The 58,878-nt window shown below is 46.1% G+C and overlaps 1 protein-coding gene across 1 annotated transcript; it reads left to right on the forward strand.

The window, feature by feature from the left end:
* Positions 1-15,051: 15,051 nt before the first annotated feature.
* On the forward strand, positions 15,052-52,321 carry GSDME (gasdermin E). The gene is made up of 9 exons (XM_069462199.1): positions 15,052-15,262; positions 19,605-19,797; positions 35,047-35,218; positions 35,661-35,781; positions 41,749-41,913; positions 43,848-43,975; positions 45,723-45,906; positions 48,956-49,029; positions 52,091-52,321. The coding sequence occupies exons 1-9, from the start codon at positions 15,052-15,054 to the stop codon at positions 52,319-52,321; spliced, it is 1,479 nt and encodes a 492-aa protein (XP_069318300.1).
* The last annotated feature ends 6,557 nt before the right edge of the window (positions 52,322-58,878 follow it).

The following is a 58,878-nucleotide window of genomic DNA, read 5'->3' on the forward strand; positions in this document are numbered from 1 at the left end:
ATCTGTCCTGTTCTGTCAGTGGGGTGTTGAAGTCCCTGGCTCTTAAGATGCTGCTGTTTATCATTTTGTTTAGGTTAAGTAGGGTTGTTTAAGGAATCTGGGTGCACGTGTGTTAAGTGCATAAATGTCTAGGATTGTTATTCTCCTTGTTGAAGTGTTTCCTTCACCATTATATAATGACCATCTTTGTCTTTCTTTACTTTGCTAATTTGAAGTCTTTGTTACCTGATAGAGAATGGCTACACCAGCTTTCTTTTGGTTCCCATTTGCATGGAATATTATTTTCCATTCTTTCACCGTGAGTCTGAATGAGTCCTTGTGGCTTAGATGTGTTACCTGGAGAAAGAAGATACTTGGCTTGTATTTTTTTTTTTTTATCCATTCAGTCAGCTTATGTCACTTGAGTGGAGAGTTCAAGCCATTCACATTTATTGAAAGAATTGATAAGTGAGACATATTTCTGTTCATCCTCTTGAGTAGAACTTTATTGCTTTGCTTTATCTCTTGAGCCATTGTGGTATCTGGGCTCTATGATATTTGGTTTTCAGGTGATTTTACATTGGTGGGTGTCTATTGTGCTGATCTGTATATAATGCAGTTCTGGGTACTTTCTGCAGGGCAGGTCTGGCCTTGACAAATTCTCTCAGTGTTTGCTTGTCTGAGAAAAGTCTTTATTTTTCCCCATATAAGAAACTTAGTTTTGGTGTCCCATGAGCATGCCAGAGCTAGGACCCACATTGTACTCTCCCCCTCAGATCTGCCCATGTGGGCTCCCTCACCTCCCAGGACCTAACATAAGAATCATAGGCATCCCCGAGGGCAAAGAAGAAAATACACAAGGGTTGGAAAACCTATTTGAGGCAATAATTGAGGAGAATTTCCCTGGCCTTGCTAGAAATCCAGGTACAAGAAGCTCAAAGATCAATCCCTGACCATGCCAGGGAGAAGCACGCTGGTCCCAAGTCACCCACACGGTGCATGAGCAGGATCAATGTCCCTCCATCTCGGGGTGTACCCTGCTCTGATGGAGCCACCAGGCAAGCAGCACCAGGGAAGGCCAGTAAGCAGGGAACTCACAGTCTGTGCACCCCTCAGTCCACTGCAGAACCCCCAAAAGAAAGGCCTGAGTCCCACTCTCTGTGGAAGCCTTGGGGTGGTGGTTCAATTGTCTCTCTTGGCAGCTGTGGGTGAGGGAGGGCATGGGGAGAAAAGAGTCTGGATGGAGAAAAGCTAGCACTCTTGTTGTCTTCAACCCTCTCTCTGGGAGGTAGTCTGCCCAGAATGTCCAGGCTGTGGAATCATGCAGATTACCCAGGCCCCACTGGACCCCTGTGGCTCCTGTATTCTGGGCTAGAGTTGGGAAATGTCTGTGTGGGAATGAGCTGGATGAAACCTGAGGAGTTGAAGCCCCCTGGGGAGGACAAAGGCGCATAGTGGGTGGAGAAACAGTATGGCACCTGCCATCCCGGCTCAGGTCTGTGGGAATGGGAAGTACCCCAGGGGGCCTGGGGGCGTGGTGCCCTGTCCACAAGAAGTTCCCAGCTCACTGGCGGTTTCAGCCTCTGGGCTCATGTAGGCAGAAAATCTCTCCAGCAGCTTGGGAACCCACCGACTGTCAGAGATGGGAGGGAGGGAGAAACAAACTGCGCCGCCTACCCTTCTCTCTGGACTCCAAGCCTCTCAGCGGTTGATCTTTGGTGATACACTGCTCCTTCTTGTTCTGCATAGAGAAAGCTAAAGTCCATGCATCCAACACTTTGTTAATTCAACAAATATCTATGAGGGACCTACTATGTACCAGGCACTATATTGGGTACTGAGCATATGAGGGTGAGCAAGGGAAATGTGCTTCATGCCCTCCACGTCCATGGGGCTTGTGGTCTACCAGGAAAGGCAACTTCTTCCTGTGGAGTCTCCTGAAGGCTCTAGCACCCTTCCTTCAGACCCACATCCAAACTATGTTTGCCTGTCTGTTCATTTTTTCTCTTTCATCTAAAACTTCTGCTTCTTACTGAGATGCTCTGGCAGCTGGTGTCTCCATGCAGCCCATACATGAGTCTTAACTTGCACTCCATTCTGAGTAGTGTGATGAAATCTCACGCTGTCCCACTCTGTCCTTGCCTGGGATGTAGATCATCCCTCTGTCCAGTGCCTCCACACCTGTTACCCACTTAGCCAGCTCAGTTAGCAGACCAACTGTCTCAGTATTACAGTGCTTGTGCTCAGTAACTTTTATTTTACTTAGTAATAGCCCCTAAGCAAATGAGTAGTGATATTGGCAATGCAGATATGCCAAAGAGAAGCCATAAAGTCCTTTCCTTAAGTAAAAAAGTGAAAGTTCTTGACCTGATAATTAACCTGGCACTACTTTAGATTGTCAGTGAGTAAGAAATGAGCTACCATTATATTTGAGCTATACAATTTGGGGGTTTATTGTTTTAGCAGTTAGCTTACCCTAACTCAGTTTCTTTGACCTAGCTTCTTTCCCCCTCCACCATGACATGTGCTCCAGCCAAGCATGTCCCTGACACCTGGTCATTGCACTTCTCACCCTTTACCCTTATTGTTTATCTGTCTGCCTTCCCTGGTAGACTACAAGCCCCATGGACATGGAGGGCATGAAGCACATTTCCCTTGCTCATCCTCATATGCTCAGTACCTAATATAGTGCCTGGCACATAGTAGGTCCCTAATAGATATTTGTTGAATTAACAATGTTGGATGCGTGGACTTTGCCTTTCTCTGTGCTGGGTATGGCACACTCGGGTGCTGGATTATATTTGAGAATAATGATAATGGGATGAGAAAAGATTGCATAGTTCTGAAATGTATTACTCTGGATATTTCTGTAAATTGGACACCTGGTGGATGACTACTGGTCTTCATTATGAATTTCCTTAATGCTGACAATGATCTATGTTTCTACATGAACAATGAACACAAAACGTAGGTGTTTTTACTAACTTTGTGTAATGTCATTCTCTTTCATTAAAAGTGTGGTAGTTTGAAGGCATCTGGAAATTCTTTGCTGTTTCTCCCCTTGAGAATAGAGTATAATCTGTCTTTGAATCTGGGCTTGCTTCAACAGTAGAATACTTTGGGAGTTACATTCTGGGTCTTTAAAGCCTAAGTCATAAGACTTGTGGCTCCTGCCTTGTTTTTTGGAACACTTGCCTCTGGAGCTCTGAGCCTCCTTATAAAGAAATCTGACTTCCAAAAACCCACCGTGGTGAAGAGTTATCTGGTTGATAACTCCCAAGTTGAGCCCTACCTTCAAGTTATCCCTGCCAAGGTCCAAGATATGAGATGCTATGGTCTGAATAATTGTGCTCCCCTAAATTCATATGTTGAAACTTAATCACCAATGTGATGGCATTAGCAGGTGGGGGCCTTTGGGGGTGATTGGGTCATGGGGGTGGAGCCCTCATGAATGGGATTAGTATCCTTATAAATGAGTCGTTAGGGAATTTGTTTGTTCCTTCCTTCCACCATGTGAGAACAATTGAGAAGCTACCATCTATGAACCAGGAAACAGGCTCTCACCAGACATTGAATCTTTGATGCCTTGATCTTGGACTTCCCAGCCTTCAGTACTGTGAGAAATAAATGGCTGTTGGTTATAAGGCATCCAGTCTATGGTATTCTGTTATAGTAGCCCAAATGGATAAAGATGTGGGTGAAGCCATCCTAGACCCTCCAGACCAGGCCATTCACCTTCAACAAGTAAATTCCACTGAGTGATCCTAGTCAATGCCACATGGGTCAGAAAAATCCTTCAGCTGAGCCTTGTTCAACATCCCAGTCTACAAAACTGTGAGATGTAATCAAGTGGTTACTATTTCAAGCTACTAAGCTTTGGGGGTAGTTTGTTATGGAGCAATTGATAATTGGGACAGAAAATTACTTCATATTTCCTTACTGTGCAATAATATGTGCATTGAGACTTTCAATTTGGATGATTTTGGTTGATCATTTGCTGGCCACCAAGTAAATTTCAATTCTTCTGTCTGTATCTGTGCCTTGCAATTGCACAGGTAATGGCTGAAACACGTGAAAGAAACAGACAATTTTGGACCATATTTAACCCTCCATAAAGTTTTTTATTTTAAAGCGATAATTGGCAATATGCATTGGCAATACAGTCTCCGGTTTTAAAAGCAGTTTTGGGATTTAGGGAAGTAAATTAAATCAGTTTTAAAATATATATCAATGTATGCCAAATTTTGTTTTATGTTAGTAGCTATATGTTCCTCTGGGAAGCAGTCAATATGGTAAAAGCAAAATTATGCATACATGAAAAATTTCAGGCTTAATTTAAAGGCAACTTTGAAAAGTAATTAATAGAGGAAAGAAAACTAACTTTTATTGAGTGCTACTATTAGCTGAGTACTTTACATAATCTTTTGACAACACTGTAAGTAATTTTTAAATGGGAAGTTATACAATTTGCCTAAGACCACTCAGCTGGTAAGTGGTAGGCTGGATTCAATCCAAATCTGACTGATTCATCTGAAAGATTCCAGGTCTCCAAAAGTGCCTCCCAGAGAACTAGGAAGTAATAACGGCTGCCATGTAGAGCTGGTTTAGTATAATGTGTTCACTTATAAAATATACCCCATTAATGAGTTTTATCAATTTTTGCTGCCCTTTACGTATCGTTTCCTCAGTAAGAATCAGGGGATAGAGAAGGAAACACACACGCCACATAGATGTGTTTCAGAAGTTCTGTAACTTGAAACATAGTTCATATTAATATAATGAATCTTTTTAAAAGCAGATACTTGCTATCATTATGACCACCTCAATTTATTGCCTGTGAAATTCTGTTTCAACACAACTCCATTTTTTTGAAAGGGAAAGATAACTATAATGGAGTGAGAAGATTGGAGTTTGATGTTTTCTTTTTATTCACTTTTTTTTCTAGTTGGGCTAAAAGTTCCCATCTTGTGTTGGTCCATCTTCAAATACTCTAATTAATAATAATGATAAGCACAACTGTAAAAAAAAAAAAAAAAAAGTTACGGCTGTGCCAGAATCCTCTTTATCCCCCCACCCCATTGGGCAGGGGGAGTAGCTGGGTGGTTTGGGGGAGATCTGCTTAAACGTTTAAACAAGCTGTCCCTCCCTCTCAACACACAGGCCATTTAAACACTGCTTGGTGGGTTGACCCCTACTGTGCTTCCTGTTTTCTGTTCTGGAGAGTCTGTACCCTGGGATGAGTTAAAACTCAGATGGAGCCAAATGACTTGGTTTAAAATAGTGGCTCTGTCTTTTCCCAGCTGGTTGAGCATCCCAGTTTGTCCCTCAGTGCCCTCAATTGTAACTTGAACTCCCAATTGGTTGTGAGGATTCAGTCAATCATTGCATGTCAGGCACCTAGAGCCATGCTTGGTGGCAGTAGACAGTGCTACATAAATATTAGCAGCTGATGTTATTACTGTCTTCCTCAGGAATTTAATTAAAAGGCACTCAACAGGACAAAAAAGAGTGAAAGAATTTGAAGCCACTAACTGTTGCACCAAAAAGCTCACTCTGCGTTACAAGGGATAACCTATCTAGATAGGGGACTGGGGGCTTTTGGGGTGGGAACTTCATGAGCAGGAGGCAATCATCTCTGGTAACAAGCCAGAGTCATCACCGTACGATTTTATGAAGTCGGAGAACCAATAGCATAGATGAAGTCTCTTGACAGGGCTGGGACAGTGATTCTTTCTTTCTTCCAACACCTAATCACACTGGTAAGTCAGGAGACCCAAAGGACACCACCACTCTGGACCATTTCTGTCCACTCATTCACCCACCAACCATTAATGGTGCACCTACTTTGTGTCAGGCACTGCAAAGATGCATAAGACCCCCCAGTCTGGTTGGAGAAACAAACTAGAGGTTTTGTTACTTAATTCAACAATTGTTAATAGTTACTGAATATCTACCATGCATCAAGTACTAAGCTAGGTGCTGGGTATGGTGAGCAAAACAAAAGTTGCTGCCCTTATGAAGCATTTTAGGGAAGAGAAAGATAATATATGAACTAAGTATCAGACACATAGTCTATCAGATGGTGGTAACTGCAAAGCAGAAAATAAAGCAGGGAAGAACTAGGGCGAGTTCCCGAGGGTGGGCGGGCACTTGTACTTTGGGTAGTCAGGGAAGACTTTACAATGAGGTTGGTAACTGCAATCTGGAGATACGTGCAAAGCATATGGAGCCCCAAGGGAAAGCCCTGCCAGGCCTCCCTACCCACCCTCTCCACCCCACTTGAAGGCAGCCACGGAACTCCACACTCTGAGTGTAAGTTCTCGAGGGCAGAAATTTCATTCTCTTTTTCATTGCTCTCAGCCCAGCAGAGCATTCATTGCACAGAGATGATCTACAAATACTGACTGACGGACTTGAATATTAGATCCTCCCAATCAGCAAGCAATTTTTGAGCAGCAGCTATGCTTAGATTGCCTCCTTGGCTATTTACAGAGCACCTAGTATATGAACGATGCTTGGATGCTTAGTTCTGCCCTCAAGGAGCTTAGAGTGCAGTCTACGTGGATTATTAATTAGCGTCAGGGCTACGTGTGGGCACGGTCACGCCACGAACCCCCGATACTCCCAGTCACGGGCATTTGAGGCTCCCACAGGCTTGAGAGGTCAGGGGCTTCCCTAGTTGAACCGTGAAGCCACAGAGCCAGCCCACGCCCAGCTGCTGGTGGCTGGCCGGCCCCGCGACAAGGCGCAGCCCTCGGACCCCCAGTGCGGCGCAGCGGGAGGGGAGACCGGTGTGGAGCGCGGACCCGACATCTCCCCAGTGCACCCCACGACTTGGGTCCTGAGAAATGTGCGAGGACCTTGCCCGAAGCCGAGGCCTGGGCCGCATGGGATGGGCCCCGGGGCAGTGGCACTAAGGAAGGCAGCCAGCCCACTCTGTCTCTGGGCCTTCTGGGCGGTCTCGGGCTGCAGCCCTCCCCGTCTCCCTCTGCTCCTCGCCGGCCGGGCGCGCCCCTCCCGCAGCCTCCCGCCGCCAGCCCCGCGGCTGCAGGGGGCGGGAACGGAGCAAAGGTCCCAGCGGGCCCGCCCTTCTCCCTCCTCCCGCTCGGAGCGCCAGCCCAGGCTCCTCCGGCCCTGCCGGCGCGGGCGTGGAGCGCGCGACAGCCGGGACCGAGCGGAGGCGCGCGGGTAAGTGCCCGGCGGGCGCGAGCTCCAGGCTGCGCTGCGGCTCCTCTACTTTCGGTCCCGGTGTCCCGCGCCGAGGGGAGCGGAGGCGGCGAGGCGCTTTCTCGCTGGGACACTCCTCCCCTCTGTCCTTCCTAAGGGAGACGAGTCGATTGGCTGCCCGTCGCGCCCCTCGCCCTCCCCATCCGGGCCCGTCCCGGGCCCATCTTCCCGGCCACTCCCGCACGCGCACCCCCCCCATCCCCGCCCTCGCTCCCTGGCCCGCTGCCATTTCCTTTCCTGGTTGTTGCCGGCGCGGCTGGTACCTTCTTTCCCTCTCCCCTTCACCGCCCCTCCCCGCTCATTCATCCTTTGTCTCCCGTCCCGCGTGGGGCGTGTGTGCGGGAGAAAGGCCGGAGCAGGCGTGGAGTTCAGTCCCTGCACGGGACCGCTTTGCTCAGAGAGGTGGTGGCCCCGAGCTTGGGGATGAGGCCAAGCCTCCTCGGTGTGCCGGGCGGGACTGGGATGAGTCAACAGTTGCCCGTGGGGCTCCCTTTGGCCTCGACAGGAGGACGCCTGACCGCTCGGAGCCGCTGGCCCTCTGCACCTGAGAAGGAAAGACTGGAGGGCAGCGCGTAGAAAAGCGCCTGTTGTAAACACGCCATCCAGCCACTCCTCGAGAGGCTGCTCTGTCCAAAATGGGGACTGGGGTAGCGAAAGGGACAGACGTCTTGGGATCGCTGTCCTCAAGAGGCAGGCAGGCAGATGGCCAGATAGACGGCCGAGTCCAAGTGAAATGACAGAAGTGCTGTGAGGTTGGAGAAGCTGAAGAGTAAAAATAAAGCATCTTCAAAATCCACCACCGACAAGCTCTTGTAAAGGAAAGCGGGGACAAGTTGAGCCCATAGATCTGGGAGGGCCCAGACTCCCCGGCCACTGTCCCTTAGCTCCCCTGCCATAAGAGGAAGCTTCACATTTCCAGAAGTGCTTTTCTCTTCGTTCTTTTTGCCCTCTCAAGGCACTCAGAGCGTTCTTCCCTATTCTTTACCAGGCTGCTACCCACTCCACTTCCTAAAACCTTTGTCCCCTCACCCTGGCTCTTTTCAGGCTCATGCCTGTCTTGTGACCATCCTTTGTTTACTTCACATACTGATTTTTATTTTAGAAGAAATGAAAGAGTATCTTGATATTGTCTTTCCATTAAAAAATGAGTTCAGATACTGGGCTGTAAGCATCAGAAGATATTATGTAAAAAGATGACATCTGTTTTAGTTTAATAGACTCAGTTTCACTTTGTTATTTAGAAAACTAAAGATAATTCAGCTGTGCTGAATTTGTTAACCATGAGACAAGTCAGGCAAGTAAAGCAATGCCTCATTTCCCCAGATAGTGAGGAAGCAACGTGTGTTCCAGGGCAATGAGTTTTGTTCCCACCATAACTGAAGTTCGCCCTTTCAAGCACACTTTCTTACTTTACAAAATGAATCCTATGTCGCCCAAATTAAAAAAGAAAAAAGCTGCACAGGGAGTCAGCAGAGCAGGGGGGTTGAGGGCACAGGCTTTGGCGTCAAGTGGACCTTGGATGTCATCTCGGCTCAGCACTAATTCTCTGTGTGACATTCAGTGCCCTCTAAAGACCACCAGGAACAGACTCACGGTTGAGCAAGTTGAGTCTGTTGCTCCTTGCCGCCAGGGAGACCCCAGGGAACCTTGAGATGTCTCATTAAGGGGCTGTTAGAAAGGACTTAGAGGATCTGGGCTTGGAGTAGGTGATCTGAGGGTGGTGGAGGGTTTAAGGAAGGAGGCTTTGCTCTGGATTGGGTGCTGTCAGGAAGTGGAGGAAATTCTATGATTGAGGATCCTCATAAATCTTATCTAAAAGTAGAGAAGGCCAGAGTGAGGCTAAAGCTGTGATTGGTCAAGAAGCAGCAGTCACTCATTAGGATTAAAAAGCGGGTGGTATTTGGTAGTTTTTGTGAGGAGTTGAACATGTTCATGCTTAGCCTGTGTTTAGACATGATCACAGAGTGGGCTTGTTTTTGTCTTGATTCATGATGATCACGGAGGGGCCTTGCCTGGTGGTGATGCTCTGTGAATTGTTCACGTTCAGCAGCACTGGGGCCTAGCTGGCAGTACCAGGCCGGCTCCCAGATGCCAGGGCTGCTGCTTTCTTGTGATCTCGGGCGAGTTACTTAACATCTTTGAACTTCAGTTACCACATCTGTAAAATGTGGACAATATCTACTTTATAGGAAGAATAAATAAGGAAATGTGTATAAAGTATTAAGCCCAATGCCTGATACATAGCAGGTACTCAACAGTCGCCCTTCTCTTTATCTAGAGTATTTTGATGTTGAGGTTTCTTTTGTAGAACTGTTCAAACAGAGGGCCAGAGTTAACCACAGCTACTCTGAAGAAGGATCCTGAGTGGAGTATTAGAAAGAACTGGATCGCTTCCAATTCAAAGGCTAGATAATCCCATGTCTATGAATCACTCTTAACAGGTGCCAGTGAATATAGCATCTTCTCTTGCAGCCATTACCTTGGCAGGTGTTTTTAAGATTCTTTGTTCCCAGTGGCCCCAGTTGGCTGTGCGCTTTGCTAACTTTGTGTCATTGTCTTGCTTTCTTGGTTTCTTCCCTGTGTGCTCCTGTCTGGAAGTCTAACTCAAGCTATGATAGCCTTACCACATTCACTTGACTGTTTGAGTTCTGATTTGCTTTGAGCTAAGAAGCCACATAGGTGAATAAGGACCATTTGCTAATATAATTCTTAAGGTTCTGTGTTGAGAGCCCAGGATCTGTGTAGCAACTGTGAAGTGCAGTGGGTTTTTAGGCCATGAGCTATTTGAGCTATATCTCCTCTGAGGCCATTTTCATCTACTTTTAAGTTGGAGTATTGTGGAAATTTGAGTCCAAAGTTTGACCTCTGGCTAATCAAGACATTACTATGCTTGTCTATGTCAGGCAACTTGGGTTCTAGATCATTCATTCATGTGGACCTGGGCGTATTTTTTAATCTTTCCTGGCTAGACCAGTTACTTTAGATGTTTGACAATAATGGTGGAAGTGTATTATCTCCTAATGCCACATGATAAACTCTGTTGTATTACATTTCTAGCCTGTATTTTGGTTGATCTCTCTATTGTATCAAAAGTTCCTAGAAATAAAGCAAAAAAAAAAAAAAATCAACAATAGAAAATAGGCCAAGGACACCAACAGCTAACACATTGACTGCCACGCTAGAAAAAAAATTCTTCCCTGGGGCCATGGTCTTTTATTAAAAATGAAATGATCCTTTCTAATTTGTTACTTTTTATTGTTTTCTGTGTGTGAGTTATATGCAATGCAATCCACGTTTTTAGAATTCAATTGTCAATATTAATTGTAACAATAAGAACATCAACAAGTAAAATTTTCACAAACCAACTGTAAGGTTTTGCTTCACGAGGTCCCGGGCTCAAAACTAGCCTGAGTTAAATACAACTCACATGGCAGTCAATGTGTTAAAGAAAGAAATACAAAAGCCTTTAAACAAAATGAAAGGTGCTTGATTTTAGTTGTGTTAAAATAATATAACCTAAAACTATACTGAGATTCCATGACTTACCTATCAGACTGGCAAAAATCCAAAAGTTTGATGACACACTGTTGCCAAGACTACTGTTGTACATTTGGTGAGACTACAGCCTCTAAAATTACATATGCATTTATGCATTGGTCTAGCATTCTCTTTTCTAAGGGTCTACCCTTCAGGTACATTTTTCCATGTATGACGAAGACATGTATACAGGAGTATTTAGGGAGGGAATCTTTAAGATAACAAGAATTTAGAAATAACCCAAGTGGGCAGCAACTTGGGACAGATTAAATAAGCAGTGATACTTCCATGTGAGGGAGTACTGTGCAACTGTAAAGAGTGCACTAACATGTTTATTGTTACATGACAGCAAGGTGCAGAACAGCGGACAGACTTTTACTTATGTTTATATAAAGAAACATGAAAGCAATATGCCTGCAGGGGAGAGGTATAACAGAGTTGCTGGGATGTGGGCAGGAATGGATTTCCTGGTGTATATCCTTTTGCATAGTTTAGATGTTTGAGCCATATAAATGCATTATGTATTCAAATATAATAAAAAAGAACCCTCTAACTTTAACTTCACAAGGACAATATTCTCAAAGAGTCTCATGCTTGAATAAACCTGATTCTAATAAAAACCTACAAAACAGTAGCTGCCTCCATTCACTCTCCCTAAAGCAACTGCTTTGTCAGGAAGGCAAATTGTCTGTGTTTGATGTTAGATGAAAAAAAAAAAAAACATTAAAAATTAATTTTGGGATTTCCTTTTTTTACCCTCTAATCCCTCTGGGGAGGATTGGGATCATTACTAAAGCTTGGCCTCCCACAACAGATGGGTTTTATTTTGTTTTTTAACAGCAAGCCTGATTTGGTTTCTCCAGCAACCTGTTTGATCTGAAGGCAAGTTAGTGAACTCCCTTTGAACTTGTCCCAGGAAAGAATAGAAACCATAGAAATAAAGATCCTGACACTAGCAGTAAACTGAGGCAGATCCCGCTGCGGCTCTTCTCTTGGACCAGCAGGAGGAGTTCTCAGAGGTGATTGGGGAGACCCCATTTTATTAAATGTTCATTCCCTGCGTTTGGCAAAATAAATGCTGTGCCTTACCCTAGATGCACTCTCCCCAGTTACTGCCTTATTGGGTCCCATCGTTTTGCTTTCTCCTGAATTCCGGCTCCTGGGAACTGGCTTCTCCATCTCATCGCTCAGCCCATACCTGGGATACGGAGGACATCCAGGGAGTCTTCTTTCTTTTATCACCGGTCCCTCATCCAACCAGAGTCTGGTGAAACCACCAAACCAGTAACTTTTCTATCCTTATGCCACTGGCATAGTTCGGAGCATCATCATTCTTGTCCATCTCTAATCTTGTTCCTCTCTGGTCCATTCCCTATTTTGCTTCCAGAAGATCTTTCTAAGTGACCATTCTGATCACATTGCTTCCTAGACACAGCCTCCAGTGGCTCCTGCTGCCCTGGCCCCCCTGCAGGGATGGCATGGACCTTCAGAACCTGGACCAGGGTGGCCTCCTCGGCCTTGTCTCTGGTGCTTCCCCACTCTGGAACCGGAGCTCCAGTGCACGAGGCAATCCCAGAGTTTGACAAGCCATTCCAGTCTGTCGAAGTCATGCATGGGAACTGCAACACAACACAGTGTCTCCGGGGCCACCATGAGCTTGCTGGTGACACGTCTTGCCTCGCACTGTCTTCCTCATCCCTCCACCACCTGCTGCAATACTGTGCTTTTATAATGGCTGCTTCTTGGCTAGAGCACCCTTACAGTGTTCCTTCACTGGCTGGCTTCTATGTAGCCTGCATGTGCAGCTGAGATGCCCTCTGCTTCTGTGACCCTATGTCCCTGTCCAATGGGATTTAGATGCCTTTTTCTTGGTTCTTTCCCTGGAGCATCTGGGCCAATAGTTAATATAAAACTCAGCTGTCTATTTCACTGTCTGGCCACCAAACTAGTAGCTCATTGAGTAGAGAGATTATTTTTTGTCCCTATTTCCTAAGTGCTTAAACACAGTGCCTGTTATAATAGATACTCAAGTTAATGAATTATTAATTAATGATTCAACTAACGACTTGGTAAATGAATAAGTCAGTGTTCCATTGAATCCAAGGTCCTTATGCTCTGTATAGTGAGAGATTAGTTAGAGATGACAGCCTGAGCATATTTATTTATCCTTTGCAGGTCACTGTTTTAGAAAGGAACTTCCTTGCATGTTTTAGCATCTCTTCCTTAAATGATTATTCTACCTAGTAACATAGAATATAGAACAGGGTCAGGTAGCTACTGCTTCATAATAATCTAAGAAAAGATACTTTAGAGAAGAACTGGTGATAGGTAAAGGCAAATGACTTCTGATGCCCTAGAGGAGATATTCATGTTAAAGAAAGTGGATTGAACTAGTTAAGGTCTGAGCTTACTCCCAGCTCTTAAATTCTTTCTTCTTCTTCTTCTTCTTTTTTTTTTTTAAATAAGACATGATCTCGTTCTGTTGCCCAGGCTACAGTGTGGTGGCGTAATCATAGCTCACTGCAACTTTGAACTCCTGGGCTCAAGGAATCCTCTTGCCTCAGCCTTCCAAGTAGCTAAGCGACCACAGGCACACGCCAATGTGCTCAGCTAAGTTTTAAATTTTTTTGTAGAGATAGGTTCTCACTATGTTGCAAGGCCCAGCTCTTAAATTCAAAGAGAGCTCTGTGACTATGTGAGTGTGCCAAGAGCCAGGGTGCAAATATATATAAAGCACAGTTCATGTCTATTTGACCTTTCAACTTTTGACCATGGATAGTTTTTAAAAAATGTTATTTCAGTTTGTTTTTTTATGTAATACATTTTTAAATTTTATATATAGACACACACACACATATATATATATATATATACTGTGTGTGTGTGTATTTGGCTATGTGCAATTTGTGCATTGTTCATTGTTTATAACCTTTGTCCATGTTTCTACTGGAGTACAATATTTTAAAACTGGATTTGTAAAAGTTTTTTTTAATATATTAAGCATTCCTGTTCTTTGTCAGGAATACTACAAGTATTTTCTCAGTTTGTCCATTGTCTTTCTAAAGGCCCTTCTCATTCTACAATTGTGTAAATGTTTGTCTGCGTTTTTTCTACTGCTTTTAGGGTTTCATTTTTCCTTAAAGAAACTTCTGATCCATTGAGAAGTTTTTCTTGTATATGGCATGAGAAAGGAATCAGACTTAATTTTTTCCAGGTGGTTAACTCATTGTTCCAACACCATTTCTTATATAGTCTATACTAAATAGAAAAATTAGCTGGGGGCAATGGCGTGTGCCGGTAGTCCCAGCTACTCAGGAGGCTGAGGCAGGAGGATCACTTGAGCTCAGGAGTCTGAGGTTGCTGTGGAGCAGGATGATGCCACGGCACTCTAGCCGGGACAAGAGAGAGAGACTGTCTCCCCAAAAATAAAATAAAATAATAAATAAATCAATAGTTTATACTTCTTGCACAAATATAGTACTTTTCTTTTGTATCCTCTAATGTGTCTCTTTCTTCTTTTTCCCTCCAGTCGAAGTATGACTGTGCCTTCATTTCTGGGTTAAAAATTCATAGCTATTTGAAGAAAAAAAAAATTCATAGCTAGGTACTTTCCATTTCTGCCCAGGAGAGATCCCACAGTGTAGAGAAAAAGCACCTTTGACCCTTTAAAAAGTAGTCATAAGTAAGCTACCTATTGCCGTCAGTATGTTGTTCTTGAACAAATGTTCCCCAGCTCTCTGCCTTCCAGATTCTTGGTAGGATTGTATTTCCTGACCTTTATCGTTGGCTGAGGCCATGGCCCAGTTCTGACAAGTTGTAAGTGAACATGCCATGTGTCACTTTTAGGCCAGAGCATTTAATTGCTGGTGTGAGAGCTTCCAGAACTCTTTCCTGTTGGATAATGACTGACAATGTTCAAGATGGTGTCTTCTCCTTCAGCCTGGATCTTTGAAAAACTTAATAAACAAAGCTCTCCTGTCCCCCTGTATTGGACATGTAGTGTGAGCAAAAAATAAACCTTTATAGTTATAAGCCGCTAAGATTTGTGGGTTGTTTGATTCTGAAGCACAATGTAGCCTATCCCCACTGGAACACACATGCTCTTTCAGTATCTCAATTTGATTTCTTTGTCAGTTGAACTCAAACGGGAGGGTCTCATCTCCTAGGGAGAAGATAGTCTTTCATGTACACTCTTGAGACTAGGAAGAAATATGATCATTTTAGGGAAAAAAAAACCCCCATAAAATAATAACTTCTCATTTGATGTTAGCATAACCTCATTTTTTCAGGTAATCTGGAGCTTTCAAAATGTTTGCCAAAGCAACAAGGAATTTCCTTAGAGAAGTTGATGATGGCGGTGACCTAATTGCAGTATCAAATTTGAATGACTCTGATAAGTTACAACCTCTAAGTCTGGTGACCAAAAAGAAGAGATTCTGGTTCTGGCAACGACCCAAGTACCAGTTTTTATCCGTCACTCTTGGAGATGTACTCACAGAAGACCAATTTCTGAGTCCAGGTACGTTCCCTGGGTATATTCCACAGTTAGTCCCAGAACAGAAGATTGTTCTTCTTTTAGATGCGTGTTGCCTTGAGTCTAGATACCTTATAATGAAGTCTCCTGTTTCTTTGCCACCTGCCTTTAAAACATATCCTTTCTTAAAGTGAACAGAATTTTGCAGGCCTGACATGAAAAGTAATAGCTTAATCTTTTAAAAATAACTTTGCAGTTTTGGTCTAAAAGTAAGACATGCCCATTGTCGATGTTGTGGCATGACTGGGATGGCTCCCCCACCTAAAATTTGCTTCAGTGTTGAGATTGATGATGCCACAGACCCATCCAGAGGGTGTGAAAAGTTTTGTTACTCATATAACGATGCTTGCTGGGAGAGAGGACAGGCTCTAAAGCTGGTGCAAAAGTGGCTACAGAGAGGGGGATAAGGAGATGGGCTCATTGTTTATTGTGATTAGTGAGTGGAGATGGGCAAGGGTCCCTGCATGAGGGCTGGGCTAATGTACTTTGAGCTTCCACTGCCATCCATGGACAGAGCAGCTGGACTCCCTTATCAGTTTGCCCAGATGTGCAACAGAAAGAGAAGGAGGAGTGGGGCTTGAAAGCTGTCAGCAGACATCAAAAATGGAGTCACGTGCATTATTACAGTAGAGTATAAAATATGGAAAAGGATGAAGAAGATTTAAAAATCAACAAAAACCCTACCACCATATATTAATTCCAATTAACAGTTGGATTTGTAGTCTTTTATTCTCTGCATCCATTTTTTTTTTTTTTTTTTTTTTGAGACAGAGTCTTGCTCTGTCTCCCCAGCTTGAGTGCAGTGGTATCATCATAGCTCACTACAACCTCAAACTCCTGGGCTCAAGCATCCTTCTTTCTCAGCCTCCTGAGTAGCTGGGACTACAGGTGCATGCCACTGCACCTGGCTAATTTTTTTATTTTTTATTAGAGACAGGGTTTCACTCTTGCTCAGGCTGGTCTCAAACTCCTGAACTCAAGCCATCCCCCAACCCGCCTCCCCGGTCTCAGACTCCCAGAGTGCTAGGATTACAGACGTTGAGCCACTGTGCCTGGCCTGTATCCAATTTTTTAATAACAAAATTGGAAACATTACTACATACAATTTATATTTATTCCTTATTTGTTTTTTAATTTAACCTTATTTATGTTTTCCTCCATAGATTTAAATATATTTTTAATACTATTTTCAATGAGCACATTATATTTCTTTGAGTGTATATACCCTAATTTGATTAACTGTTCCAATTTAGTGCTTAATAAATAAGGTTACCATGAGCATTGTTGTTTGCATTTTTGTTACTAGTTTTTAAGCAATTGCTTTAGCATAGATTCTTAGAGATAGAATTATAGGACCATAGGTTGGGAGCTTTTTGAAGACTTGGTACTCATTACTACATTACTTTTTGGGACATGATGATATATGAAAACACAATCAACTCTTTTTTTTTTTTTTTTTTTTGAGACTCTGTTGCCCAGGCTAGAGTGCAGTGGTGTCAATCATAGTTCACAGCAACCTCAAACTCCTGGGCTCAAGTGATCCTCCTGCCTCAGCCTCCCAAATAGCTGGGACTGCAGGTGTGAACCACCATGTCCAGCTAATTTTTCTATTTTTTGTAGAGATGGGGGTCTCACTACGTTGCCCAGGCTGGTCTCAAATTCCTGGCCTTAAGTGATGCTCCTGCCTTGTGCACATTTCTGCATTGTCATCAACTGCTACTGGTGGAAGGGATTATAGGTGTGAGCCACCCCACCCAGCCATCGACTCTTAATTATTAGACAAAATGATGTCTGAGTCCTCTTTCAACTCTGAAGTTCTCTAATTTTGTGATTGCATCTTTTATTAAAGGGGAAAAGACATAGAGGACATAATTTGAGTTTACAAAAAAATCTCCAGACTTTCTTCCAAGACAAGCATTCCAGCCAGTGCTATCTTCTACCAGCTTATCAGAGCTGCCAAGCAATGGGTGAATGAATTGATATTAATTTTATGTCATCCCACCCCCACCAGATTTTGTATGCTTTCTGCTAGAAATTCTATTGAGTTGTGAAATAACTAAATATGAATAGGAGCAAGAGAAAGAAAAATTTACAAAATAGACCGGGGACCCCTGAGTATTGGATTTTCACTACTCTGTGATGTTAAAATACCTCTTATTTGGTGTCCTGAGAGATTGTGAAGACTCCGCTAGACCGGTGAGGCTGGTGGCAGTCACTACAGATGAAGAAGCCCTGAATATACTGATCTCTGAGGTCAGAGCTCATCCTGGATTCTGTGTCCTGTTGGTGTTGGTGCTGTGATGAGACGTGTCCTCTACTTTGCCTACTGAACAGGCTCAGGATACTTCACCTTTGTCATTTTTTGCCACTGGCCTGTGTGTTGCCCAGGGATGTGCAGGCTGGAGGGTGTTGATTTGGCTGTCGGCAGTCCAAGCCGTAGGCTGCTGGTTCCCTCATTTCTTCCCTTCCACCAGCAGTAGCTGATGACGACATGGAACTATGCACAAATGACATCTATTTTGGAGTGTGTCTAGGGTGGCTTTTGGAATACATAGACAAAATCTTGAGTGTCCCTCTGTGCTGTGGAGTCCAGTCTTGGAGACAGAGTTTCCAGGAGTGGTATTGAACTTGACTGAGACCAGCACGGTGTCCTGAAGGTAGAATATCTATCTTTTTGCACTTTGTAGAACCTAGCACTGTCCTGTTTATCAGAAAATGATGTTGTTCTGGCCTAACGCCAGTGGATAGATTGAGCCCTTGCTGTGTGTCAGGCTCTGTGTTACGTGCTGTACATACACCAGCTTGCACAGACTGAATCAGGTGGGTGCCATTAACGGTCTCCCAATTACATATGCAGATCTGAGGTTCAGGAAGGTGAATGTTACCCAAGATCTCCCAGTTAGTAATGCTAGAGTAGGGATATAATCTTAAGCTCTTAGTATCTGCTGTATCCTGCTTACTAAAGCATTTCCCAAATGTGTTTGTTTTCCACAAGATATTAACAGGAAAAACTTTGAATTGAGGGCATTTTCACAACCTTTTTATTTTTGGTGGTGGTGGTGGAGGAGGCGATTCTCCATTTTGCAAATTGCAAAGACAATGAATGATGATTGCTTCTCATTAACCCTGGTTAAGGAGTGGGTTTTCTTCATTGGAGTGAAAGATATATAGGTGAGCTACAGGTGTTGGGGCAGTGAGTGGGTGGAAAGAGGCCTTTCAGACTCTAGGTGGGTTTGAATCACTTGTGAAGTGCAACCTAGAGCCCAGGAGAGCCTTGAGTTGGGGAAATGGAAAAGGCCAAGTGTGAGGTTCCTAGAAGACTTTTTTTTTTTTTTTTTTTTTTGAGATAGGGTCTTGCTCTATTGCCCCAGCTAGAGTGCAGTGGTGTCACCATAGCTCACTGCAGACTCAAACTCCTAGGAGGTCCTCCTACCTCAACTTCCCAAAGTGCTAGGATTACAGGTGTGAGCCACCACGCCTGGGCCCTAGTAGACTCTTAATATATCCTTACCAAATGGTGGTGATAGAGACCATTTTTATGGTGGTTTTGGCTAGATTAAAAATGAGAACAATAGGAACCTGGAGCTATGAGAAGGCTGACCATTCAAATATGAGATCATCAGACATTATCAGTAGGGTTCGGATAAGAAGGGCCTGTCCTGTGACTTTATCAGAAAGTCAGAGATAAAGAGTTGCACGATAAGGAATTGAGTGACTGGGTAGAGGTCAGATGTAAACACATAAATGTGGGAAGGGAGTTATTTGATTGGAGATGATGGTGAGGGCCAGAGGACTGTTCTCCAAGCTGGTGGGTGGGAAGGCAAGATGCCCCGGGACAGGTCCAGGTGGCCACCCTGTCTGATGCTGAGTAAGGCTGTCCTCAGTGTGCACCCGGGGGAGGCTGCTGAGTCTCCCTGCCTAGGTGTCACCCTCGTCTAGTCCCTCCTCAGGCTTTCACCCTGGAAAAGCACACATTTAAAATATTCTATTTCTACTCTGGACAATGGTGAAAGAGACGTTCACTTTAAAATTATTTGTTAAACTGTACAGATGGTTTTTGTGTAACTTTCTATACATATTGGAATTGAAAACGGGAAACCAATAAAGCACCCAGAGGAGCCCTGGCCGGCGGGTCACAGTGTGCCCTCGGCGCACACAGGGGCCCTGGCCCAGTTTTCGTGCGCATCCACGTGACGTGGCTGCCGGCTTTCCATCCGAATGCCAGCCTCCTGTTTCCCAGAGGAAAACAGGCTTGGAAAGCTGGGCGACTTCAGACACGGGTAGCCTTACCGTCATCAGATGCCTCTGCTTGTCTGATCCATCCCAGTGGTCGTGGAGTCGGACTTTGTGAAATACGAGGGCAAGTTTGGAAACCAGGTGAGCGGGACCATCGAGACGGCGCTGGGGAAGATGAAGCTGAACGTGGCCAGCAGCAGCCGCGTGCGGAGTCAGTCTTCGTTTGGGACCCTGAGGAAGCAGGAGGTGGACTTGCAGCAGCTCCTCCGGGACTCGGTGGAGAGGTACGGAGTTCTGTTTGGCGTTTGGGATTTTGACAGGCCTCACATTTAAAGGTCGTTCAGTCGAACCTTTGTTAAAAGGGTGACAGCTGCCATCTTTGTCGATCAACAGAAGCTTTATCCAATGCCGGTGGTGCCGAAACTTCTTGAGAAGCACATTCTTTAGTCTGGGATGGCTTGACTGTTCTTAGTCTGAGTGGGGAGACTTGGGAAGTACTTTAAAAGGATGTTGCTTCAGGCAAATATGTACTTTCTTCAATCACGCGATTTATAAAATGCCAGTGGTAAAATGGCTCTGCCCTGCATTTCTGAACATTAATATCCGAAGTAGGAAAATCACAACCTCCCTCTGGCTCCTAGTCATTTTCTGATGAGGAAAAGAAGAAAGCAGGTGAGGGGCTTCAGGGGCAGGGCTGTTTTTCAACCTTCAAGTCTTGGAAAAAACCCCACATTTATTTGTTGTTTGGCTTTCAGGTAAAAACACTTTACCCCACTTTAGCTCATCATTACCTTTACCTTATGTCTAGCCAGCGTTCAGTAAATAACTTTGCGGAGTGCCTACTGTGTGCCATGTGCTGTTCTGCACACCCGGCATGCTGCAGGGGACAAAGGGCCACATTCCTGTCCTGCATTCTAGTGGGGACAGACACAAAACATACAGCCAAAGTGAAATGTGCAGTAGGTACTGGTGGCAGGGAGGGGGACAGGACGTGCTGGGAATGGGGGCTGTGATTGTAGAAGGCTTGGCCAGAGAAGGCGTTCAGAGAAGCTGGCATTAGCGCAGAGACCTGCAAGAGGGGAGCGGAGGAGCACAGGGACGTCCTGGGCAAGGCCTGGGGACAGTGCCAGTGGGGCTGATGCTGAGAGGGGTCGGAGGGGAAGGACGGAGGGGGGGAGCCGAGTCCCGTAGGACTTGGAGGCTGTCGGACAGACTCACTCTCACTCGGAGTGAGCCGGGAAGCCACTGGAGGATTCTGAGTAGGGAGGCAACACGATCTGACTTGTTTTTTAGAAAGTTCATTCCAGCTGCTGGGTTGAGAAGAGTCTGGCTGGGCAGAAGGAGGGAGGCCAGTTGCGAAGTTAGTGCAATAATCCAGTGGGCGTGATATTCAGTTTGTGCAGTAACTTATGTGCATTTTCCTGTGAATTTTGTCACCCCTTCTTCTTTTAAAACAGAAAATTCGAATCCAAATAATTAAGAGAGAACTCACTTATATTTAAACGAGTAGTTTATATCCTCTTTTCCAACATTTTTAGGATTATATGAATATGAAATATTAAATGAAATTATGCATACAGATTTCAAAGTTAAATGAAATTATGTATTAAAAAATTAATGAATAAAAAAATAAAACTCGCATAGCAGCATGTGATGGGTGGATTTTGTACAGACATCGAGGATGCCTGGGTAACTGTGATCTTCAAAACTCAGGCTCCTCTCCAGGAACCGCCCGCCCATGCTGCATGGAGTTGAAGGATTGTGACCAGGTATTTGCCACCTCCTGGCATTCTCTAGGACCTTATAACCACATGGAGTTAATGGCTCCATCGGGAAGTCCCTTTTGGTCAGAGAAGTTGACACTCTCTGGTGGTACCAGTTGGAAGGACGGTCACCTCTTTTTCTGGCAGTCATGATCATTATTTTCCTTTCTCTACTTTCCTTTGCTAGAGGAGCATTTCCCTTCCTGTTATTCATCCGAAATTAAAGTTTAACTGGGCATTCTACATTTTCATTTGTTAAATTGGGCAATGCTTTCTACTGGGGCCAGGGGCCAGGGGCACAGGGAGGCGGGTGGGGGGGGGGGGGCCAGGGCCTCTTCTCTCTCCCTCAGTCTTCACGGCCCTCTAAAGCTTGGCCATATTTTGCAGTCTTGTTATTTCTATTTCGAGAACCACAGTTTGGCAATGCTCTATAATCACATTTCCTGAGACAGGTTTTTTAAACCCTCTTCATGATTCAGGTGTAGAAGCTCTTGCCAACAGAAAGCATATGGGGGAGGGGTTGCCGAGCAGAGATGGGAGAAACCATTCCAGAGAGAAGGAAGCTGGAGCCAGCAGTTACAAGTGGAGGAACAGGGAGAGGGAGGGGGAGGAAAGGAGCTTCTGTGTAGCACCTACTATGTGCCGGGCACTTTATACACATCTTCTCATTCATGCTGCACAGCCGTCTGCTTTTACACTTGAGGGCACTGAGGCTCAGAAAGGAGAAACAACGATTCATCTCAGGATTTTCCGGCTCCAAAGCTCCTGTTCTTTCCTGTAAATCGTGGAAAAGTAGTTGGAATGACAGCACAGAATGGGAAGGCAGAGGCATGAGTCTGAGTCCCCAGGGAGGACGCCCGGTGGGTGAATAGTGGCATACCCACTGTCCTGAGCAGGCCCGTGAGACCAGCTGAGCCTGTTTACCTGGAGGTGCCTGGTCACTGGGATGAGGTCACCTGAGGAGACTCGTCAGGAATCCCCGTGAGTTGTAGAGGTGACGTAAGAAGCGATGGCCCAGGGAGGGGCCACGCCAGGAGCATGACAGAGAATAAATATAAGGCCTGGAAAACAAAGCGGTGTCTTATCACAGAGTCACCTCTCCCTTGTTATGTTGTTAAGTGGAAAAGGTGAGCTGCAGGGGAGGAGAGGGGAGGGGAAGACTCCCCCGAGCCTGGGACAGAAATAAGTAAAGCTGACATTCCTATTACTTCGTGCTGGAGTAATAAATTCTCATTCTGCTCGTCTTTGGACTCCGACAACATCCTCAGGATTGATAAGACACTGTTGATACGTCTGCGGCCTTGGGAGTGATGATTAGTGATGCTTAAGTACTTTATGTTCTTAGGGGTTGTTTATAGTCAGTCATTTTTATTTCAGGTCATTTAGATAAGTTGTCTGTATACAAGTTATTTTAGCCCTCAAAACATTAGAGTACTAGCTTTATTGTCTGGGAAATATGTGCGCATCTCAAAAACAAACTTCGTCTATCCTTGAAAAAAACAAGCGTGTCCTGGGCACAAAGGCATTCCACGGGAATGAACCTTCCAGATACCTGGAGCTGACCCCTTCCAGTGAAATCTCTGTGTGTATCTTAAACATTCCTGAGGCAAACCATTCTACATTGTGTACGCCCCCTTTTTTTTTAAATGGAGACTAACACCTGGGACTTTTTTGTAATGACTCAGATTCATGTCTTAGTCTTAACACCCAGTATTACACTGTAGTAAGGTCGTCACTTTTTCTGCCTTATCTTCCAGTGCCAGCTGCCATTTGTTACTGCCTTAAATGTATAAGCCACACCCCACCCCACCTCTGTCACCAATTTATTGCTTCTAATCTAGGGTCTGGGAATTTTATTCCTAGTCAATAACTTACCTGGACATGGTAAGTCACTTCTGCCCTTGGCCTCATTTTCCCCAGCTGTACGTGAGATGGTTGGAATAGATGATTTTTTTAAATTTTTTTTTTTTTTGAGACAGTCTCACTCTGTCACCTGGGCTAGAGTGCAGCAGTGTCATCATAGCTCACTGCAACCTCAAACTCCTGGGCTCAAGTGATCCTCCTGCCTCAGCCTCCCAAGTAGCTGGGACTACAGGCGTGTGCCACCCCGCCTGGCTAATTTTTCTATTTTTTGTAGAGATGGGGGTCTTGCTCTTGCTCGGGCTGATCTCAAACTCCTGACCTCAAGCGATTCTCCCGCCTGGGACTCCCACAGTGCTAGGATTATAGGCGTGAGCCACCGCACCTGGCCTGGAATAGATGCTCTTTAGGGTTTTCTCCTGGCTAAGTGACTGCAAGTGAGTGGACTCCGGAGTGCACATACCACCTCCTTCCCCTTCAGTGCTGGGCCTTGGTCCCAGCAGTTTTCCATTTTGTGTTTTCCTGGCTGTTTGGGGATCGAGGTGGGTATTACCTTAAAGGCACATCCCACTTTTATTCTTTGTCATATTGTAAAGTGAATTTTGGTAAAACAGATGACATTTTCCTATGTATCCATGGTAATGAGAAGCTCGGTTTTTCATTAAGAACTCCAAATTAAATAAATTACATGAAAATAGCATATCATGAAAGCAATGGAATGGCCATGATAAACTTTCATAATTATTTAAAATATTTTAAAATTACACTGAAAGTTTTATTATATCAAAATACTCACAAATTCTACAAGTTTTACATATGAGGCATTTTTAAAAAATGCTATTCTTTTCTATGGCTTTTATTTGACCTCTTTAAAGCTGTTGCAGTAGCTCCCATGAGTACTGCTTCAATATGCTATTAACTCTTACTTGATTTAGGAGTTTTTCGAGGGGAAGGATTTGAGGCCCCAAGTTCTTCTTGAAAAAAAAACAAAGTTTGGCCTGGGCTGCTTTTCTACTTGATCGATCAATTTCTCTGTGGCAAGCAAAGGGTTTGAAAATCTCCCCATTTGTGTCTGTGCTTTCCTCAGCACTGGCATCGTTATTTTTAGTAAACAGAGTTTGTGCCTAACAAGGCAAAGACTCTGTCCGCGTGTACTTTGAGAACGGGAGAGTCCCGAGTCCATTCCTGCCGCTGATTCTCTTTTTGCTGCGTTTCTCCTTCAGGGGCGGCCTGTGTGTTGTCAGAACACCCTGACAGGTGAGGGCACCCTGAGGTCAGGGGGCAAGAGGTGGCAATGCCTCCTGTGTGTGCTTCTGCTGTTGGCGGGAGGGGGGGAAGAATTTTTAGGCTGGTTGCAGGGTGGTAAACTTCAGGGTCATTTTAAAAAATTAAAACAATTGGTGTGGAAACATATAGAAGGTTTGTGGAATAATATAATAAATGCTAATATACCACCTCCCACCCAGCTTAACAAGAGTTTTTCTCTAACACATTGACTGCCACACTGGAAAAAAGTAGTTTTGTCCTTGGGGGCTGCAGTGTTTTATTATGAAAATAGAATAAAAACTTTGGAACAATCCTTTCTAATTTAATGAAAAATTTATTTTTTTATTGTTTTCTGTGCGTGAGTTACGTGCAACTTGAAAAATCGTTCACTCAGCTCCCAAGATGAAGAGACGTAGGAGTTTATGAGGCCCCGGGCTCAAAACTAGCGTGAGTTAAATATAACTCACATGGCAGTTAATGGGTTAAACCAAGACACAGGAGCCATCTTTTTCTGCCTTCACTGCCCAGGATCTCCTTAGCAAAATGGGATTAGTGCTTCTGGGAGAATTAAGTGAGAGTACACATGGGCCATGTAGAACAGTGCCGGGCATGTGGCAAGTTCTCATTAACTGTAGCTCTTAGTGTTAACACTTCCAGTAAGCATTGCTGTCACTGTAGCCCCGCACCCAGCCTGGTTAGCAAGCCTGGGGAAGGCGAGAGCTCTCGGGAGGAGAGGTGTGACTCGGCATGCTGTGAGCAGGGCAGGGAGATGCGGAGCTTCAGCAGTGAGATGAAGCCAAGTCCTCAGAGTTTCTGACACGTGGTGTTTCTGATGCTCGCTGCCCGTGTTGAGGATCGGTAACGGTGTAGTCTCCGCGCTGAACCTCAGTGCAAGTCAGAGCAGCAGCAGCTTGTGTACCATCCAAAATCAGTGCTGCCCCAGATGTGTCGCTGTGCCGTGGAAAAGTCTGGAAAGCACACAGGCTGTTCTTTGTGCATGTTTTGTTTGTAGCAGGAGGTACTAATTTGATTAAGTAAAGATGTATGGAGCCCTTGAAAAATATCAGTAAGATCTTTGTGGGCCTTGTTCTGGCCACCGTATTCTTTGTGGAAAGCACGGCTCTGAAACTCAAGGCCCCACCAAATCCACTCTTTGTAAAAGATGTCTTTCCCGAGCGAGACCTTTAGGCCACACCATCTCTCTGCTATCTGAAATTCAGTCAGTTTATTGTCATTTTTTCTAAATTCTCCTGTCTCCTGGTCTTGGTTTTAGCGAGCTCCTGGAAGCTTGTCTGCCCTTGTCAGACCCTCGGTTGTTTCCTTCCACGGTGTAAACACGGCCCACAGGTAATCCCCCACTCCATGCTGGAGAGGAGGGCATGCTGCGGACGCTTTCCAATACTTGTTCCCAGGAATGGTTTTTGTCTTTCTCTAGATATTTTCTTGTCCTATGAACTGTACTTTTAAATTCTACTTCAGATTGTTCTTATTTTTTATTTTTTGTAGAGATGGGGTCATGCTATGTTGCCCAGGCTGGTCTTGAACTCCTGGGCTCAAGTGATCCTCCTGCCTCGGCCTCCCTAAGTGCTGGGGTTACAGATGTGAGCCACTATGTTGGCCTCGGATCATTTTGTAATTAGTAGAATTTAAGTCCTAACAAGAGACATTCAAGTACTATTTTCTTCCAAGATTGATAGACATTTTTGTATTTCATCAAACCCAAGATGTCATCCATTGTAAGATGCACTATTATTTTATGTACCACTAAGAAAGAACACTGCCAATTATACCATACCACCCGTCAATTTTAAAACAGCCTGATTCAGAGATAATAAAACGTGGGGGTGGGGGAATGTATGTGTTAGAATTGCTGAGCTACAGTGTCCACAATTGGGTTGTCTGGGATGAGTCAGGAGTTGGAATTCAGATGAACAGTTATTCCACTTAGGCTTTTCGTGCAGTGTCTGGCATAGGGACTCAAGCTGTCACTGCACTTCTCTCCAAACCTCCGAGGAGCCCGTGGGTGAGGCACGGGTCCAGCAGTTTCAACCAGGAGTCTGGGTATCAGACGTGGCTCCTTCCTCACCTTCTCTGCTACAGCTCGTCTCTCACAGTCCATTCTATCTCTTAAATACTCGTCTTACCTGTTCCCATTGCCCCAGTCTCACCTCGGCTAGCCATCTCTTACCTGCTCTAGCCCCGCCCCTTCCAGCTGATTCTCTGCAGGGCAACCAATCAGATCCCAGTACTGCCTGGCCCACGCCCTTCTGAGTTCTGGTGTCCCTCTCACGTTCTCCAGGCCCGGCCCCAGAACAGCCCCTTCCCCTGAACGTACCTCAGTTCCTGGGATTAATACTCCAGGCCCTTTCTCACCTCCAAGCCTGGGCTGCAGGCTCCTCCTGACCACATAGACACACAAAAGTGCACACACACTCATTCCCTCTGCTACGCTCGGCCAGTTCCTAATTCTTTATGCCTCAGATTAGACTCCACTTCCTTTGGGACCCACGCCACCCCATGCATCCCCAGTTGGGATACTAACCACACCGTGGGGTGAAGTATGTTGTAACTGCCTGAGTCTATGTCTGTGTCCCTCCTGGAACATGCCTCTCTTGTTTGCCATGGGGTCTGGCACGGTGCCTGCCACGTATTGAGCGCTATTTGGTTGAAAGGATAATTGGTTTATCTTCATTTTGCAACGGAGGATCCTGAAATGCAGAAATTAATGTTTTCCTGGACTCAGGATTTAAGGCCAGATCCACAAAGCACACGATTTTTCCAGTCCAACTTCTATGCTCAGAGCTTGGAAAGAGAAAAGTGTTCAAGGGCTCCTGCCTGAATTCACCTGCCCGCGTCAGCTCATTCGGCTCATCATCTTTCGGGCCTGCTGCATCTCATCCACTGGTTGCAGTTAATTAACTGCACGTCTAAAAGGTAGAACGGCTGTAACTGCTCAGTCCTGCTCCCCTTTCTCTCTCCCTGGGTGGTTGTCTGTGACTAGATGAGGAGGTGGAGACCATAATGTGGACAGAGGTAGAGCAGTCGCACTGTGGGGGTGGCCTGGTCGCCCTGGTAATAATGTGCAGTTAGCATTATGCCCCAATTTTGATTTTTCCAGCAATTTTCAATCCTGAAGTCATCTTCGTCACAGCAAATGAGGGAAAGTGAGTAGGGCTTTTCTCACTATTTGGAAGTAGAGGCTACCCCAGGGCACAGTTGTTGAAGTTTCTAGAGGTTTCCTGCCACCGGCTCCCGCTGAGCATCTCTGGTGTGGGGGAAGTTTCTGTTGTGGTTGAAATGGGGACGGCTGGTTGGCACTGAGGACCCAGTCCTGGCTTCTTCGGTTTCCAAGAGGATCCTCTGCTTGTCTGTGGGAAGCTTGAGCAGAAAGTCTGCTTGTTCATTAACAATCAAGCACACATTAAGTACCTTCTGTATGCAGAGCCCTAGAGGCCTAGTAGGGAGAGGGAAGATAGAGCTGCTGTGGATGTTGCTGAGCAGGTTCTCATCCTGCCCCTTGCTAGCCATGTGCCTTTGGGTCCTTGGCTTATGAGTTCTCTGTGCTGCTTGTCCTTCTGTGAAATTAGGGTGACAGTAACTTCCTGTACCAATTAGCGTGTCTAATTGCAGAGAACATTGGTTATTATCTCAGCCAGAAGCAGGGTGAGTCCCAGTTAACCAAATGAACTAACGTTCGGCGGCTCTGCAGACCGCCATGGCAGCCCCCACCTGTTGCTTGTCCCGGCAGCCCAAGTCCTCTCTGTCCCTAAATGGTAGCCACATTGCAGACAACAAAGTCCAGAGGCAGCAAAGTGGTCTCTTCTTTGTACCTCTTTTTAAGAGGGGGAAAAACCTGGGAACCCCCGACAGACTTTTCCTCAGGTCTCAATGGCCCCCAATACCTGGTAAGAACCCTGGAGCTACAAGGTTGGCCGAGAGACAGATCAAGACTTGTCGGCAGGGCTGCCGCTGCCCCAAGGCCCTTAACCTGACTGGGCAGGGTGGCTAGAGGTGCCCCCACTCCCAGTGTGGAGGGCGCAGAGCCCCCAGGCGCAGGTGCTCAGGGTGCCCCGTGGGAGCAGCACATACTGGCCTGAGTGCTGCTTTCCTCCCTCCTCCTCAAGGAGCTCAAAGGGACCAATGGAGCAGCCTCTTGGAGGAGAATTAGGGGGGTGAAAGAGGCAATGGCATCTCTATTTAGGATTTTAGGGGACAGTTACCAAAATTAAACTCTAATCACGGGCTTGGGGGGTGCTCTGCCACCTCTGTAGACTTGAGGAGGTTGGTTAGAAGGGCAAGTCCTCAAGTTTACAGGCAGCGTCTGTGGACCTGATGCTACTCTACAGCTGGGCTGTGAACACACATGTGCTTCTCTTTTTACTGCAGCTTTAGCCAATAAGTCAAAACTCTTTGGGAGAAATACCTGAATTACTAAAGCCTTAATAGTCCATATATGTCTCTATTTCTGTGGGTTAGAAATTCTTGCTTAGTATTCTTGCAGTGGAAGGCTGGCCACCTTCTTGTGGCTCCTTTTAATGTCCCCATCTATGTTCCTGGGGAGATACTGACGCCAACTCTGGCAGTACTGTACTGTTTATTCAGAATGCATTTGTACCTTCTGCCTCTTGTTGGTGGCTTTTATTATAGAACAGCGTAGTAGAAAAACGGCTGGCTTCAGATCAGAAGGTGTGTGCCCTGATTTTGGCTCTGCCACTGATGTGCCGTGTGGTTCAGGTGCGTCTGGAACCTCTCAAGGTGTTCTTCATTAATGAGTGGAGATGTTGGATTAGATCCGGGTGAGCTGGGCCAGCCCCCTCCCGTGCCCGTGCAGACACCGCCAATTAATCACGGCTTCCGTGCTCTTTCCTGCCCCCAGCCCAGCCTCAGTCTTCCCCTACCGCTGGGCAGCAGTCGCCGGCGGGTTGAGCAGAGCAGCTACTCAGGCCAAAGCTGATTTTCCACCCCAGAGCTGGATAATCCCCTGGGTCTCTTCTAGTTTTCTAATTTCTCCACAGCAGACACAACGAAAGCTCCTCTGTAATGGTGGCCTCTTGTTTTGGACAGCCTTATTGGAACTCCACTGGAAACTCTTCCTTAAGGACATGTTACTGGCAAGGGTTCTTACAGAAGAGGATCGTGCCAACGGCGGCGGCCTTGGTCTCGTTCACTGAGAAGCAAGCGTCTGGCCCTGTGCCGGGGCGTCACGGGAGTCAGCGTTTGTGGGATGAATGAAGGCGATTTGAGGTGAGGAGTCTGCGTGGGAAAGCACGCCCTCCCGGCTCTGCCGCCTTTGTGCTTTGGAAAAGAAAGCTGCCTCCCTCCTTTTTGGATATTGTCAGAGTTTTCAAAGTCGCCTCTGGATTTCTTTTCTGTGAGTTTGCAATTTGGCTTTTGAAAGCCTTAGAAGTAATGAAAATGGAAATTAAAGCTTCAGCCTGGGAGAGGAGGCAGCTTCATTAGGGCTGGGCCTGGGGAGCTGACGGATGCCTTAGCAGTCCCCTTCCCGCTGGGCTGCTCTGGCCCACGGCCTGGTCCCCCGCAGCCGTGCCAGGCTCTGAGCCATGTGTCCCTCCCTCCGTCACTGCTGCCTCCCAGCAGCTCCTGTCCTGAATCCACGTAGCCATTTTCTTAGTTGCTTTAAGCGCCCGCTCCCCGCTGAGGGCTCCCCTCATGAAGCATCCTGAAGACTGTGGTCGTGTCTTTGAGCAGCCTGAGAGGGATCTTGCCTTGGCTTCCCTGCCAATAGCGGAAGGAAAGAAACATTTACCGAGCAGCTGCCTTGTGCTGGGTAGAGTGTGGGCCACGTGGTGCGAGACCTCGCTCGCTGTAACCCTCAGAACAAGGTCACGTTTCACTAGACGTGGGAACCGAGCCTCGGGGACTGGAGACGGTAACCCAGCTAGCAGGAGATCAAGCTCTGGGAACTGACTCGGGTGTTCCTGGTGCACAGGCCTGCCAGGTACACGGGGCAGGAGGAGGATCCACAGAAGGGCTGGGCCAGGGCTGGCAGGTCCAGTGAGGGAGGAGAGGGAGCTTTCTCCCCTTCGTTCGCCTCCACACCTTGGATCTGGCCCTTTGTCTTTGACGACGTTATGCCTGTCTCGGTGGCCTCCCATTCCTGCTTTCATGTTGCTGTCCCCCAGGAGGAGCAAGCCACCTGGGCTGCTGCAGGCTGCGCCCAGAAATACATGTGAAGCAGGTGGAGAATGCCTGGTTGTTCACTTTCTCGTGGGGGCGCTCCTGCCCTGTTGCTCCGGTGTGTTTGCACCGACCCTGGCTGGGCTAGGGGAGAGGGTCTCATTTCAATCCTGCCCTTAAGGCTTTATGTGATAAATTATTCCTCTACCCCCCAAGTGTGTGGATAGCGCAGGGCTGGGCACTAGTAAAAGGGGCAAGGTACGCTGTCCTCCTCGAGCTTACAGTCTGTGCAGAAAGTCTTTTTTTTTTTTTTAAATATATTTTGAATAGGTAATCTATTCACATGGTTTAAATGTCAAAAGGTCAAAAGAGAAAAGGTGAAAACTCCCAACCATCTAGTTCTCCACCCTAGAGGCAGCCACTGCCAACAGTTTCCTGTGTCTCTTTCTAAAGCCATTCTGCCCGTGTCGTTTGGTGGCTCTTACCAGGCCTGGGAGAGAGGAAGCCAGTCAGGACAGCCAGGGGAAGAGCTGTCTGAAGGCACAGGCTGCTGCCATCAGGGGTGGGGACAGGGTCAGGGAGCACAGGTGGTGTGGATGTTCTGAGGATTTCCAGAGGATCTGGATATAAACCCTCCCTCCCAGCCGCCGGCCACGGGTCTGGTTAGGCAGGCAGGATGTGGACGTGTAGAAGTGGACAGAGCAATACGGGAGTGAATAGAGACCAAGGTCATGTTCCTATTGCAGCCAAAGCTGCTCTCACCCAGAGGAGGGAGACAGACGGCAGCTGCGGGCTATTGTGAAAGACCTAGATGGGCTTCTTAGCTGTGTTACTCTGGTAACTGCTGTCAGCCTCTCTGAACCTCTTTTTTCCTCATTTCTGAAGCCCCTAATCCAGGGTTTTAAATGTTTTTGTTTCTTGAACCCCATTAGCAGTCTGAAAACCCATGGACCTCCATAAATGTACATAGGAAAATGTATAAGATTATGAAATAAACAAATTACATCAGAATATGGCTGGTTTCCCCACTCGGTGGGCCCAGGGAGCCCCGTCTCGTGGTGATTCCTGCTCTGAGTGGGCTGCTCTGGGTGTGCACCCGGGGACACTGTTCCCAGGGAGCACCTGCTCCCCCGTGGCCTGCTTGGGGCCTGGCAGAGGTGACTAGGGCAGGAGGTGAGGAGGAAGTCCCTCTGGAGATTGCTTTGCAAAGAGTCAAAGTAACAATCCGTTTTCCCTGGTGAGTGGCTTTCCCTCTTCCCCATGAGGTCTCCCCTAACTGAAGATGATTAGATTTGTCCGGCGTTCGGTTTCCAAAAGGTGGCAGCACTGTCCTGGCAAACAGAATCCCAGCGACTTGGGTGGAAGTGTCTGGTCCTCTTCACAGCCGGGGAGATTCCTGCGGGTGGACGCCGCCTGCCGTCCTCACAGCCTTGTGACTCTCTCCTCCCTGGTCACCTAAATCTTAGCCTCAAACATGGGTCCTGTCCCTGGTGAGCTTCTCTTCCCTGTCCCAAGGTGGGGCTGCTCTCAGGGACCTTCTGAGGGCACTGATGCTTTGAAGCAGCCGGGCTGGACCCAGCAAGCCCCCCGGGACTGTCCTGTCATCAGATGCAGAAGGAAGTTCCATGCCTGCCACAGACGGCTCCCTTCTCTTTTGGGGTGGGGGTGGGGTTCCTGGAGGGAGGTGGGCATTTTAAGCAACGGAGTCTTGGGTGGTCTAGGCTAAGCTTTTGCTTTGCAAACAATTGCACATTGGCTGAGAGCAGCGTCAAGTGTTTCAGGGAGTCTGTTGAAAGCACGTAGGTGTGCAACGATTTCCAATCTGGCGGAGTCACATCAGACTCCTGAAGGCGGCTTTCAGTGTCCCTCTGCCATCAGTCATGAGGTTGTCCCCAGGCAGCGCTGCCTCTGACGTGGCATCCAAATGGGGATGAGCCAATACCTTAACTGTAATTGAGGGTGTAGATTTTCAAGAATCTGCTACAAGATAGAATTTTGTACAACAGAAGGAAGAGAGCATTAGAAAGGGAACATTTGCACGCACGTTCTGACTGGTGGATACAGTGGCTTTTATCTTTAAAGTCTCTGCCTGTAGGACCGGAACACAACTCCTTCGGAAGATTCACATCTACGTGTTATTCTTTAAACCAAGCTGCTAATCCCTCCATCTTCTGTGTGTTTTCTCTCTTTCTCACACACATGCACATATGCATTTACACATTCATTAAAGCAAATAGAGGAAAACACCCACGAGTTTTATTTATTCATTTATTCTGATAATATTTACTGAGTCCTTCCTATGCACTAGGCGCTGATCTCAGCCCTGAAATGTGCAGTAAACGAGATGGCACAGTCCCTACCTCTGTGGAATTTATATTCTAGATGGAGGAGGCAGGGAGTGAGCAAATAAAGGAATGAGTTAGAAAAATATCATGTGGACATGTAGCATGACGGGGTTGCAGGGAACGCCTCCGCAGAAGGTGACCCACGTGCCAGTGAGATGTGTTCGGGGGCGTGGAGCTGAGGCCTTGGGGTGAGCGTGCACTTGGCATGTTTAAGGCACAGAGAGAAGGCCGGAAGGCGAGGGCAACAGGGATTAGGGCCAGATCTTGTAGGCCTCATAGCCTGGGTGAGTAGTTGACGTGGGGTGTAGCCATGGAAGGCTTTTAAGAAAGGAGTGATGTGAAAAAGTACCTCCGACACAATTAAATAGCTTGTGAAGTGCACATATTGGGGCTTTTTTTGTGGGCCTCGCAGAGGAGCACATGAGCGTGGCTGGAGCCAGCTAGAGTCGCCGTGGCATTTAACTCTGCTGGGCACATCCAGCTGCTCACTGCCGTGTCATCTAAACCCTAACACAACCCCATGAGAAGGGCATCGGCACCATCGGCTTATCGATGAGCAAACCTAGGTGCAGAGGGGAGGCCGTTCACTCGAGGTCACCCAGCAAGAGGGCAGAGCTGGGGTTGGAGCCCCAGCCGGGCAGGCTCTGAGCTCTGTTTTATATTCCTTCCTGGAAGTGGAGTCCGTGGGCAGCTTTATGGTTGTTATCAATATATTTTTATTACATGTGAAACACTTTTATAATTTGCATTTCCTTCACAAGTACTAAGATTGAATCAGTTATTCATCTGTATTTGTTTTTTTTATTGTGGTAAACCATACATAAATAATATAACATTTGCTATTTGAACCATTTTTAAGTTTATGATTCAGTAGTACTAAGTACAGTCATACTCTGGGGCAGCCATCACCACTCTCCGTTTCTAGAATTTCTTCATCACCCCAAACAGAAACTCTGAAGCCATCAAGCCCTTGCTCCCCCGACCCCCAGCCCCTGGTAACCTCCAGCCTACCTGCTGTCACTGTGAACTTGCCCATTCTACATGTGTCATGTAAGCGGAATCGTACCGTATTTGGCCTGGCGTCTGTCACTTAGCACAGTATCTTGAAGACTCATCCGTGTCGTAGTGTGTATCAGAACTTCATTCCTTCTCCTGGAATATATACCAATATACCACATTTTGTTTCTCCATTTGCTGACAGACACTGGACTTGTTTCCACCCTGGGCAGGTTATGACGTTGAGATTATAATGTCACTCCAGTTCTGGGCTATTTTCCAAAACCTGGAGAATCTGAGTGTGCCCGAACTGGGCGAGCCAGCCCTGTGTGTGGTGGCAGGGGGAGCTCAGCTCTTCAAGGTGACCAACCTCAGGCTGTTTAAAAAGACCAGGATGGATGCTGTAATTCTCATTGTGCCAATACCAACTCGGATTTGGTTCTTTTCCTGTCCATTTCGTAGAATCAGTGTTGAATGAGATCTCCAGAGAGGGTATTTTTTCATTCGTCGTTTGCTTCTGAGCATGAAATTATCTCCTTAGATAGAAATGTAGTCTGTTCTTAAAATTCTACAGAATTTCAAGGGGCTGGGTGGGGGCCCAAATCTCTGCCGAGTGACCCTGGCCCGGCCACGCCTAACTGGCCTCGGTTTCTCCATATGTACAATGAGGAAAAGCCCTTTCCTAAGAGATTAAAGGTTAAGAAGTTCCTTTTTAGTTCAAATAATTTCCTTCTCTCTACCTGTACTTTAAGCCTGTTCCTTTCTCTTGTATGAGGAGCATGTGGCCATTGTTCCCCCCCGTAATAACCCTTATTCCCTGGCCCACAGCTGTGGCATCTGGCGTCCTTCAGCTCTGATTAAATAACAGAGCGGAGTTCCCAGGGTCCAAGGCAGGTGGATTGCAGTTCCCCTACGGGTTGGTTTTCTTCTTCCTTGACAACCCAAGCTGCTGTTTGACTGAGAGCCCCCATTCCCTCTGGTGTCCAACCCGTTCCCCTGGCCTTGGGACGGTGTGGTTTATGGCCCCTCTTTCATCACCAGGAAGTTAACTAAGCCATTGTCACCTGTTTGCTCCCCAGACTCCCCTGGTGCAAGAGCAGAAAATTCGCTCTGCGTCAACGTCGCCGGAGGCACAAGGCCACTGACAGCCGTCTTTCTCTTTCAGAACAATCAATCTGAAAAACCCCATTCTGCAGCAGGTGCTGGAGAGGAGGAATGAGGTCTTGTGCATCCTGACGCAGAAGATCACGACGACGCAGAAGTGTGTGATCTCTGAGCAGGTGCAGGTCGAGGAGACGTGTGGCGGGATGGTGGGCATCCACACCAAGACCGTGCAGGTGAGTGTCCAGGGACCCTGGGGCAAGGCCACGGCAGCCCATCTGGTCCCAGCTGTGGCAACCTGGGTCAGGGGGCTCTTTCGGGGGTGTCTTCATTCGTCAGGACTCTCTGTAGTGAGATAACAGAAATCCAACTCGGATTGGTTTAAGTGAGCAGGAATTTATTGGCTCACGTAGCTGAAACATCGGGGGTAACCTGGCTTCAGTCGCTGGACCAGGACTTGAGGCTATGGAGAGCTGCCTTCCCTGGGCTCGGTTCCCCTCAGATAGGCTGTCTCCGTGTGGTGCCCGCAGCTCCGGGCTCTTGCCTGACTCCCCACTCGGGTCTGGGGCATTTTCTCAGCCTCTCTTGAGTGCAGGACATGAGGCTGGACACGGGGGAGGCAAAGAGAAGCCAGGGGGATCTGAATGCATAGGAGGCAGCGTGTGCTCCCGCCCACAGGTGTCAGCGACGGAAGATGGCAACCTCGTCAAGGACAGCAACGTGGTGCTGGAGATCCCGGCCACCACCACCATCGCCTACCGTGTCATCGAGTTATATGTGAAACTGGACGGCCAGTTCGGTGAGTGCCACCTTCTGAAGGTGCAGAGGGATCCCCCATGTTCCCCAGAGGTGCACACGTGTGGAGGATCCCCTGCTGCTTTGGGGACCGTGGCACAGAGGCCAGAGATGCCAGGACAGGTGGGCTGCCCTGGGGAGGCTTTGGTGAGGGATGCCTGGGGGCAGCATCACCCTCTCCCCCAGACCTCAGCATGGGACATGGCAGAGGGTAAGGACCTGTCCCTACAGGCAGACGGGTGGGCAGCAGCCCTGTGCCCCGACATTCTGTGATATCTCGCGCAAGTCGGTGTGTCTTGCTGAGCTTAGCTCCCCCGTGTCTGGAAGGAGAAGGACATTCCTTCCTGGGGCTGTGGTGAGGACTAAATGAGATGAGGCCTGTGATGTGCCTGGCACAGTGGTTCTGCCTTAGCTGTTAATAACATCATCATCATTATTATTGTCCCACCTTCCCTCCCCTGCCCCCCAATATGAAGCCAAAAATGCTGAATTTGACCTTGCTCTGCTCGTCACAAGTGTGTTGAAAGTGTGGAAATCCGGGTCGTTGGTTGTCACTGTGTGGAGAAAATCAGAGCTCTTGAGCTAGTGTCCGCCCATCCTAGATGCTCACAGTCCCTCAAGCCTCAGGTTCCCAACGAGAAGGGCTTGCGTTGAGCCCCAGAAAACTGTGTGACTGCTGCTTGGGGACATGAATGAGGAAATATAACAGAATAAATTGTTCACCTTTTTAGGTATGATAATGATGTTATGGTTATATTTATAGAAACGAGTCATCTTTTAGAGATTTATACTGAAGCATTCAGGGATGAGGTGGTAATATGTCAAACGTGAATGGAGTGAAGACAAGCGGTGTGTGCGCAGGGTGGGGGCAGAGGTGGAGACGGTGGCCGAGAGCGACAGCGGCTGAAGCTGGGCCACGGGACGTGCAGGTTCACCACGCTACTTTCTCTATTGTGCAGTCTGATGTTTTCCAGGACGGTTTTAAAAAGTGTGCTGGGATAGACCAGGCACATGCCCGTTGCTGTCCCTTGCTCTTCCCCCACTTGAGGAGGAGGGAGCCTTCCAGGAGACAGCTTGTACGCTCTCCACGTCCACGCGAGTGGCCACGCCATTCGGCGACAGCTACAGGGACGCAGAATAGGATGCTAAGTGTCCTCGTGTGACACTTCCGACAAGCTACAGGGTGATTGAGGATTGTAGGAGAAACAGCAGGGCACAGAATGAAGTCCCTGAGCCTCCCCGTCTTATTTTGTAGATGAAGCAGCCTGGCATGTTAGGGAGGGGAAGTGATTTACCCAACATGACATAAAGAGAACGGGTGGTTTTAAGAACTTGGTCTGGAGAGGTAGGCCAGGGACCAAGAAATACCAAGAATACCAGGAATGGTGACCTACATCCTTTAGGCTCATGGTGCCCAATTTGTGTCATCCTGGGCCTGTGGGTTATTAGTTTATTCTTTTCCTTTGAAAGACTTTTGTCTTCCAAACAAACTGGGTCATGAAGGTGATTAAATTGTCCCTCTGGTTTCTGTTATCAGGATGTGATAAGCAGTGTTACCACCCGCACGTTACATGTTCCCGATGCTTATGCCTTTGTTGTCCTGTCCAGCCTTATTGGTGGTCAGTGGTCACTGTGTCACTCTCCCCCCAGCTTTATGACTGACAAATAAAAATTGTACATATTCAAGGTGTACAGCCTGATGATTTGATAGATATATTGTGAGATGATCATCACCACAGTCAAGCTAATTAACACATCCATCACCTCACCTAGTTACCATTTAGTGTGCATACATATGGTGTGAGGATACTTAAGGATCTGTGTTCTCGGCAAATATCAAGTATACAGGCTGGGTGCAGTGGCTCATGCCTATAATCCCAGCACTTTGGGAGGCTGAAGCAGGAGGATCGCTTGGGGCCAGAAGTTCGAGACCAGCCTGAGCAACATAGTGAGACCCCATCTTAAAAAAAAAAAAAAATTAGCTGGGTCTGGTGGCTCAGGCCTGTAGTCCCAGCTACTTAGGGAGGCTGACACAGGAGGATTGCTTGAGCCCAGGAGTTTGAAGGTGCAGTGAGCTATGACGACGCCACTCTAGCCCGGGCAACAAAGCGGGATGCTGTCTCAAAAAAAAAAAAAAGAAAAAGAAAAAAATCTCAAGTATACGATACAATATTATTGCTGTTAACTATTGCCACTGTGCTGTTTAATACATTAGATCCCCAGAACTTATGAATTTCACAACTGAAAGTTTTATCCTCTGACCAACATCTTCCCATTCTCTTTCCACCTCCCTCCCACCCTACTGGTAAACACTCTTTTCCTCTCTGTTTCTATGGGCTTGTTTGGAGTCTACACATAAATGAGATCATACAGTATTTGCTTTCCATGTCTGGCTTATTTCACTTAGCATAATGTCCTCCACTTTCATCCATGCTGTCACAAATGGCAGGACTTCTTTTTTTAATGGCTGACTAGTATTCCATTGTGCATGTATACCACATTATCTACTGTCTACTTAGTCATCTGTCAGTGGACACATCATTTCTGTATCTTGGCTATCGTGAGTAACGTCACTTTTGAAAGGCTTCTGAAATCTTGGTGCGTACCCAGGAATGCCATGAGCACTCCGAGGACTCTTCGGTGGCGGGGTCCCTGGCCTAGGCTGCCACTCTAGGCCGTGGTCCCCATGTGAGGACCAGGAGGTGACCGGACCCTGCCCTGCATGCAGCCGTGTTGGAGTGGCCTGTTGCTTCCATGGAGCCCTCCCTCTGTTTTTGCAGATGCGGGTTGAAAGACACGCAGCCTGGTCTGGCAGGCTCTCCTGTCTGCATTTCAACTTCAAGCCTTTTATCTTTGTTTGCTTCTGCCCTCTTTGAAAATAAACTCCTCTTTGTGCTGCCGCAGAGGCACTCTAGGGACATCTTGACCATTCCTTTTGCTCATTGCCCCCAGCCTGGCCTGGGAGGCAGCTCTGTGGCCTGTTTCCACTGCCCAGCGCAATGCCTTTGCAGCTTGTTGGTTGCTCCACTGGGTGACTCACTCCCTGACTCTAAACCAGTTTTGCTTTGCTTTGCTTTTTTTTGTTTCTCTGTTTTCAGTCGTCCTTGCCGCAGAATGTTCTGATACAGCTTCATAAACGTAAAGCTGCAGGAGCTGGAAGGGTCCTTAAGAGGCTGCCTGCTCTCTCCTCCTGCCTCCCGGGTGGATTGCATTTGACAGGGACCCAGGTTGTCCTCTGAAACACCAAGACAAGGCTGATTTCCCTCCACGTCGCTGTCAGCATGCTCCAGCCATGCTAGCTGTAGTGTGACCCCTTCCTCCGCCAATAGCTCCCCTCTCTGGAGACACTTATGGCCAAGCAGAAACATCCTCTTATGACCTTGAACTTTAGCCTTGCACTTTTGTACAACTTGGCATTTGCTAGTGTCCGTTCAGGACTGTACCTGAATCTGTGCACTTCTTCTCAGGCCCACTGCCCCGACACCATCTCCCCTCTGGTGTCCCTTAGCGTTGGGGTCTCACTATGTTGGCCAGGTTGGCCTCAAACTCTTGGACTCAAGCGATCCTTCTGCCTTATCCTCCCTAGTAGCTGGGACCACAGGGTCACGCCACCATGCTTGGCTTTGCCACACACCCTTAACTGGCTGTTCTACGTCTCTGAATCTTTACTGTCTGTTCCATCCTAGCAGTGCAGCGAATGTGCTTATTTTAAAATAAAAACTGGATCATTTCACTTCCTTGCTCAAATATCTTTTTATGGCTCCCTTTGTCCCAAGGACAAAGTCTGTGCCTCAAGGGCATTGCGGACCCACCCCTGCGTGTCTCCAGCCCTCCCTCTCTGACCCAGGGATCTCGCCAAAGTCAGCCCACTCTCTGGTCACCCCTGTGCCTGCTGCTGCTCTCTTCCCCAGCACGCTCCCTGGGTCCTGCTCCAAAAAGTCTTTTCTGGTTCTCTTTCTCTGTGATGGGGTTCAGGACACACGGCCCCAAAATATTTTAAAGTGAAGGAATTTGAGAAAACTGCAGAAGCAGAAAAGTCACTGTGACCTTCTTCCCTGAAGAGGTCACAGAGCCTCGTGTGAAAGGTGCCCTCCCTATGGGGGGGCGGGGGGAAGGGAGCAGCCTTATCTGGAAGACACGGGGTCATGGAGAGGAACCTGCACAAACAGGCCTTGCTGAGGTCCCCCGAGTTGGTCACCATGTAATCGTATTCTTTGGCCCATCATAATTCTCCACTACTGTCCATCAGACCTAGCATACGATACTCAGGTTTAACTGTTTCTTCAGGTCTTCTTTCCTTATGAAGGCTGCCACGTCACATAAAACTAATATTAAGTAAATTTGTGTGCTTTTCTCTTGGTAATCTGCCTTTAGTTATGAGGGCCTCAGCCGTGGACCTGGCATGGGCAGAAGGAGAGCTATTTTCCTCCCCTGCCCACTCTTACCACACTTAGCGTCCAGGCCTGGTTGCGTCCCTCTGTGTGTATGGATGCCAGCACAGGGGCTGGCGTGGAGTAGGGGTCCCCGTGTGTTTGCCGGATGGCAGGGATGGATAAATGAAAGGGGACGAGGGAGGGAACTGGCAGTGGCTGCGGAGGGCTGTGCGTGGGTAAAGGTAAGAGCGTTGGGGCCGTGGACTCCTAAAATGCCAGTTGGCTCCGCATTATTCTGGGGGCCTGATAGGGCTTCTGGCAGGATTTGAGGCTGTGCGAATGGTCGTGGCCTCGTCCTCAGGGAGCAAAGTCACGACCCGGGTGCCGGTTTGCATTTAGCCGCTGCAGTGGGTAAGTGCAAAGGGCAGGGAGGAGCTGGCCCTGGGTGTCCAGTGAGCAGGGGTCGGCTGAGTGAACCAGGGATTGTTTCAATTGCCTTTATACATTCTATCTTTACGAGCATCGTTAGTGCCCACAAGCAAATGAAAATATGTGCTAATACCTGTGCCTCCCACGTTTCATGCAAGTCCAGGCTCAGCTGTAGTTTTATTCTGTAGCTTTTGCTTAGGTATGCCGATTATTAAGTAGAGGCGTCGAGAGAACCCTAATTCTTGAGTTCACTTTACTGTTCCTGCTTAGCAAGGACATAACAGCTGTTACGTTTCTACCCACAGCTTAGATATCTTAGCCAGGTTCCCAAATATGGAAGTGTTTGAGGAAATGTTTATTTTTGTTTAAAAACTTTTTATTATGGAAATTTTCACACGTGCAGAAGTGGAGATGATAACACAGTGGACCCCATGTGCCCAACATCCAGCTTCCGTGACTAGGACAATTCTTGTGTCATCCGGCACTCCACCACCTCCTTCCTCTCACACTGGGGTATTTTGAAGCAAATCCTAGACATTATATTGTTTTACCTGTAAATATTTCAATACCTTTAAATGATAAGGCTTTTTAGAGACTAGTTTTGCCTTCATATAAATAGATTTGTATGGGATGTATTCTTTTGGCTTTTTCCACTCGACGTAATATTTGTGAGATTCATTCATACAATTGCAGAAATCGGTTCATTTTTTTATTGCTGTGTATTGTATTTATTAATAAAAGTTAAGACTCCTTAAAAACATAACCGTATACCATAGCTACTTGTGCACCCAAATATAGTGACAATAATTCTTTACTATTATCCATGTTCAAATTTTCCCAGTTGTTTTAAACATGGCAGGTTTCATTTATTTGTTTAGAGTTGGTTTGTTCAAATCAGGATAAGAAAATATATCCAGTATTTTAAAGATTGCATCCTGCCTGTTCAGAGTACCCAGTAGAGAACTTTGTGTTAAGAACAACCATTTCTTCTGTATTTGTCGGAAGTAGCTGGGTTTTTGGTCAAGCAGTATAATGTGTGTAGGAATCGGATTTATGGGGAAGAGGGTGGCAGTGTCATTGCCCCCGCCCCCAGCCCCGAGTTAGGTACGATGTGTCAGCAAGGCCAGGCTGACCCTGTGCCTGGCTTGTCCTTTTCTCCCGCACTCCAGAATTCTGCCTCCTCCGAGGGAAACACGGTGGCTTTGAGCGCGAGAGGAGAGTTGGATCTGTCTACCGGGATCCCCCGGTCTTTCGAGAGTTTGCAGTCGTGGACGTGCCAGATGCTGGGCATGGGACGTCTTCCCAGGATGGGCCGTTAAGTGCTTTAAAACAAGGTATTGCCATCAGGGCAGGGCATGGGCAGTTGAGGCCCAGTTGAGCCCTGTGTCCCAAGAGGTGAATGTGGCTTTTCAGGATCAGTGACCCCTCAAAGACTCACAGAAAACATTTGAAAAGAGAGAGGGTGGTGCTGCCAAGTCCTGGTCTGCTCGGCAGGACTGGCAGTGGTTGGGGCGTAGGGAGCCCTGGGTCCTGGGTGCCATGTTCTGAGGAAGGGTGGGGAGAAAGACCCTACGTGGAGCAGAGCTGGGAGGCAAAGGAGGGAAGCTGTCAGGGTCCTGGCGTTTTTCTTTCCTTGTAACCACAGCAGCCCTGCTGGCTACTGAGAATAGCTAGTCACAGCAAGGATGGAGAACCCAAGTTTTGCATCTGTTTCATTATATCCCAGGCTTCATTGCCAAGACAAGCGACGCTTTGTCAGCCTTGCAGAATGCTGTCGTGGGGGATCTTTATCAACATGGCATGGGCTGCACGGTGCCAAGGAGGAAGAGGGGCAATTCCTTTTGCTCCTCACAGCCTATTGTGTTTTAAAAAGATGGCTGCTTCTTGGTGGGATGCCGGAGTGCAGTGTATAGGAGGAGGAGGAGATGGACAAGGAAGAGGAGAAACAAATAATTAGGGTAAGAGCTTAGTAAGAAAGAGCTGGGGACAGCCCAGAGTATGCTCTGGCTTGGAGGGTGACAAGAGAGACTCCCCATGGAGCTTTGAATCCCCAACCAGAGTATGCTTTTGCTTCTGTAGCAAAAGTGTCAGTGTTGGAAGCGATGACAACGAAGGCCCAATCTCAAGGCTTTCCCTCCTGCCTCCCTTGAGACAGATAATCGGGTGTGACTTTCGGCTGCCACTTAAAGGATGATGTTGTGGGTTAGCACCACAGCACGGTGGCCCTGCAGCCTCGAGCTGCACCACAGGGACGTGGAAGGGCAGTGAGTGCTGCAGCTCCCTTAGCACGGCCTTTCCCGCAGGCCTGCCCTTCGAGTCGGCCGTTCCCATCAGGTGGGGAGCCAGGTGTGCCAGGCAGCAGTAGGGGTAGGGGCTTGGTTTTGTGCCCTTGGAGCCTGGACCAACCAGCACAACTCTTCTCTTCAGGCTGGGGTTGGCAAAGGGAGTTTTTGAATTTGTTGGTTACTGATATTACATGTTCCTCTCTATGGGGCTTTCTACAACTGTTTGCTGGAATTTTCCATCAACACAGGTGGTGCATGTATGTATTAGTGTGCATCTCTGCAGATGAAAAGATGAAAGCATTGCTTTATCAAATCTTTATGAGAAGCTTTTGACTATTAAAAAACAAACAAAAAAAAGATTACAAGGGGAGGGCTCCTAAGCCTCCTACAGAGGACGTGAGTGACAGACGCAGCATAATGGGCCTCAGTGCTCAGCTTGAGGACTCGCGCAGAAGGCAAGGGATGGGAAAATTGGAAGAGCTGTGTTTGCCGTGAAAAGGGTGCCAGCTCCTTTGAAAAATGTGCATTAAAGGGTACAAAATCTGCACTGCATTATAAGAAAGGATGTGAAAAATAACGTATTTTGGAATTTGTATGGCTCTGAAGCATTGTAAAAGTACTGACTTATGTTTAGTAATTCAGCCTTATAAAATTTACAGAAATCATGCTAGAGAGGAATCTAAATGACTTTTCCAGAAAATGACTGATTGGGCTTAATTAATGTTTAGAGAGTCATCAGAGGAGAGCGAAGCCTGAAATACAAAACCCGGTTTTCCTCTTTCTCTCTCTCTCATCTCCCTCCATCACTGCCGGTAGTAGTTTGGTTATTGAAAAATGTGCAGGGTGGCCTTTAACTTGACGTCAAGTTCCATGACTGACTCTGCGGCTGGAAATATCTATCAAAGAACTGACGGTTAGCTATAAAAAGCAGGAGTCGCTGTCCCATGTCATGAGACAAGACTGGGTATGCTGTGTTTTGACAGCCACCCTGCTCTTGGAGAGGAATTTCCGTCCTTTTGTGGAGCTGCCAGAGTCGCAACAGACAGCTGTGAGCAGCGTCCTCCAGGCGGTCCTGTTCGATGAGGAATTACTCGTGGTCCTGGAACAAGTGGTAAGAGCAGACCCGTCTTAAGGTGGTGTTTTCACCTGGACTTTCTGGAAACTTCCACAGGCTAGACCTTTTGGGCTTTGAGCCAGAATAGAATTGTGTTAAAGACTTCTCTACCTCCTTTTAACCCTAAACCTTGTCTTTTTTTCTTTCTTTCTCTCAGGTCCTTAGTTTTCAAACTGCAGACAGGAAGCTGCTGTGAGGAAGAGAGGGACTTACTTGTTTCCTAGGGCAGCCTCAACAAATTAACTTGGGGGCTTAAAAACAACAGAAATTTATTCTCTGACGGTTCTGGAGGCCAGCAGCCTGCAGTCAAGGTGTGGGCAGGGCCAGGCTGCCTCCAGAGGACCTAGGCAAGTCCTGCCCTGCTGCCTCCAACTTCTGGTGGCTCCTGGTGTTCCTTGGCTTGCGGCAGCGTCACTCCAGTCTGCTGTCTTCACGTGGTCTTCCCTTTACTGTCTCTTGGAAGGACACTGCCACTGGATTGGGGTCCACCCCAATCTAGGATGATCTCACCTCGAGATCCTTATTTTACTTACATCTGCAAAGACTAAGGTCACATTCTGAGCTTCCAAGTGGACATATATTTTTGGGGCCCCTCTTCAACCCACCCTAAGGGGGGGCTGTGTGGCAAAGTCCAAGTCAACCTGTTCCATTTAGACTAGAGAGATAGATAGGCCTTTGTAGTCTTCTGTTTTACAGGAGAAAGATTTCCTGGGGAGGCCAAGTTCCTTAACTCTTAGTTGTGCAGATGGTGAGGGACACACCACCCGTCCGACCCTCCATCCTCCCAGATTCCGTGTTCTTCACTGAAGAAGGCTGAGGCTTTATAATCCCGATTTTTTACTATAGTTTTGTTTTTTCTTTCTTTCTTTTTTTTTTTCTGTTGTGAAGGGAGTTTAAATAACTGCTTTAATGTTTTATGGTTCCCAGGGAAGCATTCATATTATTTTTCCCTCTAAAAATTAGACTGTGCCCAAAGAGCTTAGTTACCAGTGATGGAAGCTGCATGGTTGAGACAGTCCCAATAGTCCAGGACACCTTTGCGTTCTGGAGGATGCAGTGCTTAGCCCCAGGGAGAACACAAATGTTTCAAAAAGCTCATTGACTTTTACTTCCTAAAATAACTCCTTCCAAGAGGAAAATGTCAGGCCAGCACCCTGTGGAGAGAGCCTCAGAGCCGAGTTGGACGCTGGGGAGGCAGGCTGTTCGGGCGGGGTGGGGGGCAGGCTTTCATGTGAGTGGAGTGGACCCAGAGTCTACGGTGGAGCGGAACTGGCTTGCCCAGCAGGGCCCCCCACCCCACGGCAGGCCCTGGGGGGATGGATGAGACTGCCCAGAACTAGCTGGGAGCTGGAGACCCAAGCTTAGAGCTTGAGAACCACTCATGGGATGATACTTTTATATTCCTTTCCTCAGTTCTGTGTGTAATCACTTGTTTCTGGTCTGTGGTACAACCTGCCAGACCCTGCCCTGGTCTGTAAGTTTCTATCTACCAGTTCCTGCATGCCTCCTCTGCTCTCTGTGAAAGCGCAGTACTTGGGCAAAGCTCAGCTTACCGTCTCCTTAGGAGGAAATGTAACCCTGTGGATTAATAATTTCAAAACATAGGAAAGAGCTGGGTGTCTTTCTTTACTTGGGAGGAGGTGAGAGGCCGGGCAGGTGTGCGTGCTGTGGGGCAGAGGCCCTGGGTTGCACCAGTAGGTCTCTAACTCCACAACGACTGTCTCTTTTCCCCCCTGCCCTGCAGTGTGAGGACATGGTCAATGGTCTCCCACCCCCGCTGAAGGTGCTGGCGGAGCTGAAGCCCCCGCAGCAGCAGGACCTCGTGACCTTCCTGCGGCTGGTGGGGTGCAGTGTGCAGGGGCTCGAGGACCCAGTCAACAATCAGAGGCTCTTTGCAACGGCCTACTTCCTGGTCAGTGCTCTAGCAGGTATGGAAAAAAAGAAATGAAATGGCTGCTGTCACTTTGAAATGGCTTTGCCTAGTATACGTTCTTCTGGGTACAAAGAAATGATAACTCTAGGAGATTTGGTACATATGGGTCCCTCCCTCCCAGCACAGGGAGGATAAGAGGTGGAAGGCTGGAAAACCATAGGCTTGAGCATGAAGGAGGCCTTTCCATTGCCATGAGCCTTCCCTGCTCTCTCCTACCCCCCGCAGGGAGGGCCGCCTATGGGCACACCCTGCCAACAAAGCACAGCATCTCCCAAAATACAGCCTGCGAGTCACACATGAGCCCTGGCAGAACTGAGTGGCAGTGGCTTTCATTTGGCAACTGTTCTCCCCCAGGGTTTCCGTCCTTCTGATCCTCCTGTTCGCCTTTGCACACTCGTCACTCCCCACCTGTGTGCAGCACCGTTGCCGTCTGGGGCGAGGAGGCTGTGGCGAGCGCCCGGTGCATGAGGCTGGGAGGCCGAACTGTGGCTGGGCCCGACAGCTCCATAGCTTCCTGCACGGGTCCTGAAATGGCCTCCCGGGGGAGTGGCCATCCAGTTACGGAGCAATCCCCGCCACCCCCACCACCCCTAGAACTCACCATGCCGTAGGGCCTGTGGATCAGGACGTGGTCATCCTTCATGAGGAAGATGGGCTTTCTGTTCCCAGCCTCCCAGTCTCCACGACTTCCCTCCAAGGTGACATCGTAAGGGCACTGAGTTTCTGGCACATTTAGGGTTCCTCCCCAGCACCACACAGAAACAGAGGCCTAGTAATCTTCAATTTTTAAGGAATTAATCAGAGGGAATGCCTCTCCCAACTCCATGTGCTGACGAGTGTATGCTCGGCGTCTTGTTCTGAGTTATGGATAAAAGTTTTGACTGGCTACCTGGGATGGGACGGTAAGACGGAGTCCTGTGGAACTCCACTAGAGACTTTCTCCCGATGTTAACACGAGAGTATTAGTGACAGTCTGAGTACAGCCATTCTGTCAGGCTAATCCACAGGCCAGGGTTCTCCAGCTTGTGAGAGGCCTTTTCTTCACAGCCCCCATTACTTATTGCAGCCTTTTTATCAATAGGCTGGACAGTGATGTCCAACACGTAGCACGGGGCCAGCACTGTGGGTGACCACAGTCCCCTCCTCCTTGGGCCTGAACACAGCTTCAAATTCTCTGCAACCCTGCACACAGGTAGCTGCTCGGAGGTGACATGTAACATGAGACTGACTTGCCGTTTCTGAGCTGGAAGTTGAGATGTAGTGAAGTCTTTCAGTGCGGCTATCGTCTCTACATTTCTAAACCAGTGTTGCTCTCTCCCATCTCTCTGAATTGCCCTTCATTGACATGTCAGTGACAGCAGAGGCTGGGCTGGTGTCAAGCTCGTCCACTCCTGCTCTTGTTAATCCTCGGCCCTTCTGAGTTGACTTTTTCCTGCTAGGTAGTATAGTCTTTCCTCCTCAGAATCTGGGGAAAGTGCCAGAATAGAATATGGGCTCTTCCTAGGTCCTCACTCCGGTTTTTGGCTTTATGGTGCTTTTAGCTGTTTTCAGCACTTCAGTGCCACATATGACGTCTCCTGGAAAGCTTCCTCCACCACCTTGTAACCTTACACGAGTCACAAGCTCCGAACACCTTGGACCTCATTTATAAAATGGAATTGGTATAGGGAAGAGCAATCAAAATAATTCATTTCAGTTGAAGAAACATTTAACAAGCTTATACTGTTTTAGGAACTGCTGGGTACTGAGGGAGGAGAAAACATCAGGCCCTGGCCCTCTAGGAAATCAGAGTCCGGTAATAACATGAGTTGGAAGCTCTGTGATTGGTGGTGCTGTCTTTTCGGTCCTGTGACCCTGGAACCTAGGACCATGCTCAGAATAGCGAGTGGCTAAATGAGCAATATGGAACTAAAGTAGTGCTGAGAATAAGGGATGAGGATGTTGATTCCATGGACAGGGGAGATGGCATGTGTCAGTGGCTCAGCTGGATACGTAGGCCAGATGTGTTTTCTGTCTTTGTCTTCTGGGTTTGGGGTGTAAGGGCCTACTTGAGAATTTGTTGAGAGCTGTGGACCTTCTCTGTAGGCAAATGCACACACAACATTTGAATGCAATATTGGGAGATCATCTCCCCAGGGGCTGCCCCATCCCGTGGTTGCCTTCACCCTCTCTTGGGAATCAGCCACGTCCTGTTGCACTCGGGGTCACCGCCTCAGCACGTTGCCTTTTATAAGTAAGGCTGCTAATGCACGGAGGCCATCGACTCAGCTCATGCATAGCCCCTCGGCTAGATGATTCAGCAGGTGACTTTTTCCCTTTTTCCTTTTCAGCTCAGAGGTTGCATTACCCCCATCCCAGCAGGGATTGGGGTCCTTTTAGGAACTGTATCATCTACCCTGGGAGGTGTTTAATATCCATTTTGAATAATGCTGACCTGGATTTCCCATCCTCGGGGTTTGCCAGCCCCAGCCTGGCACACTTCTGCTGTTGGTGCTCCTGGCCTCAGGACTTCTGTGGTGCCACCCTGATCAGGCCACACTGCATTTTTTCTCCCAAAATGATTGGTGACATAGGTAGAGCCCATTATAGTTTATGCAAATATGCAAAATAGAGTTTTGCACATATGCAAAAATAAAAATATAAGGAGGAAACTGAGGCTCAGAGAGGGATACCCAAAGGCACATCCCAAATATGCAGAGGGGCTCATAACATAGCTCTTCTGTCACCAGATTGCAGGGTCTTTCTATACTTTTCCATGCTGATTCCCTTTCCTCAGAGTCTGTGCAGTTCTTCCTGATGGGGTAAATTTAACGTCAAGGAACATTCTCTGGTAAAACACAGAGCTGGTGACCAGGTTCCTATGTCTGTTTTCCAAAAGGTCTTTGCTGCCCGTTTAGCACCATTCATTCACTTAACAATTGCTGAGCACCTCCTCTGCTTGGCTGGTGGGAAGGTACTAAAATATCAATTAGATACCATCCAGGGGCTGGCTCTGTTCCCGTGGACTTTATTTAGGACAGTGACTGTGGTTTTTGTCTCTGCAGAAATGCCAGATAACGCAGCAGTTCTGCTGGGTACTTGCTGCAAACTCCAGATTGTTCCTGCGCTGTGCCACTTGGTAAGGAACCTCCCCGATGGGAGCTTGGGATGGACAGGAATGGGGAAATGAGGAGGGGTACACACCTAACAGCTGATAAGACGCCTCTAGGCTTTCTGATCCACAACAGCTCCTCAAGATAGGTACCCAGGAATTGTTATTAACCCCCCTTCTATATACACTACACACGCACCCCCCGCCCCCCAGCCCCGGGAAGACCGAGGCCCCGAGGGAAAGGTTTTGTTCAGAGAACTTGTTCTTAGGGCCAGGACGCCAATTTTGTATACCCCTAATCTTAGGCTTTTCCCATTGTTTGGAGAGAATTTTGGCCAGGGCTGGGTGCTACATTGCACCATATTATTGGCAATGGCAGTTCTGTGCTCAGACTAGTTTGCTTCAGCTCTGCATCAGATTCACCAGGAAGGTATTCAGGACTGATTTGTCTCAGGGAGATACAGCTTCTTTCATCCTCTTTTAGGACTATCATTAGCTTGGTGCCCTCAGGAAATGTCATTATAAGAGCAAGCACTGAGTTGAACCCCAGAGAGTCAAGGTTATGCTTTTCCTTTTTAAATTACAAATTGGGCCATTAGCAGAAGAAACCACCACTAGGCTGCCCTGAAACCACCCTGATGGGGCAGCTAGTCTAATGTAGCTTTTGCAGGTGTTGTCCAGCCTGGGGCAGAGGAGCACAGCATGCATGGTCTTATTATTTTAAGGTCTAATTACTAAGGGTCAAGGCCAGTCTGCTGTGTTGGCCCAAAGGGTCATATCCTGGAGCTCTGCTCTCAGATTTGGGAAGCAGGTAAGGAGGTAGACTGCCTAGATAAGACATTAGTTATACATCTAGTCTGGGAACACTGAGCAGGTAGTTGATGCCTTTGTCTTTGCATAGCAGACATCAGAAGACTATGCAGCATGGCATCATTCCAAGGAGCAGTTTAGATGTAATTCACAACTGAAAGCAGATTCAACAGTCCCAGAGGAACTTGTGTCCTTGTACACTGACTGTAAAAACTGAATTACTTGACAATGTGCCAACATATGAGTCCTGGGCCAGCTGGGGGTAAAGCTTGTGGCATAGTTTGGTCATGAAAACAATATGCGTCATTATTCTAATTGTATGCGATGATGAGCAAAACAACAGCTCTGCTTTCAGAGCCAGCTCCTTTTGCAGTAACTGAGTGCTCAGCAGTTACCAAGTTAGCCCTTCCCAAGTATTTACAGACTCATCAACTGCATTCAGGAAGTATATAAAAGAGAAAACCCTCCTCCTAACAGACTTACATTTAGTGTCATCTTCCATGGAGATCAGCTGTAGGATCTTATCTTTGTGTTGTCCCCAAGTTCTGCTCTGTTGGTATTCTAAGAGTAGCCACTAGAATACGCATCCAGAATGGATGGTATGCTGCTTTTGCACAGAGCCCCACCCACAGTCATTGGTTTGCCTTTTGGCAACTGCTCAACATAGACAAAGAACTCCTTTTTCTTACCTTCCTAGGTGTCTTCATATAATCTTCCCTTAGATTTGCAACAGCTCTTTTTAAGACATTAAGGCTCCTGCCTCCTGAAGGAATTTGAGCATCTTGTGTTTCTTAAAGGGATTTACTTAGAACAGGACACAAAATCTATCTGTACCCCTATCTTGTCTTGTGCCCAGAGTGACTTTGAGAGAGGCTTTCTGAAGTTTCTTTGGGAGAAACAGGGTCAGAGATTCTAACACATTTGCCAAGAAGTGGTAAAAGAGTTAGAATCATCAATAGAGGATATTAACTTAACAACCCTTTGGGTTGCTATTATCCTTTGCCTATATGCAAAGGGGTTGGCAGATGTTTAGAGAAGGAAGCTGGATACTGCTCAGCCCTGTCCACTGTGCTCCGAGGATGCAGAACCTGCTGTGCTGTTGGCAGGCTCCAGCCTGCCCCAGTGGAGCTTATTCTTAAATCACTGGGATGTGGTGTTTGTGCTTAAAGAGCAGGCCTAATCCACTCTCTAAAGCACAATCAATAGTTTGCAGTTTGAGCCAAATGGTAACATTAAGCCCGTGGTTACTGCACAAGCTGCGTGTTACTTTCAGTAATGTCACCATCGCTCTGAACATTTCTGGAATTCTTTTGGATTCACTTCAGATTCAGTTAAAATTCACACATACTTTAGCTTGCTTCATTTTTTATTTAAAATTTTACTCTACATTCATTATTTGTCTGATCTTGAATGCCTGTTTAAAAATTAAATCTATTGGCAAATTTGTAATTGCTAAAGATTTTTTTTTTTTAAAGTACTACCAGCATGTATCAAGAACCTAAAAGCAAATCAAACATTTCAAATGTTTTGAATAGCGGGCATTAGAGCAGCATCCAAAGTGACCTCTGTGAAGAACTAAATGTTCCTTCAATACATTGAGCATCTGTGTTCTAGGTAGAGCTCGCAAGCCCAGCTTAAGGTTTAGTAAGGGGAACAGACTAAACAGTATCAAGCAGATATTTCAGATACAGTAAGTTGATGGGGACAATATAATGGAGTTAATGTAAAAGTGGCCGGGATGCAGGGTGGGAGAGGGGATTAGGAAAGGCCTTCTCATGTGGCATGTCAGCTGACATCTGAGTTATGAGAAAGGAAGGTCTACATGGAAATCTTGTCTAAGTATGCCAGGTAGAAGGAATAGCAAGAGCAAGGGTTCTTGAGGCAGGAAGCATAATTAAATCATGGTACCTACCTTTGAGGGATTCATGCAAATATATAAGAAATTCCAATATGTCATTAAAATACAGACATATACTATGTGTATGAGAAAAGTACATTCTGACCTTTTGAATCTACTGAAGTTAATGGGTCCAGTGGAAAGTAGAGTTCACAGAGTGGGATTCAGACAGAAGACTCTAGGCAAATTGGATAAATCAGGCCCCAGGTCCTGACCTGAAATCAAATATATCTTGCTATATCTTAAAGGTTTTCCTGTTCCATTTGGAGAATTTAAAAGGCGACAACTTAGTTTTTTCTAGAATTACTTACAAGTGCACTACTAACAGTGTGGATTTTCTGTAACATTTTAAGGTGAATTTGTTTAAATGTGTCATTTCAGCTTCAGGCTCTGTCTGATGATGGAGTATCTGATCTTGAAGATCCAACCTTGGCTCCGCTGAAAGATATAGAAAGGTTTGGGATTGTGCAGCGCTTGTTTGCCCTAGTGGACATTAGCCTGGAGAGACTGCAGTCGTCTGTGAAAGCCGTCATCCCGAAGGACCCTACTGTCTTCCCACTAATTCTTTACATAACCCTGAATGGGCTCTGTGCTCTAGGCAGAGAACATTAGTAATGTCACATGTAAATTAGAAGTACATCTTTTTGGCCAAGACCGAGTATTTTTCAGAATTAAGATACAATTTTGGGGTTTAGGTCAGATGTGCGTTAAAAATTGATCAATGAAATGAATTGACAAAACACTTAAGCAGTCACTTTCTGCAGTACGAATGACCTCACTGTAAAAAGCTGCTTTCTTGTCACAGGCCCCTCCTGTGCTGGTGACCCAAGTCAGCTTCCAGCACCTAAATAGCTGAGGGTTGAGAGTTTGCAGTGAATGTTCAGATCTGTTTTTCTGCAGAATAATGGGTCCATTTAAATTGGGAATGCTGTGGGAAGGCAATTTCTCTTCACAGAAGAGGTTATGTTTGGGATGTGCTGTATGTTATTTGCTTGAAAATGAACTATAAATGGCACTAGTGTGTGTGTGTGTATATATATTCTTCTGAATAAATTATACTAAAAAATCTGACAGCAACACCCCTGCTTGGGGGTCTACCTTATATGTGGGGTAAAAAGGAAATGAAGTCATACACTGTGGCAGCAACTATACAAAATTAAGCATCTTATATACAAACTGGAAAGGAACATGCAAAAGTGAAAGTAATTATGCTAAAATGGTAGCACTGTACCTTATCTGGTTTTCTGAAATAAAATAACTATGAAGAAAAACTGCAATATGAATCTATTTGTGTAAAAAGTAGACGTACATACATATTGAGATGCATAGAAAAATCTCATTTGAAGTTGGGTAGAGGGACTAGAGGTTGGGATAAGAGGCAGAAGGAGATTTTTCAATCTTCCTTTTTTGGAGACAGAGTCTTGCTCTTTTTGCCCTGGCTAGAGTGCCATGGTGTCAGCCTAGCTCACAGCAACCTCAGACTCCTCGGCTCAAGTGATTCTCCTGCCTCAGCCTCCCAAGTAGCTGGGACTATAGGCATGGGCCACCACGTCTGGCTAACTTTTCTATTTTTTGTAGAGACAGAGTCTTGCTTTTAGGCTGGTTTCAAACTGCTGGCCTCAAGTAATCCTCCTGCCTCAGCCTCCCAGAGTGCTAGGATTAAAGGCGTGATTTTTCACCCTTCTATTCCTGTTAGAATTTTGTATGTATTGTCCTCCCTGGCAGCTTCGCCCAGAGGAGGGGCACAGACCTGTGACCCCTGCATGTTCCTTGCCAGCATGTGTGGAGCTTGAGGGCAGGCTTGCCCCAACCCACTCTGCCTCACTCTTCCACCTTATTCTCTGGTGGAGAGTAAGGACACACCTGGAAGTTCCAGGGCCCCAACCACCGCCTGGGGCAATAGAGTGCTTCTCCTGAGGAACTAGAGCTGGTCACAGGACCCAAAAACCACACTGCAGCTTGTTCCTTCCAGCAAGTGCCTATTGAAAGGGAGGTCAGTTTGCACACCCTTTTACTGCACTTACTGACTCATCATACAGGGGGTGGTCGATTCTCAACCACAAGCATTACATACTGGCTTAGAGATAAACTGGGTGTGTCATTATCTAAACAAAAGAAAATCCAAAAGTAAGAAGCAACACCTGCTCCAGGAGAAGGAATCGGCTAAAGAACTCTGGAAGTATGAAGAATCAAAGAGAAAGGATACTCCCAAAAGGGAACACCAGCTCTCTAGCTATGGATACCAACCAAAATCAGAATATTGAAATGACAGAAGAAGAATTCGAACATGGGTTGTAAGGTAGCTTAGTGAAATGCAAGATAAAATGGAAACCCAACACAAAGACACCACAAAAACAGCAAGGGAAATGAATAAAAAATTCACTATAGAAATTGTATTAAAGAAAAATCAAATTCTGGAAATGAAAAATTCCTTCAAGAAAATAGAAAACACAGTGGAAAGCCTTAAGAATAGGTTAGATCAGGTAGAAGAAAGAATCTCAGAGCTTGAAGACAACATCTTTTAATTAAACAAGTCAGTCACATAGCAGAGAAATAAGACGAATGAGCTATTCCTACATGAAATATGGGATTCTGTAAAAAGGCCTAACATAAGATCATAGGCATACCTGAAGGTAAAGAAGAAAACACACAAGGGTTGGAAAAACTACTTGAGGGAATAATCAAGGAAAATTTCCCTGGCCTGGCTATAAATCTAGATATCCAGGTACAAGAAGCTCAAAGGACTCCTGGTAGAGTAATAGTAAAGAGGAAAACACCACAATACACAGTCATCAGATGGGCCAAAGTAAACATGAAAAGGCCCTCCTATGAGCCTTAAGGTGAAAGTAGCAGGTAACGTAAGAAGGGAAACACATAAGACTAACTGCAGACTTCTCACCTGAGACCTTATAAGCCAGAAGGGATTGGAGCCCCATTCTCAGTCTTCTCAAACAGAATAACGGCCAGACCAGAATTTTGTATCCTGCAAAACTAAGTTTTGATTATCAGGTAGAAATAAAGACTGTCTCAGACAAGCAAACACGGAGGGAGTTTGTCAAGATGAGACCTGCCCTGCAGGAAGTACCAAAACTGCATTATACATGGATCAGCACAATAGACACCCACCAGTATAAAAATCACTATAAAAGATAAAGGTGCAAGGCCAGATACCGCAATGGCTCAAGAGATAAAACAAAGCAACAAAGTTCTACTCAACAGGATGAACAGAAATCCGTCCCACTTATCAATTCTTTCAATAAACGTGAATGGCTTGAACTTCCCCCTGAAGAGACATAGGCTGGCTGAATGGATAAATAAATATAAGCCAAGTATCTGCTGTCTCCAGGAAACACATCTAACCCAAAGGAATCATTCAGACTCAAGGTGAAGGGATGGAAAACAATATTCCACACAAATGGAAACCAAAAGATAGCTGGTGTAGCAGTTCTTGTATCAGATAACATAGTCTTTAAATCAACAAAAGTAATGAAAGGCAAAGATATTCATTATACAATGGTAAAGGGAATAATTCAATAAGAAGACATAACAATCCTAAATATTCATGCACCTAACACAGGTGCACCTAGATTCATAAAGCAAATCCTACTTGATCTAAACAAAATGATAAACAGCAGCACTGTAAGGGACTTCAACACCCCTCTGACAGAATAGGACAGATCCAACAAATAGAAAACAAAGAAACAATGTACTTAAACAGAACTCTAGAACAAATGGGCCTAGCAAACATTTACAGAACATTCTACCCCAAAACTACTGAATATACATTCTTCTCATCAGCTCATGGGACATTCTCTAAGAATGATCACATCCTAGGCCACAAACCATGTCTCAACAAATTAAAAAAAAACAGAAATGATACCATGCATCTTCTCAGACTACAGTGGAATAAAATTAGAAATCAACTCCAACAGAAACAATTATCTGTACACAGAGTACTAAACAACCTACTGCTAAATGATAGATCAAGGAGGAAATTAAGATGGAAATCAAAAGATTCCTTGCACTAAATGATAAATGGGCACACGTTATCAAAATCTGTGGGATACAGCTAAAGCAGTCCTGAGCAGAAAATTCATAGCCATAAGTGCCTATATCCAAAAGACAGGAAGATCACAAATCAACAATCTAATGAATTGTCTCTAAGAACTGGAAAAGGATGAGCAAACCAATCCCAACCCATCAGAAGAAAGAAATAAGCAAGATCAGAGCAGAACTAAATGAAATCAATAACAAAAGAACTATACAGGAGATTAATGATACAAAAAGTTGGTTCTTTGAAAAGATAAACAAAATTGACATGCCTCTCACTAGATTAACCAGAAGCAGAAAAGAAAGGACTCCAAAAAACTCAATCGGGTATGAAAAAGGAGAAATTATGACTAACACCATGGAAATACAAAATATCATTGCTGAATACTATAAAAATCTCTATGCACATAAACTTGAAAATATGGAGGAAATGGACAAATTCATAGAAACACACAGCCTCCCTACGCTCAATTAGGAAGAAACAGAATTCCTGAACAGACCAATATCAAGTACCAAAATTCAAGCAGCAATAAAAAAAAAAAAAAAAAGTCCTGGACCAGATGGTTTCAGACCTGAATTTTACCAGACCCACAAAGAAGAATGGGTACCTATCCTGCAAAAATTATTCCACAACATTGAGAAGAAAGGAATCCTCCCTCAACACGGTTTACAAAGCCAACATCACCTTGATAGCAAGGCCAGTAAAGGGCTGAATAAAAAAGAAAACTACAGACCAATACCCACTATGAATATATATGCAAAAATTCTCAGTAAAATCCTAGCAAACCGAATTGAGCTGTTCATCAAAAAATAATCCATCACAATGAAGTGGGCTTCATCCTAGAGATGCAGGGATAGCTCAACATATGCAAATATATAAATGTAATTCACCACATAAATAGAAGTAAAAACAAAGACCATATGATCCTTTCAATAGACGCAGAAAAAGCAGTTGACAAAATTCAGCATCCTTTTATAAGAACTCTTAACAAGATAGGCATAGACGGGACTTACCTTAAAATGATAAAAGCCATAGATGACAAACCCAGAGGCAACTTTATACTGAATAGGGAAAAATCAAAAGCATTCCTGCTTCGAACTGGACCCAGACAAGTTTGCCCTCTATTACCACTTCTATTCAACATAGTGCTGGAAGTCCTAGCCAGAGCAATAAGACAAGAGAAGGAAATCAAGAGCATCCAAATGGGGGCAGAAGAGGTCAAACTGTTGCTCTTTGCTGATGAAATGATCTTATATCAAGAAAACCCCAAAGATTCTGCCGAGACACTCCTGGAATTGACAAACATATTCAGCAAAGTGTCAGGTTACAAAATCAATGTACATAAATCAGTAGCATTCACATTCGCCAACAAAAAACTGAGAACGAAATCAAAGACTTAATGCCTTTCACAATAGCAACAAAGAAAATAAAACACCTAGGAATATATTTTACTCAGGAGGTGAAGGACCTCTACAGGGAGAACTACAAAACACTGAGGAAGGAAATTGCAGAGGACGTAAACAGATGGGAAATCATACCACGCTCATGGATTGGCAGAATCAACATTGTTAAAATGTGTATACTCCCCAAAGTGATCTACAGATTCAATGCAATTCCTATTAAAACACCAAAATCATTTTTTGCAGATCTAGAAAAAATAATTCTACACTTTATATAGAACCAGAGAAGACCCCATATAGCCAAAGCAACCTTAAGCAAAATAAAAACAAAAACAAACAAACAAATGCATTGGGAGGCATTAATTTACTAGACTTTAAGCTATACCACAAGGCTACAGTAACCAAAGCAGCATGGTACTGACACAATAACAGAGACATAGACCAATGGAACAGGACTAGGACCCAGATATAAAACCATCCTCATGTAGTCATCTGATCTTTGACAAAGCAGACAAAAACATACACTGGGGAAAAGAATCCCTATTCAATAAATGGTGCTGGACAAATTGGATAGTCACATGCAGAAGACTGAAACAGGATCTTTACCTCTCACTCTCATAAAAACCAACTGACGATGGATAACAGACTTAAACCTAAGGCATGAAACCATAAGCATTTTAGAAGAGAATGTTGGAAAAACTCTTATAGACGTTGGCCTAGGCAAAGAATTTATGATGAAGACCCCAAAAGCAATTGCAGCAATAACATAAATAAATGAGACCTGATTAAATTAAAAAGCTTCTGCATAGCCAAACAAACTATCATTAGAGCAAACAGACAACCTACAGAATGGGAGAAAATATTTGCATGCTATACATCCAACAAAGGGCTGATAACTAGAATCTATATAGAACTCAGGAAAAATCAAGAAAAAAATCAAACAACCCCATTAAAAAGTGGGCAAAGGACATGAACAGAAAAACTTTTCTAAAGAAGATAGAGTAATGGCCAAAAAAACATGAAAAAATGCTCAACATCTCTAATTATCAGAGAAATGCAAATCAAAACCACAATGAGATATCACTCCAGTGAGAATGGCTTTTATCAGAAAGTCCCCAAATGACAAATGCTGGCATGGATGCAAAGACATAGGAACACTCATACACTGTTGATGGGACTGCAAACTAGTACAACCTCTATGGAAAGTAGTATGGAGATACCTCAAGGAACTAAAAGTAGAACTACCATTTGATCCAGCAATTCCACTATTGGGTATCTACCCAAAAGAGAAAAAGACATTCTATAAAAAAGACATTTGCACTCAAATATTTATAGCAGCACAATTCACAGTTGCAAAGATGTGGAAACAACCCAAGTGCCCATCAATATATGAGTGGATTCATAAAATGTGGCATATATATACCATGGAGTACTACTCAGCCATAAAAAAATATGGTAAACTACCTCCTGTATTACCCTGGATGGAGCTGGAGCCCATTCTCCGAAGTATCACAAACATAGAAAAACAAATACCACATGTACTCACCATTAAGTTGGTACTAATTAATCAAAATTTATGTGCACATATAGGAGTAATATTCATCGGGTGTCGGGTAGGTGGCAGGGGTGGAGGGGATGGATAAACTCAACACCTAACGGGTGTGGTGCATGCTGTCTGGGGAATGTGCACACTTGTAGCTCTGACTCAGGTGGTGCAA

Source organism: Eulemur rufifrons, chromosome 29 (assembly GCF_041146395.1).
Source record: "Eulemur rufifrons isolate Redbay chromosome 29, OSU_ERuf_1, whole genome shotgun sequence".
NCBI classification, from domain to species: domain Eukaryota; kingdom Metazoa; phylum Chordata; class Mammalia; order Primates; family Lemuridae; genus Eulemur; species Eulemur rufifrons.

Bases quoted from the DNA above. Each gene is read 5' to 3' on its own strand.
- GSDME (XM_069462199.1), top strand. From the start codon at position 15,052: ATGTTTGCCAAAGCAACAAGGAATTTCCTTAGAGAAGTTGATGATGGC. The intron at 15,263-19,604 runs GTACGTTCCCTG...GATCCATCCCAG, and splicing joins AGACCAATTTCTGAGTCCAG to TGGTCGTGGAGTCGGACTTT. The intron at 35,782-41,748 runs GTGAGTGCCACC...CCCGCACTCCAG, and splicing joins GAAACTGGACGGCCAGTTCG to AATTCTGCCTCCTCCGAGGG.